This window comes from Fragaria vesca, linkage group LG3 (genome assembly GCF_000184155.1).
Source record: "Fragaria vesca subsp. vesca linkage group LG3, FraVesHawaii_1.0, whole genome shotgun sequence".
NCBI classification, from domain to species: Eukaryota; Viridiplantae; Streptophyta; class Magnoliopsida; order Rosales; family Rosaceae; genus Fragaria; species Fragaria vesca.
Genome location: NC_020493.1, coordinates 16,521,646 through 16,585,490, shown reverse-complemented (window position 1 = coordinate 16,585,490; position 63,845 = coordinate 16,521,646). Strand labels below are relative to the sequence as shown.

The 63,845-nt window shown below is 37.4% G+C and overlaps 5 protein-coding genes and 1 non-coding gene across 6 annotated transcripts in view; 2 read left to right on the top strand and 4 right to left on the bottom strand.

Moving 5' to 3' along the window:
• Positions 1-3,527: 3,527 nt before the first annotated feature.
• LOC101299075 lies at positions 3,528-10,553 on the bottom strand. Its single transcript, XM_004295832.1, has 16 exons — positions 10,181-10,553; positions 7,726-7,807; positions 7,403-7,541; positions 6,613-6,856; positions 6,307-6,406; positions 5,809-5,874; positions 5,596-5,673; positions 5,369-5,434; positions 5,161-5,226; positions 4,947-5,012; positions 4,737-4,802; positions 4,536-4,601; positions 4,311-4,376; positions 4,103-4,168; positions 3,891-3,953; positions 3,528-3,647 (listed from the first exon to the last, which is right to left on the bottom strand). Exons 1-16 carry the CDS (start codon positions 10,285-10,287, stop codon positions 3,528-3,530), a joined length of 1,461 nt encoding a protein of 486 aa, XP_004295880.1. The 5' UTR covers positions 10,288-10,553.
• Positions 10,554-18,828: 8,275 nt separating this feature from the next.
• Positions 18,829-20,235, bottom strand: LOC101291996. The gene is made up of 3 exons (XR_184251.1): positions 20,117-20,235; positions 19,945-19,999; positions 18,829-19,130 (listed from the first exon to the last, which is right to left on the bottom strand). It is a non-coding gene; the product is annotated as an uncharacterized LOC101291996 (transcript).
• An 8,888-nt stretch (positions 20,236-29,123) lies between these two features.
• LOC101291409 (myosin-J heavy chain-like) lies at positions 29,124-40,407 on the top strand. Its single transcript, XM_004294440.1, has 23 exons — positions 29,124-29,962; positions 30,306-30,407; positions 30,513-30,656; positions 30,742-30,892; positions 31,015-31,042; positions 31,208-31,376; positions 31,556-31,619; positions 31,752-31,765; positions 31,854-31,938; positions 32,827-32,930; positions 33,081-33,219; positions 33,801-33,916; positions 34,014-34,166; positions 34,255-34,344; positions 34,502-34,579; positions 34,881-35,039; positions 35,881-36,084; positions 36,467-36,672; positions 36,763-36,898; positions 37,067-37,196; positions 37,410-37,492; positions 38,396-38,584; positions 39,335-40,407. Exons 1-23 carry the CDS (start codon positions 29,558-29,560, stop codon positions 39,755-39,757), a joined length of 3,372 nt encoding a protein of 1,123 aa, XP_004294488.1. The 5' UTR covers positions 29,124-29,557; the 3' UTR covers positions 39,758-40,407.
• Positions 40,408-40,592: 185 nt separating this feature from the next.
• LOC101291702 (chlorophyll a-b binding protein 13, chloroplastic-like) lies at positions 40,593-42,027 on the bottom strand. Its single transcript, XM_004294441.1, has 3 exons — positions 41,597-42,027; positions 41,332-41,493; positions 40,593-41,214 (listed from the first exon to the last, which is right to left on the bottom strand). Exons 1-3 carry the CDS (start codon positions 41,702-41,704, stop codon positions 40,705-40,707), a joined length of 780 nt encoding a protein of 259 aa, XP_004294489.1. The 5' UTR covers positions 41,705-42,027; the 3' UTR covers positions 40,593-40,704.
• A 12,226-nt stretch (positions 42,028-54,253) lies between these two features.
• Positions 54,254-59,120, top strand: LOC101291124. The gene is made up of 6 exons (XM_004294439.1): positions 54,254-54,444; positions 54,594-54,658; positions 54,758-54,787; positions 54,895-55,750; positions 57,301-57,618; positions 58,992-59,120. Exons 1-6 carry the CDS (start codon positions 54,415-54,417, stop codon positions 59,058-59,060), a joined length of 1,368 nt encoding a protein of 455 aa, XP_004294487.1. The 5' UTR covers positions 54,254-54,414; the 3' UTR covers positions 59,061-59,120.
• A 792-nt stretch (positions 59,121-59,912) lies between these two features.
• The window catches only part of LOC101290842 (double-strand break repair protein MRE11-like), an 8,840-nt gene continuing 4,907 nt past the window's right edge, over positions 59,913-63,845 (bottom strand). The window contains exons 17-23 of the mRNA XM_004294438.1: positions 63,432-63,545; positions 63,217-63,294; positions 62,383-62,454; positions 62,022-62,269; positions 61,491-61,605; positions 60,436-60,627; positions 59,913-60,288 (exon numbers count right to left, since the gene is read on the bottom strand). Coding sequence (XP_004294486.1) covers positions 60,250-60,288; positions 60,436-60,627; positions 61,491-61,605; positions 62,022-62,269; positions 62,383-62,454; positions 63,217-63,294; positions 63,432-63,545 — 858 coding nt within the window. The 3' untranslated portion in view covers positions 59,913-60,249. The remainder of the gene's footprint in view (positions 60,289-60,435; positions 60,628-61,490; positions 61,606-62,021; positions 62,270-62,382; positions 62,455-63,216; positions 63,295-63,431; positions 63,546-63,845) is intronic.

Sequence of the window (63,845 nt, the reverse complement as noted above, 5' to 3'; positions counted from 1 at the left end):
ACGGCAGCCCTTGCTTTCGGCGGCACCGCTCTCTCACGGCGGCGCTAGGGCTCCTCTCACCGGTCTAGAAATGTTGCTGGGAGGGAGACCGACCGAACGGGACCGGTCCGGCGGCGAACGGAGGTCGGACGGCGGCGGGAGGACGGCCGGAATACCGGTGGGTGTAGAGAGAAGAAAATCGGGTGGGAGGAGAAGAAAAAATCGGGAGGGAGGGAGAGAGAAAAGAAAAAGGGTTTGGGCCTCACACCCCAAACCGGTCCACACCATTTATAACCCAAACTTCCAAAATAAAAATACCCCGAAAAATAATACCCGAATAAAAATTACCTTTTTCTAGCTAAAATTTACTATTTTTACCGTCGTCGTATTTTCTTCATACTAATAATCCTCCGCACATAATCGTCCCCGAAACCCCTCTAGGGACCAATTAAACTATTTACTCAATGATCGAGACGGTAAAATTCTTATTATAATCACGCTAGTAAATAAGGTAAAAATATAAGGGTCGGGATGTGACAAGAATACTAAACGTGTTTTCCTTGTTCCGCAAACTAGCCTTGCCCTTGTGTGTTTTGCCTGCATTCATCAAAGTATGAGCTTCTTCATATTTTGCAAATGCTTTCATCATACTTGCATGCTCCTTTCCCACTTTAGATGCTTTTCTGCATTCAAGAATCTTCAGGAGCTCATCCAAGCACCATTTTGAAGAAGCATAATTTGGTGAAACAATGACAACGCAAACCCTTGATCCCTCAATTGCTTTGTCGAGTTGTTTGCGAATGGACATTCCTTTATGAAGATCTTTGTCATCTCTAAAGGTGGAAATTCTGCACTGAATTATCATAATGATCATATAGATGGTCCAAAAAATTCAAGCGGGTATCCTTCCCTCTAAAGCTCAGAAATACATCATGCTTCTGTCGACAAGAAAAAGACCAAGAAGGTGTGGATGACATAATTTTTTCGGGAGGTTTTGAGAAAGAGGAACACAATATCCTCCGTGTCTCGTCAACAACATCTTGAATGAGTTTTCCTTCAGTCCTATACAGTGAACATAGTTCACGTTTTTCGATTAGATAATGGAATATATCGATAAATTTCTCAAAGTTAAAAGAAATTTATCAAACAAAATTATAACGAAAACTATATGCATGGTATATAAGTTAATTAAAGAATAACAATCCAGTAATTGGTAATACGTACGTATAGACATCATACCAGTGCTTTGAATCCCAGCCAGCGAGATTTCCCAGTTTCCTTAAAGCAGCTCTCCACCTTTCTACTTTTCCTGGTTCATCCTTGTACTTCTTGTCATAGTAGGCAAAGGCTTCTGCAAAACTTCCAGTTTGATTTGGTACATCGGAAGGATCGACACCGTAGAATATTATCGGCAGCACTGTTTTTCCTACATCATTCGATTTTTGGACAAGCTCGACGAGGTCATCCAATGCCCTCTCCGACCGTGCCAAACTTTTGGTCACAACATCTAGATGAACTTCGTCCAACTTTTTCCACCGTTCCTGCAGGTACAAATGCATATGTGGACCAGTTCTTATGAGCATTGAGGGATCCTTGGGAAAGCGAAACGATCCAGGTTGTTTGTCAATACTCGGAAGCTCGGAAAGTGGAAGTGCTTTTCGTCGTGCCCATGCCTCTCCCCATGCACTGTTTTGCTTCAGCGACTCGAACTCTTGTTTCCATTTGGACTCCCATTTGGCTTTGAAGCATGGGCGTTCACATAATATGTTGAAGCATGGGCGTTCCAATAAGTCGACGAAGATGGATTCCCATTTGGATTTCCACGCAGCTTTGAAGCCTGGTGAGGATTCCAATTGTTCTATGAAGCTTGAGCATTCCAATGGGTCTATAAAGCGATTAAAGCCTGGATATTCCAACAAGTCTACGAAGCTTGTCGACTCCCAGGGGTCTATGAAGCTTGGGTACTCCGATGAGACTATGAAGCTCGAGTATGTTGAGTCTAAATCCAAGTCTTTGGAAAAACCTTCATACCATATAGTGTTTGAACTCCCCCATACAAACACTTCGTCCCATGAGTCTGTGGATGGACCATCGGACGTCATTGAAAGTTGAAGTGACCGGAGTGGCTGAAACTCAGAAGAAAAATAATTTCAGGTGATCTGCTACAGAAGCTGCACGTTAATATATTTAGGCAATTTGCAACATGCTGTGCATGGTTCCAAACTTCCAATCCCATCTCTAAATTATTTTTCACATTTATCTACAGACTTAGGTAAGACGTACGTAGCTTCCCAGATGCTTATATAATTAACGTAGTTAACTTCAGTGCGCAAGATGGTTAAGCATAAAACAAAATAAACAAATATATGAATCTCCGGAAATTAACTTTTATTTTTGGCATCATATTCCAGTTTGTCCTGGTATGGCCAACCAAAATTTGTGAATTATCCAAGGTTGTTTTCTTCCCAAATTTCTGATTTTGGCACTTTTAGTTTGATGAATGGATAACCTCTGTTGATGATCGCTCGGTATCGTCAAAATTTGTTTTAAAGCCATGTAATATTTTGAAGTGCGCACTTAAACTTGGCTGAAATTTATAATGAAAACTATCTCCGCTGTCATTTCAGACAACAATCACAAGGTTCGATGGAAACAACAATTCAACCAAGGAAATTACTCACTTTTCCGCATTATTGGAGCAGAAAGTATGAAAAACCTAACCGAGAAGGACGACTTCTGTGACACTATAATGGTGGTTATTGATTGAAATTGCATAGAGGCCTTCATGCGTCCAAGGATAGCACAGGTTCACAGCCCTGGAGGATAAGGAAAAGATGGAGGAGTTTATGAATGATGAATTTTTAATTAACACTAATTATGGGAAAAAAAAACAGCATAAATGAGGAACATATGAATGAAGATTTGATACTCAAAAAGGGGCTGTTTTACCTAGTCTGTTTTCAGACTTGTTTCCATATCCTTTGTAGACTGTTCCTAGTGGAAGCAATGAAGTCACAATTCATAACTAAATTACAAAGCACCAGCCAAAACAATCAAAGCATAACTTTCTTTTTTGAACGGTAAATCAAAGTATAATCGGAAATTATAGAAACCAATGTTGTAATGAGGGGCAAATGCTCCAAGCAAAGCAATTGACCTGGTCTGTTTTGAGAGTTCTTTCATCAGGTGATGGACCTGTTTCCATTTCCCTTTGAGATTCTTCCTATTAGAAGCAATGGCACTCTCATCACAACCCAATTACAGAGTACATAGTAGCTCACTTGTTTGGTAGAAACTTGGAATCGAATTATAATTGCAAATCATAGAAACATATGATACTATTGATATAAAGGTTGAGTAATGAAAGAAGAACACAAAAACAAAAACAAAAAAAGAAACAAACAGAGAGACTGTTCACCTGATCTGTTTTCACACTTGTTCCTACAGGTGTTGGACCTGTTTCCATATCCCTTGGAGATTGTCCCTATTATTAGCAATGATATCCCTCGTCACAACGGTAACAACTAAGAATCAATATATAACTGAAACTATAGAAATATATGATTGTGACGACGGTCAAATCCTAAAACAGAAGCAATTACCTGTTCTGATTTCTGACTTGTTTGTACCGGTATTGGACTTGTCTTCAAATTCCTTGGAGATTGTTTCTATTAAATGAAACATATCACAAATCACAATTCAATCAGAGTAGCAGCTCGCTTGTTTAGTAAAAGCATAAAGTTGAAATATTAATCAAAATTACAGAAACATTTAGTTGGGAAGAAAGTCAAGTGGTCGAAAAATTCACATAGTAGCTCACTTGTTTAGTAAAAGCACAAAATTTAAATATGAATGAAATCATAGAAACATATGACTGTAATGAACATAAAGTAGTTGAAGAAGCTACTTACCTTGCCTGTTTTCAAACTTGAATTTACAGGCATTGAATCTGTCTGAATGTCCCTAGTCTGTTCCTATAAGAAGCAATATAGGTATCACATATCAAAACTCAGTCGGAGTAGTAGTTCGCTTAATTAAGAAAAAGCACAAAATTTAAATATAAATGAAAATCATAGAAACAGATTATTGTAATGAACATCAAGTAGTTGAAGAAGCTATTTACCTTGTCTGTTTTCATACTTGAATTTACAGGCATTGGACCTGTTTGAACGTCCCTTGGAATCTGTTTCTATAAGAAGCAATATATCACGTATCAAAATTCAGTCGCAGTAGTAGCTCGCTTAATTAAAACTGCAATATAAATGAAAACTATAGAAAAGTATAATTGCAATGAAGATCAACTAGTCATAAAATAGCTAGATATAATATACCTGGTCTGCTTTCAGACTTTTACCTACAGCCGTTGGACCTGTTTCAATGTCCCTAGGAGATTGTTCCTATTAGAAGCAATGATGTCACATATCAAAATCAAGTATAGTGGTAGCTCACTATCAATTGAGTTGTTTCATAATAACTTTGAATCAAGTAGAACTGGAAATCAGAGAAATGTATGATTGTAATAAAGGATGATTAGTAAAAAAAAAAAAACAACTTACCTGGTTTCTTTTCTGATTTGTTTCCATAGGCATCGAAATTGTTTCCATATCCATCGGAGATTGTTCCTATTCCAAGCAAGGATATAACATGTCACAACTGTATTACAGAGTAGTAGCTTGCTTGTTTAGTAAAAATTGAAACACAAATGAAATTACAGAGATATGTAACTGCACTGCAGGTCAAGTAGTCGAAAAGTTTACCTGGTCTGCTTTCAGACTTGTATCTTTTGGGGTTGGACCAGTTTGAATGTCCCTTGGAGTCTGTTTCTATAAGAAGCAATATATCACGAATTAAAACTCAGTCGGAGTAGTAGCTCGCTTAATTAGTAAAAGCACAAAATTTAAATATAAATGAAAATCATAGAAACATATTATTGTAATGAACATCAAGTAGTTGAAGAAGCTATTTACCTTGTCTCTTTTCATACTTGAATTTACAGGCATTGGACCTGTTTGAATGTTCCTTGGAGTCTGTTTCTATAACAAGCAATATAGGTATCACATATCAAAACTCAGTCGGAGTAGTAGCTCGCGTAATTAGTAAAAGCACAAAATTTAAATATAAATGAAAATCATAGAAACATACTATTGTAATGAACATCAAGTAGTTGAAGAAGCTATTTACCTTTTCTGTTTTCATACTTGAATTTACAGGCATTGGACCTGTTTGAACGTCCCTTGGAGTCTGTTTCTGTAAGAAGCAATATATCACAAATCAAAACTCAGTCGGAGTAGTAGCTCGCTTAATTAAAACTGAACTATAAATGAAAACTATAGAAAAGTATAATTGCATTCAAGGTCAATTAGTCATAAAATAGCTAGATATAATATACCTGGTCTGCTTTCAGACTTTTACCTACAGCCGTTGGACCTGTTTCAATGTCCCTAGGAGATTGTTCCTATTAGAAGCAATGATGTCACATATCAAAATCAAGTATAGTGGTAGCTCACTATCATTTGAGTTGTTTCATAATAACTTTGAATCAAGTATAACTGGAAATCAGAGAAATGTATGATTGTAATAAAGGATGATTAGTAAAAAATAAATAAAACAACTTACCTGGTTTCTTTTCTGATTTGTCTTCTGATTTGTTTCCATAGGCATCGAATTTGTTTCCATATCCATCGGAGATTGTTCCTATTCCAAGCAAGGATATAACATGTCACAACTGTATTACAGAGTAGTAGCTTGCTTGTTTAGTAAAATTGAAACACAAATGAAAATTACAGAGATATATAACTGCATTGAACGTCAAGTAGTCGAAAAGTTTACCTGGTCTGCTTTCAGACTTGTATCTTTTGGGGTTGGACCAGTTTGAATGTCCCTTGGAGTCTGTTTCTATTTAGAAGCCATGATATCACTATTCAAACTCGGGAACATAATGGCTTTTTAGGAATTTCTTGGTAAAACTTAATAATTAGAGAAACTAATGATTGTAATTAAGGTTGAGTAATAAAAAACTAAAAAAAGAAAATAAAACTTTTTTTTTCCTATTTACTGGTTTGTCTATTTGTGTTTTGTTTCTCTTTTTTCAATAAAATAACTGGAACCAGGCGTAGGGCTGAGCCTCCCAGCTTGGCTGGGAAAATAAAATAAAATTAAAAAATAAAAAATAAAAAAATTGAAGCAATGATATTACATGTCACGACTCTATGACAGAGTAGTAGCTCACTTGTTTAGTTAAAGCTTAAAACTGAAATAGAAATGAAAATTATAATGATTACGTTTGTCAAAATTTAGAAATTTATGGTCTGGAGTGCTGGAACTCACCTCAGCATATTTCTTCAGTATCACAAGACATCCTGTACTGCAATTAGCTACACTTGCAGTGGATGACTTCTCAAACAGAGATATATGACAAGAGATTAAGCTTAGAATCGTCAAGGAACGCAAACCTCAAAGTATATCGAAATTAGAACAACTTTTGCATCGCACTAAGCTGACCTTATTACTGAAACTGAAATGAACTTGGAAAAATGATAAAGTGCAAACATCTTCTAAAATATAACTAATGTTAGAACATGATGACTTACTTTTTTGAACATCTAAACCCTATGACACAAGATTAATGGATACTTTCCAGAGACTTTTGGGAGTTGCTCAGCACTTGTCGTCTTCAGCCAATTGTCAGTGTGTAAATGGTTCCCTGTGGAGGCATCCATTTGAGGTGTTTCACTGTCTACTTTGGTTTCAGAAGATGTATCTCCTTTAGATGCTCCAAACTGAGGAGAAGGCACTTGTACAGATCCAGGAGAAAGGGACTCGACAACTTTCCTAGTAGGATCAAACGTAACCGTTGGATCCGTCTTGTACTTGGCAACTGCAATAGCAGAAAACTCGCTTTGGTCAGTAGTCAGTCCCTCATCAATTATATTACAATATTATTTTACCAGTACAACAGCACAGAAGGTCAGACCAACCAATGCTTGGTTAGGGAAAAGAATATGGAAGATAACTATTATGAGAGTTTTTCCATTATTTATTTACTTGTTTTGATTCCAAGAAATAAGAGAAAAAAGAAAAATTTATACTTGAAGAAGCCAACAGACAAGTTGGGTAAATCTTCAGAACAAAACAAGCAGTTCGTAACCAATGTTTCTTCATTTCATTTATTGTCTAAATTTCCTTGTCTAATAGATATTTCAACTCATGAGTATGACCCAAGCACATAAACATTGACTGCTGCGTTTAACATAGAAACGAATTATCTTCAAATATATCTGATAATGTAGAAAGACATGTGTTTGTATTTTGAAATTTACCATGTTAGAGGTACATAATTGTATACAAGTACAGCAGACATCCACATATACTAACTTCTCAGAATGTACATACAACATATAACAATTCACCATACATCACTGACCCAATTCTTTCAGCATTTGGGTCATTTGACCGGAAGCAATAGCTTTATCAACATCTAGTAAGCAGTTTGAGCAACCTACACCTCCGACATCCAGTGCTGCATACTTGTGGCATGACATAATGCACCCACAATGGAGTGGCTGCAACGAAACCAACTATTAGTTTATTTCAGAAATATTGATGATTGAATGAAACACAGACTTTAATGTCCTTATCTGAATCAACCTCTAATAGAATTTGTATTGAATGACAAACAGATGTCGGAAACAAAATGGAATAAATAAATTTATACTAAAAAAAAAAGGGTATTAATTATTAACTCACCTTTCCACAAACAGCACAGTCTCTCCAGCCTTCCGCTCCCATGTGAAAAGTTTCACAAAATATACCATTCACATAAGCAAAACTAGATTTGCAAAGGATTAAGTCAGCTACCATTTACCAAAGACTATGAGGATTAAACAGATTCACATTTGCACTTTCAAACTTCACCATACCAATAAAATTAAAACCACGCTACAGTAATTTAATAAGTTTACACACAAAGACCTAACATTTCTGTCCCATGAAGATCACAAGGGAATGTTATGCATTAGATACTGTCTTCAGTATGATCTCACAGGATAAAGAATTGTGTGGATGGGCTAGAGGTACAATTCAGGAACTTCTGTACCAATGATCGACCTATTAATTACGATTGTGTAGAACTGTGGATGGGCTAGAGTATCTAAGGTAAGATGTTTCTTTGATGACAGCTTCATGCAAACTATTAATTACCAGCATTTTGATCTAAGGATTTCTGTTTGAATTAACTTCCTTGTGCCAATTCAAGACATTAAGTCCCAATTATTTCTTAAGATTGCAAGAGGTAAGTATAAGAAAATAAAAACCCGAAGTAAACCAAACTTAAAATTTAATCATTTGTTACTTTTTTCCAGCTCAGAGCTCTCCAACAGAATGACAGTTGGGCCAATATACTAGTCCCAATATGAAAGCTTGATACTTAAATAAAATCAACCATAAGACTGAAAACCCTATGTCACATCAGACAAGTGCTCAGGAGCTTAAGCATGCTGAGAATTGGAAAATAAAAAGAATGGTAAATCAAATTGTTCAAAGAAAGTTAAGCATGCTGAATATATCAATACCATTCTGCAGCAACATTTAATACAAATAATAAGTTTCCTACTTTAGATACTCCTCCCTTTTTCCTATGTACATATGACAAATTAAATTGCTTGAAATTCGCTGGACCTGCCAACTACCACATGTCATGAAGTTGGTTCCAAGCAAAGCAACTCATACGCTAGTGCAAGTTGGTAGAAGAAGTGATTTGAATTAACTTGCTCTTATATTGCAGAACCCTACAAAGAGAATCTATCACTCTCAAGGCACATAGATTTAGTCAATACACTTCGGGGCTCTTCTTCATCCAGGTGGGAAATATCCGGGCAAATACATCTTTTATCAACAACTACATTCCCAAGAATGTTTCATGAAGTACGAGGTCGCAAACAAAGTGCTATGAGCAAGTTCTAGGGACTTCTCCTGTAAGGAATTCACCCATACAGTGTCCCAGAGAGTGGTCTCAAAAAAACAAGTTATACCCTACACCTGCAAGGTAGATTGAGAATGTGTCTTCAAATTAATTCATTCGTGTGGGTCCAATAACCTAGTCCCAGTTTCTTTTACGCTGATATTCTAAAAGATGGCGAAAGGCTAAAGAGGAATCTCACAATGTTTCTGTTCTACGAAACATACATATTTCAACCCATTAAATCCTTATGAAGAGTGAGCTGGTGCTGCACTTAAATGTGCTTTACCACTAGGTGGGTCTGTGTTGTTAGTCATTACTAGTGAGTCATGCATCCCCTAGAATATGTTTTACACAAACTCAAGAAATGTTGGAGAACTAAGAAATACAGTAATTCATGAGATTTATCAAAACGAAAAATTAGGAAAAGCAAACATTATTTTAAATGCATTGCAGTAAGACATTCCATAATCTTCTACCAAATTCAAATATTCACATATACTGTTATTTAGGTTGCACAGAGCAAAACCAACTCTTTCGCTCACCGGATTTTACGGTAAAAGAACAATAAACTTCTGAGGCACCCTCTAAGCCATGGCCTTTTGGATAGATACAGAAGCCCTTTTGCATGTAGACCGTCTAGTATTTAGCCTGTGAGCCTTGGCGCTGCAACCTTTCAACTAACTTGCAAAAACCTGGACGCTAATAGCAGTTGTACACTTATCTAGAGTTCTAGACCATTACATAATAGTGGGAGCAACTATCCATATATTAACTCGATCTCTAAATTTTTTATACTAAACCGGTGAAGTCTTAAATACAAGTCTTCATATTTTGACTCGATCCCCCAACCGATTCGAAGATGTTGCTATCTTCATTTTTATACTAAACCAGTCATATTGTAACCACAGATCTTCATATCTTGACTCGATCTCTACATTTTTATACACCAATCCCGGCTACAATTCTTAAACGGATTGCATTCCGTTTTCAGTCCCTCCATTAAAACCAATAGCATAAAATTACAACAATAAGATGAACAACAGTACCAGATTAAAACCAAAACACAATGTAACAAATCAACCGTAGCACCAAATCATTATCAACCCAAAACCACACAGAAACACACCATCAATTCCATCATCCCTTTAAAGCAAACACGAAAAACCCAATTCAATTAAATCCAAACAAAACAATAATATCATCAAAAAATTAGAAAACACAAAAAGGGAAAACTGCGCTGACCCGCATTTCCTGCAGAGCTGGGCCGAAGACCCATCCTTGAGCTTCCAGCCATCAACGAACACATCACTCTCGGCCTTGCAGAAAAAGCACGAACCTTTGGAAGCCATGGACTCCAAGAACCAAACACAGCGACGGAGGCAGAGACTGAGCCAGTGAGTGAGTGTGTAGCGAGTATAGATGCGTGTGGGTCAAATCCATTTCCAAGTTTCCTAATTTGCGAAATGGCTCCCGAAATTGGGAATTAGGGTTTTGATGGGTTGGCGAATTGAATTGGGTTTGAACTGGGTTGACGTGGAATGAATCTGGTGGGTTTTGATAGCTCAGGAAGAACCAAAACAGCGTCAGGTTTGTGGTTTCTTGAGGTGCTTTAAACAACCTGCCTTTTATACTCTGCAAGTTTCCCTCCTCTTCTTTTTTCTCTCAGTCAAACATCAGATAGAGTCGCCACAGCGAATACAAATACAAATCCGAAATTCAGAAAAGCAAGAGAAAATGTATAATCGAAAAATGTAGACTTGAGATTTTTTTTTTTTTAATCAGATAATTTCCTTACTTATCCATGATAATAAGATGTACATCAATTGTCGTCTTATGTCAAATTTATGACTACAAACAACCAAACATTATGTCAAATTTATGACTACAAACAACCGAACAAATTGACTGATAACCCTCACTGCAATCAACTAAGCTCACTTATTGAGCCTACACAGAAGAAATCCAATGTCACCATCTACCTTCCTAAGCAACTAGATCGGTCTACTCGCCTAAGGAGCGTATTTGGTGTACAACTAGAAATACCAAGAACTAGATAGATGAAATTAAACTTCAAATGTTAGGCAATAGGACACTAGGACTGAAAGCTTAAAGCTTACTTTTGCATTTATTTGTAGCACTCATACCTGCATTGGTATGCACTGGCAAAGCAATACACAATGGAGGCGCATCCACCTTCTTGCCATGGTGAGGTTTCTTATTCTTGTTCATGCTTCCAATAGGACGCCCAAGTTTCCTCTTGTAGGTCATTTGCCCATCTACCGAAACCTCCACAAGATCTTCGGGATGGAAAAAGTCCTTCCCAATCTCCTCACACAACAACGAATTGCTGCCCAACCCCTTAAAAAACCCAGATGGCCCATTCAACCCTGGAGCCTCACGTAGCAGCAACCCATCAGAAGACACAACAGTCTCAAGCCCAAAACAGTCACCCAACCCATTGCCCTCATTGTCAACGGTCAACGCTATTTGAAAATTAGGGTTTCCTGTTAACTTTGCAAAAACAGCAAAGTGAGCTGTCTCCTCTAGCCCAGCTGCCACCATCCTAAGCTCAACTTCCAATACAACCTCGGTCTCCACATGTGTTGCCGGCACCACAGCTATCACCGCAACAGCTTCTCCCCCATTAAACCCAACAACCATCCCAAAGCTAGGGATTCCAGCCTCCCTCAAGTCCTACAACTCAGCGCCACCCGACATAGCTGCCGGAGCCCATCTAGTCGTCACCGCGAACTCCATGCCCTTATCATAGCTAACCTCCCCATGACCGGGAAAAAAAAATCACATCCCTTATAGAGTTACTTGCACTTTTCAAACTTTAATTTGACAATTTCAGTTCCACCAGCGACTCCGGGGTGAACACGAAGGAACAACGAGCCCAGGATCGTCGTTGCACATCATGCACAATCCGGATATGTTGGACGATGTCTTTCCCCTGCAGCGCCGATTGATCAACCTGAACAACAGATCCAAGCTCGTTACCAAGCCAAATCAAAATTCTCTCGTTGATGGCAACCTTCAATCCCTTCACAGAGACCCAAAGCTCTAGAACATCCAAAGGGACGTCCTGAATCCCAAACTTCGTCAATATTCTGCCAACAACAACATCTCATTGTTGAAAACCATGGGCTTCCATTGAGAATTCAGAGCTTCTCCTCTTTGTCCTTGAATTGGAAAACAAAAAACCATATTAATTCCTCCTCGTGGATCATCACCTTATCCTTCAGCCACCAGACACTAGATATCGCCACCGCCAAGGATTGCACAATCACCAGATGTACGTTTGCTGAGAACCGTCCACACAAAAACATCTCCGGGTCATTAAACAACTCGCTGCCCCTCTCAACTCTCACCAAATCCGTCTCTAATGATAGGAGAGAAGCCATCGCTCCGTCTGTCGTCACCCTACAAAGATCTCAATCAATTTTCGTTCAATGTACAATTAAGAATTAGAGCATTTTATTGATTATATAATATTATTATAAAATGTTCTATGAAAAAAGATAAGATCGGAATCTCGATAACAACACTAATGAGAAAAGCCGACTAAATATTCATTTATAATTCAAGAGGTGGAGAAATTAAAGTTAGATAAGAGACAAGTATGTAGGATTTGAAGATTCATTTGTCTAATTTTTCGGAGAAACTATAAATGATCAACTTCTTGCAAGATAAGACAAATTACAACAAGACATGAGATGCCCCAATGACATGTTGGTTAAAAAATATAATTTTTTTAAGACTAAAATATGAAGTTTAATAATAATTAAAAAAAAAAAAAAAACAATCCTGAAATGTGAGAGCTTTGCTTCAATCTATGGGAAAAGTCAAAGCTAAAAATTTTTTAGAATCCCAACAAAATAAAAATGATTAAACCCATTTAAATGGTGTGGCAAAGTTGGTCGAGCTGCTTAAAATGAACTCCCCATGTCTAGATTTCGAATCACAATGTCCACCAGCTTACGGCCAGCAAGTTTGAGGGGTCTCCAAGTTCATGCACTTACGGCGCGAGATTTGTCTGGCTTTGTTAGAATACTTTCATGAACCTCAGTCCAAATACTAACTAGGTGGATGTGTTCTTAACTTGTTAACGTAACCTAAATGGTTGGCTATCTCACTCTCAATTAAAAAAAATTAAAAAAACAAAAGACTGATTACGACAAAACTTGAGATTAGACTGGTGGGATGCCGACCAAAATTTGTTAGAGACTCAAATATAAACTCCTATTCGAGATGTATTTTAGAAATTAAATAGAATACGCGACAATTCTGCTTCAATTTATGGGAGAAATATAAGGGCAAAACATTTGCACGCTCCTCAATAGCTTCAACGAGGAAGGCTTGGGTTGCTTGACTTTGGTCTTTCGAGTTGGTTTTATTATATATATCAACCAAGATATAACTTTCTCTTTATTACATTTATGAATAAAGAGCGCCAAGTGGATATTAATATGTTAGAGTTGTATCATATAGGACGAGATAGTCGATAACCGATTAAAACAATCATGTTAAAACACTTTTGGATGTAAATCTAATAGTGGAATTGAGTTTTTTTATTTTTCAACAGTTTGATTTACATCTAGGGTATAATTCCAACAATGACTAAATATAGTTTTTTTTGTCAGTTAACGATCAAGTGAACACTAAAGTCCCATAGAAATCTAAAAGTGAGATGATGAGAAGTGATTGAAATTTACGTAGTTTTATTTCTTTGTATTTTATTTTGATATAGCGATACCATATATTTATGTGACAAGAACTTATTTGGAGTTGAGTTGTTTAAATTTTTTATAATTTATTATGAAATATTATTTAATCAACAATGTAAATTATTTATTTTACAGTGGTCATACCAACCAATAATTTTATTTACTTCATGTCAGTGCAAAGTGCAAACATTAGTCAATTCATTTCAGACTAGTGTCATATATGGAAGTTGGATTAGGGTTTTGTGTGTGTGCGCGCGCATGTGTTTATATATAACACAATCATTTCTTTTGAGAAGCAGGCGGCGGTGCGAAAAAAAAAAAATCAAAACACTCATAGAAAATCAAGATTCAACAACATTCAACCTGATATCAAAGCAAATCTCTGGAAATGGCCCCAGGTAAATTGCTAATCATGTTTCTCTTGATATTGACCAATTAGATAACTATTGGTTAAGATTCAAGGTTATTCATATTGATTAGTGTGTATGATATCCTCAATTATTAGATCTAGATCTATTTATATATGTATAAACCAGAACTTGATAAGTATCATGTAACGAGTGAACTTGAAACATGATTATACTAATCACTACAGGTAATCGAGTTGGTAAGAGCCTAAGTGTGGAACCACCATACTCATGTTCGAATCTTACCAACATTGATTGGAGTTAATTAAATCCCAATTTAATGAATTTATTATTTGTGGTAACAAGAGAAAGAGTTCTGTCATGATCTCCTGACACAGATTAGTCTCCGTGTCTAGAAAGTCTTTGAGGATACTGTCTAATCTCGAAAGAAAATATACAATTTTTAAGATCTATAGTTCATGATACATATACTTACTCATTCATACTACTAGAACGATTTCTCTTTGGATAATAAATATTATATAATTTGAAAATGGAAAGTTGAAGGTCTACCAGTTTGCTCTAACCGAATATTTAAAGAAAAGTCATTCTGGTAGTATCCAACTATCAATAACATTGCCATATGCTTGACTGACATAAGATTTAGCTCCAAAATTGTCATTCTCATACAACTAGCTATTTTAAGTACTTGAATATTTCCCAATTGATTCGGTCCATTTACCGTTATTGTACGTTCATCTACATCTTATTAGATAGTCGTGTTAGGGATATAAACAATCATATGTAGATTCCACATTACTTACATTATAAGAGCATATATTTTGTTGTTGTATTTTTATTTTTATGTTTTTCTTCATTTTCTCTCATCTATGCCAATAGTTTAATTGTGCTCAGTACCATTTGGTCTAGTGGCATAGTCTCCCCTTCATAAGTTAGAGGTCATGAGTTCGACTCACAAAAGACTCGTTGTTGCATTTGAGTTGTTTAAGTGATAAAAAAAAATAGTTTAATTGAATATTGAAGTTTAGAATTAATCTTTATTACCTGTTGGTACGAAATGACATCGATTACCCTGTTGTCTTGACTACTTTATAGTGTAGTACTCAATGTGTTATTGTATTACATGCATACAACTATCACAATATTGTAAAATGAGTCATCAAAGTAGTAATATATATTGTTCTTCAAAGTGATAGCATGATACCTTAAAGTGGTATATCTTAGTTACCACATGAGTCTTCAAGGGTAACATGTGTGTTCTTATAGTAGTAAAATAGTCCTCCAAGTTGTAATGAAGATAGATGGAAGAGAAACGTTAACACACCATGGCTTTATCCATAATCTTAGTCTGGGTTATGATCTCTAGGTGGATTTCTTTCTCTCTGTCTATTGGGCTTCAGATTAGGCTGGGGCCTTCATGTTGGGCCTTGCTTGTAATGAGATTTCAAGTTTAATATGTCTCTTCTCTCTTAGTTGTCTTGGCAGGTTGGTGTGCCATTTTAGTGGGTGTTAAATGTGGGAATTAATGATTTAAAGTTGGTTCTTTCTAGTTGTCAACACATGAGCGGATTATCTTTGCATGTGGTCCGGTGATTTTACTCGGAAATTGGATTTTAGTTGTTTTCCCAACATTAATCATTGTGTCAATCATCTTTTTCTAGGCTCTATATGTTTGTTTATATGCACTTGATCGATGAGTGTATTTCAGCATTTTATCTCACCCATAGCACATTTCACAAGTTTGCGAACAAATGCTTATGTAATTTCCAATGGAGTTTTTACTTAGAATTAAATTCAGTTTACCCCCTTGTGGTTTGGGGGTAACTTCATGTTAGTCCCTACACTTTTATTTTCATCAGTTTACCCCTTGAACTCTTCAATTTCTGTCTGCCGTGCCCAAATTCTCATATTCCGTTTAAATTTGCCTTTAATTATCAGCACTTAAGGTTTGATTTGGACATATAAGATCCGATTTGCCCAAATTCTAGATATTGGCCTCACAGTTAAGGTTAAAATTATCAGCAATTAACGTCCGATTTGGACAGAATATAGGACATTTGGTCACGCTTGAGGAAAATTCAAAAGTTTGAGGGGTAAACTGATGAAATTGAAAGTATAGGGATTAACATGAAGTTACTCCCAAACCTTATAGAGGTAAACTGAATTTAATTCTTTTACTTATTAGGCAATAGAAAATCTAAACTTGGAATCTCATTTAACATTGCTTTCGGTCAGTTTATTTATTTGAGAACTTTGGTTGATTAAGTTTGATGAAAAATTAAAATAATTAATATAATAGTTAAACTTCTAATTATTTTTTAGAGTTGATTGATGTGCGTATTTGAAATACAATATGCAGGTCCAAAGAAACCATCAGCTTCAAGGAGAGAAAATGCAGCTCAAAATAATGACATTAATCACATCCAAAGAAGATCAATACAAACCTTGTTTGCAGAAAGAGAGTTGAATCTGCTCCGGACTATAGACGGATTCAAGTCATTCAACCAAGGTGATGAAGATGTTTTTGTAGTCTTGTGTGGTTGCACTGATAAGAAATATGGTGATACTGTTGGGAAGCTTATGGTTTCCTCGATTGGGCAGTTCACAATCACTTGTGATTGCCCTTTGGAGCACACCAAAAAGGACAAAGAGAAAAGTATGTGTTTCTTCATCATTTCTTACCTTAATTTTGTACTTTATACTACTTCCTCTATACATATAAACTTAAAATGCTTCTACATTTTTGTTTTAGAACATGTCGAGTCTACAGACCAAATAAGAATGACACCAAAAGAATTTGAGAGTCATGCCAGGAGTGGAGTGAGACGATGGAAGAACAACATCTGGGTTATTAAGGAATACAAAAAGGTCTCTCTTAAAAAAATCTGGGTTGTTGAAATATTACAAGTATGCTGCAAATGAAAGCAACTGGGACTATCACAGATCCATTTTCGTCCATCGGGATGAATTTCTCTCCTGCTCTAAGTGTCAAAAAGAGCGAAGGTTTCGTCTATTCACAATAGATGAGTGCAGAGCTTTCCATGACGCCTCAAGAAACATAAATTGGAAATGTGCCGACCATTGTGACATGTGAGTTGCCTCTTTTATTGAAATTGCATCTTACATGTCAGACTGTCACGTGGTTCTTCTGTTCTTCTGTAGCATTTAAAAAATTTTAGTCTCACATATATATAGTACTAGTCCAAATGTTTGAGTTTTTTTTTTCTATGCTATCTTTCAGAACAAATTGCAATGAAGAAGAAGAGCGTGTTAGTCGAAAAAGCTACAAGGGTTGTACACGTGTCCCAGCATGCATGGGTTGCACCTCTTGTGTCTGTTTGGGTTGCAACATGTGTCGTTTCAAGGAATGTGATCGTCGAACCTGTGATGACTACATTCAGAATGTGGAACCCTAGAGGCTTAATTTTTTTTCCTAGCTTGAGGCTATGGATGTTATGACTTGTATAGTGTTAGCTTTCATTGGATTTCAGAACAATGTTTGATATGGTACTTCTTCATCAAGAACATATTCCTTTTTATGAAAGAAAATTCAAAATTTGGATCCCAAGAACACCCACTTAAGTGATGATCACAATGGAAGATGCCGCTCGGTTTTTTATTCTAGTTTCGGACCTCCCTTCAATCCAAATCGAATATTTTATGAAGACAAGTTTAATGATAATAAGATGTCAACTAGTAAACCTGCTAATGAAATCGATGGCTTAATTAAGCCATACCATGACTAGGAGATCGATAACTCCTAAGTCTTGTTTAGTTCGAAGAAAGTAACCATTAAGAAAAGAAAGTTGTTCATTTCTTGTATTTGTGAACGCTGAAGGAAATAAAATACTTGCCTGAAGATTGGGAAAATGTAAGGGAAAGTGGTTCCTTCTAAAATCCATAGGAACCACTTTCCCATCTCTTTTTCTTGTATTTATTACTCACAATATATTATTTTACTAGTTTAATTAACAACTTTCTGGATGATTTTTCTTTAATTACCAAACATCGAAATGGAAAGTTATCTGAAAATTTCATTTCCCATCTTTTTCTCTTCCCGTAAGAAAGCCAAAGGAATTATTTTTCCTTCCGCGAACCAAACAAAACCCTAATAGCGATACCATAGCCTTACTCGTCTGTTAATACTTTTCTTGCCCGCTCTCTTAGCCATGGTGTGGCTTAATTAATCCTCTTCCTATTCTTCAAGAAGCAGAAAAGTAATGCACGCTTCTTTCATGGTTTCAAATCCGTCGAGACCGGCAGACCGGCAGACCGGCGTCACCTTTCAAGGCTCGATATCTTTGACAGTTCGACCTTGGTTCACTAGCTCTCTCAAACAGACCGACTCAGAGGTCGTAGGCGCTTCGCTTAAACCAAAGAACCACGCATGCCTGACAACACAAACTGATTTCGTTCAACCCTAGAGTTGGGGTCGAGGTTTGCCTTACCAAACGACACCGCTCGTAAATCCAGAATTGCTGAAACATCATGTGGCTAACTGCCTATGCTTTATCGCGAAGGACTCGCATTGGCTATGAGATCTAGGACCTCCACTTATAGGATTTGTTCTACCTCAAATTGGCCAGCTACTTGGTCCCAAAACAAAACAAAAAAAAAAAAGAGTTCCTGGCCAGCAATCCTCCTAGAGAGATTGCAAAGGCTACTAACTTGGGGATTGATAGAAAGAGAACAGCCCCACCTCAATATGAACCTGTTGCCGAACATGCATACTTTGATTTAGTGGTCTTACTGCCCGTTTAGCAGGGAATATATAGATGCGTTTTATACTAGTAATAAAGAAGCATAACCAATGCCACAGCGCTTGGGTAATAACTAGTGCAGACAATGCCTGAAACCATGTCATATATTATACCAAAAGAGGAACCGATACAGGGATAACTAAGTGACTTAGTAGAACACAATATGCTCAATCAAAATATTTAGTCGTACAGCAATTTTGCAGATTGAGTTCTCAAGGTTTTGCTTTCATTCTTCAATACTTTCTCAACAGACTTCTCTCTTTTTGATATAGCTCTTACTACAGCTTTCTTCTTCCGAGCATTTTTGGTTCTCTTCATTTGTCTTCCCTTAATCTTTCTGTCACAGGAAAATTTCACAATTAGGTGGAAGACTACATAAAACAGACTGATTCAGAAAACAGGTGTAAACAAAACAAGAATGCAAATTAAGAATGGTCAATAAGATAGGTCAACTGAATTGACAACAGTCTAGGAACGACGTGATTATCTCTCTTAATCTTAAGGAATATAAGAAAGAGTTCATATGGGAAGGGAAGAAACTACCAAACAAGCCAAATTCCACAACCCTGTCCTCACACATTTCATGATAGGCAACCTCACCCACCCCAACCCCCTTTGTGGCTCAGAGTTCTATTCTCACATGCTCTCGCACCTATTCCTCAAAGAGCAGTATCCCCAAGTTCTCTTAATAACTCACAATCTCAAAGCACACTAATGTACTCAGATGCATTAAAACGTGTCATAACAGTCTTCTCACCCATAAAGGAAAAGAACCGGTCACGCTAGAAAAGAAAACGAATACCCCATTACAAGTGTAGTAGAGGTACCCTGCTGCAGAACTTAGGAGTAAAAGAAACTGTAGGTACCTACAGTCTCGCTTGCCACAAATTATTACCGCAATCATTCTAACAGACTAACACAAAATGTCAATTCATAAATCATAAACATCCAACCGACTAAATGTGGGTATCCCACAAGATAAGTATTCATTTTATGCATATACTTGGGTAAATCAACCAAATGAAAACTAAAATAGAACTGAAACTCCACACCTACAAACATCTTCACATAACATAAGGAGAACAGCATAAAAAATCTATACAGAATCCGAGACTCCGATGTAGAAACCAACATTAAAAGCTGATACTTACAAATTGGAAGCAGCACCACTTGGGTTTTGCGCTCCAGACTCCGATGTATCCATTGCTGCACAACAAAACCAAGAAATTCGTACCCAAAATTAAACATAAGGAATGGGATTTGAAGAGAACAAAACTAAAGAAAATAGTTTCAAAGTGTAGAAGAACAAAACGAGAGAATTACCTTGAGGCACATCTGGAACGGGCAATTCCGACACGTCCATTGAATCCGAGTCCTTTCGTTTCTTCTTGTTCCTGTTCTTCGCCATCGCTTTACAAAATTTGGGGGTTGAGAGAGCAGACTTGGACAACTAGAAGAGAATGAATTAGGGTTTAAGTCTCGCCAGACCCGCTAAAAGGCGGGTATGGGCTCAGAAGCAAAATACCCGATTTGCTTTTGGACCATTATTTGCTTTTGGGCCTTTTTTTGACTCGACCAAAACTGTGAACAACATTCTTTTTTTTTTTTTTCAATAATTTATTTTGATGCAGCATTCCTATTTATACTCATGCTTAGGCAAAGTAATAAGGTCCTTTTAAGACGCAACACTATTAGTCTACTACAGTAGAATTAACCCTCTATGTGACATTGCCATTCTCAATTAGCTAGGATTAATCTTTCACCCACCACATACACCTGGGTACGACTTTCATTATTCAGTGATCTGTTTGTTGAACAACCACATGTTTTGTTTTTTGTGTTTGCATAGCAATACTTCAGCAGCAACTATAAGGACCCGGCTGAAAACACATTAGTCTTTCATCTGTTTTGTTCAAATGGGCCAGGAGGTTGTTGGTTGAAAAACTCTATCTGCTTGTATTTTGTTCTAGGTATAGGGGATCGGAAGAAAAGATCCCTAAGCATTGAATATCAGAGTTCCAATATGATTAGTTTAGCTGTAGTGGTTATGGTAAAACACTGCATACAGTTGTAAGATTTGCACTTTGAAGTTGTAGCTTTCCAGAGTACGTTACTCATTTCCTGAATTTTTGCGAATTTTAGCTCATGTTACAGAAATTGTAAAACGAACTATGTGATTTAGAGTACAACCGATGTTATTGGCTTGAAATACATATAACTTGTAAACTTTAGCAAACATATAGTACAAATGATATTCTGAACATTGGAGCCATGTTGTCGCCATAATCTATCTCCTATGGTAGGGCTCAAGCCCAACCAAGTTTTTTGGAGTTAAAAAAAAATCCTAGGTATATTATGTTTTTTTTATATATGTATTTTTGTTCAGTCAAGCCCACCCAACTTCCCGACTAGCTGTGCATCTCCTCTTCAGTTTCTTAGTTTATCAATCGCTCTTTCGTCTAGTCTACTCCTTAAATCTCAAAAAATCCAAACTTTTGGAGAACATTTTGTTGAGTTTTCAAATTTTTCTTTGATTTTTAGAAATTTCTTCTACTTTCATTGACGCCTATTTTTTTTTTGAATACTTATTAACGTCTACTTGAGTTCCTACATTTTGCATGGTTGTATTTGGAAAAAAAAAATTTCCCTTCGGCCAAATATGAAACCCACCCCATGTTCAGATCCTAGATCCTCCACTGGCCCAGTATCACGGTATGATGCCGATGCCAGTTTACTTAAGCAAACATTTCCCCAAGTCACCTAAACCCTAAAACGTACACACACAAAACTCAAAACCATCTGTACGTATATCTAATCAAGATTGATTACATTCAAATGTCGGGTGATCCAAAAACAAAGTTTAACATAATTTTATCTGTGCAGCGAACACAGACTCACACACAAAGTCATGATCCTTGAAGGTGGTGTGTGTAGCAGTAGGGAGGACAATATGCATGGGACAATTCAACAGGCACAGCCTCGTGTTTGGGAGTATTGGTTTGGCAGTTTGATCGAGTTGGCCTTGATGGAGATTAACCAAGGCAGCAGTGCTTGCTTGGCTTTATTATATACCAGAATATAAAAGACCGGCCAAATTATTGAAACCCTGATCTGATATCATTGGACTTCATGAACTTCTGTGCAAGCTGAATGAAAATTATGGGTGCGTCGTATCATGCATGTTTCTGCAAATGATCTTTAGCTTGGAGACTACTCAACTCAGGATCTCAAGGATGAGGATAGATATATATAAAACTAGAAGCATGTTTTAGTTTTAGGTAGTATTGGAAAGTAAGTAAAGGAAAACCCTAAATTTTAAGACCAGATTGACAACATTCCATTCCATTGAACCAGACATATGAATCTCAGTTGGTGTCGGAGCTTTACTTTGGCCAATAATGATTAAAGGAGGGGGGTGGTAAGGGTGAGGGGTTATCTTATTAGCAAAGGAAGCACATGATCGGCAGCATAAAGGAGCTTGGGTCGGGCCAACCAATGATCTTGACACATGCTCTCTGATGTCCAAAAGGGATGCATAGCTAGCCACTCCATTCTTAGATTCTTCTTTCTTTTCATCCTCTTGAAATGTTTAGTCCTTGTTCGGATAGAATTAGAAAGTAAACAACGATTTGAACCTAATTATAGGTGCGGGGATGCTAGAGGAGAAAAAGTCTACAATATATCGACAAATAACATACATAAGGAGAAAGAAAGACCTAATAGCGAAAAATCTTCTGGTTTATATTGCGTTAAGATCTTTTAGGACATACAATACTTCATATATATCGAGTGATATAAGAGCAAGTTAGTTCCTTTTAGCAAATTATTTCTTAGACTCATTAAGATCTTTTAGGATTATACATCATATCAAGTGATATAATTGAAAGCGGGTTATGGTTATAATTAATATTCATTTCTTGGACTCATTCCATATATGGTCTTGCATGACTCACTAAGTAGCCTACGAATAATTACATAAGTTAGAGTAATTCGAATAAAACATAAAAAGTTTTTATTTTTATTTTTATTTTTTATTTAAGATCGCGGTATCCTAAAGGCTTCTTAGACCCAATGATTAATCTGTTGGGGCCGGACAACCAGCAAGGCATAGGGCATTGCATCCCCTCCCCTATCCACTTTTGACAATGTCGTGATTTAAACCTAGGTTGAGGAGCATACCCAACTAAACAAGAACCACTAGACTACCTTGTAGTGGTTAAAACATAAAAAGTTAATTTTTCTCCATCTTCATGTATCTTTAATTAACTCACTAATCAAACACATTTTAATTTAGAGAATGTGTTAACACTTATCATGACCATAATCTTTTGTCAAGTCGGATGAGTTTAGTGGCAAAAATCATTGTGGTTACCAACCTTCGCTTTTAGGTGCTCGACGTGCATAAAAAGGCATTTAGATTGCTACTAAAAGGAAGTCTGATTGAGAGAGTGGGGATTTTCAATTAGACATCGGTGCTTATTACCCCCGGGTTCTTAGCTAAACTAATCATATTCCAGACAAACTTTTCGGTCAGATTACTATTAGTTCCATTTAGGAAACGATATCTATCATCACCAAAGTCGTGGACTTTCCTTCTTCTTGATTTGGTCGATGATTTAATCTTCTTTTTATGTCATTATTTGTTCAGTCAAATAAGAAGTTACCAACAAATTGGGATTTCGAGAGTTTGGTACCACCACTGGTGAATTAGCTTAACGCTTTTCTTTTTTACCTCACTTTTTCAGCCTTGCAGTGAAAATATTCCATTTCTCATAAAAAGCCGATCTGCATATGGTATGCAATGTTCTTTGTGCAGAAAGCTACGTAGTAGGGGAATAGGTCTTTAACTTTCACTAGAAATCGGCACAACTCATCACCAAAAAAAAAAGTTTGGGGTAACTTTCAATTTTTCGCGATGTTCAATTAGTCTTAGGGTTTAGGGGCGTAAGAAAATTAGAATAGAGTTCGACTCGGCAAACGCCAATTATTGAAAAAGTGTGACACGTAATTTCACCTTCTTTACCACTTAGAGCTTGTTAACCATTTTGCATCATGATTGGATTTGAATCTCAATCATATCATGCTGAAGAACAAGATGCACAATTACGATAGTGTCTAATCGCAAATTTGTCTAGAAAAAGCTTCCTAGCAAATCAATCCATTTCGAATGAAAATTAACTATATATAACCACGATCCTCAATTATTAAGCCAAACTGTGACAAATGGGGACAGGATTGAATTGAAATGCATGAATGATTTGAGAATAAATAGAGAAAGCAACAGACATTAAGGTCCAAAACCCCCCGGGGGTTTAGGTACACAGTGGTGACGGGTGTTTCTCTAGGGCTAAGTTTATAACAAGTTGCTATTTTTCTTTTTCTTTTGGACCTTTCATCTGAATTGGCCTTTGGCGCTTCTAATTAGTAGGAGGCCACGTTTCCGTTAAATGATTAATGTTTCTCCAATTACTTGTGAGATCATGGATGCATGACTTTTTGGTAACTTCATGTGTCTATTCTCTTGAATCTCTTCTATGGATGCTAGTCAATTGATTTCATGACATTATTAAGCTCTTCTGGATTTTAATGGTAGCATTGCATGTTGTTCCCTTAGCTTTTTTTCATTCCACACTGAACTAGTGCTTAGGGCTAGTTTGGTATTGTTATGAATTTAAAAAAAGGTGTGTCTATTGTCACCCTCACAAATCATTTCGCTCACCTCATACGTTGTTCATTTATTGAAAGACCAAAATACCCTGATGTAAAATTATAGAAATAGGCAATAAGTTGTTACAAATTACAAAAAAAAATTTCTTTTTTTATCCTTTTGTTTTAGATGAACTCGTATTTCATAAACTTTAACCCATAATTTATCATATTCGGTCGTTATATAGAGTCTGAAGACGGTATTCAACCTGATCGAATATGAGATGAACTGTTTGTATTTTTTTTTTATTTTTTATTTTTTATGCTTCATCTATCTCATGTCGATTTTTTATATGTATATTTTTTATTCCTACAATGACGAAGCTGGTAGGGGCCAAGAGGGACCATGCACCCCTTATGATTTCTACTCTATGTTATAATTGTGGGCACCCCCCTCTGCTAACTCTAGTCTTCCAAAAGCTTTTCTAATTGTTACCCAAGATTAATATACTACAACGTACATTACCTAATTAGTTGGAATCCTACATTCCTACTAATACAATACAATTATTTTGGAGTTTTTCTCTTGTTAACTAATGAGTAATGACATAGGTTCTTCACCATACTTGCATATATGATAGATCTTAATTCGTCCGTTTTTCAAAATTTGTCCGGTAAATAATGGCTTTTTAGCCAATTTGCTACCCTAACTTTCACTAAGGTGTCAATTTGCTACCTTATCTTTTTTCTCTACCATTTTCCTACCCTTACTTTCATAATTAGCCGAATTGCTACCTAACAGTCAAATAAACCAATTTCAGTTATCTTTTCCGTCAAGAGCTCAACACCCACTATGCACATGAGGCTATTTTCGTAATTTGCTTCAATTTTTGGGATTGTGAGAGCAGTGGAGTTCGTTCCTTGCACAATACTGGTAATTCCTCTTCTTTCTTCATCACATCTCTCACCTCAACCAAACAAAAATATCAAAAAATCAAAATCAAAGAAACTGTAGAAATTGGGGATTAGGAAGTGGAGACTGCATTTGATAGATCACCATTGTGATCTGCATCTTCATCAAATATCTGCACCTTCATCATTAATTCAACAGATTGGGTACTTTCTCAGATCTGCATCTTCATCTTCTCAGACCAGATTTGCGTTTCATCTTCAGATTGCTTATTCGGTAATCCTCCGCTATACCGATCTCGTACCGGAATTTCGGCATACTAATTCTTCGGTAGTTGACGCCGGTGGTTCGGCAGCAAATTTCGAAAACTAATCAGATATACCTTGCTTTCGGTTGATGAGAATTGGGCTCGGTTGACAACCAAATTCATCCATGGAGGAATACCCCTTCTCTCTCCTTTCCCAATTCGAATAAGCAATCGGAAACCCACATAGCAGCTCGATCTTGTCCGCGTCCTCGTCCTCGTCCTCGTCCGTCCACAGCCGCTCGAAAAGCCTTCTCCATTCTTTGAGCGCCACCAATGGCTTCCGGTCTCATCCATAGATATATCAGTTTTCAGGTAAATCACAAAAATGCCCTCACATAATACACCACTTGACGGAAAACATAACAAAAGATGACTGATTTAACAGTTGGGTAGCAATTCGGTTAATTTGTGAAAATTAGGGTAGGAAAATGGCAGAGAAAAAATGTAGGGTAGCAAATTGACACCCTAATGAAAGTTAGGGTAGCAAATTGGCTAAAAAGCCGTAAATAATTTACTTTGATGATTTTTTTTAGTATGTTATGAATAAATAATTATATATATGTCTTTATATAGTTGACGATATCAATTTTTGTATTGTTACGACGCATTTAAGTGCTTCGAACTTCGGCCCCCTTAAGTAAAATCTTCTGGCTCTGCCATTGCATGTTTAGTCGCTCACTTATATTCGGTTTTCTTTTATTTTTTTATCGGCGTTAGAACTTTTTTCAAGTAATGGTCGTTTGATATTATGTGTGTTTGGCTGAGACTGGTTTTGGTTTTCGGATCGGGCTTGGTTCATTCGTTGAAATTGGAATTCAATCTAGTATGATTTGGATTGTGTGGTCTACGTACGTTCAAGGAGGTGGCAACGTCGGGTTAGTTCTGACCATCGAGTTTATTGGTGCCCAAATGAAAAGTTTCAAGATTGGCAAAAGGAATGAAATAAGACAAATGAAATCTAACTCATGAGATCAACATACCCTTTATTGAACTCAAGATAGCAATGGAAGCAAAGTTGGATTCGTCGATGGAGGAACAACGTTAAGCTAAAAGCAGAGAGAGTTGAGGAGGAAAACAAGTTGAGCTTTCACCGAGCATAACATGTTTGGATATATGGTTGGATCTTGTAATTTGTTGAAGTCAATGAGGGTACACCCACAAATCCGGTTCGATTGGAATTGGTAGCTTTCTGCATGCCACTCAGATTCGTTATATATAAAATTTTCTTTACTTCACGAAATGAGTACAACTAGGAAACCCTAATCACCCTTCCTGGAAAATGTTCATATACGTACAATACAAAAGTTTATGGTACATAGATTTTGTTGAGAACTAAAATCGAGTGAATAATTTTGAGTGATGAATATAAACTTTGAATTTAGTGGGCATAGACGCAGCTTCAAGTCACATTCATAATTTAATTTCAAAATCAAAATGGCTCCATCAGTTTCATCAAACTAGCCGAGGGACCAGAAAATATTTTCCATGTCATTTTCAGGTTGTAGCATCTAATCCAATTCTATTAACATAACCCCGATCCTCAAAGCTATTTTCGAACTTGCCATTCTAGGCTAATGTTGTAATGCGTGTTATTATCACTTGGTCGATAATCGATATTGGACTTCGATCTTGTTGCTGTAAAAGATATCTTTCTTTTACATTGCTTTTTACATTTCTTCTTGTGAAAGTTTGGTCTAGTCAGATGGATCATCCACTTCACCTAAATAGGAAAATGAATCTCTTATATTTACTTGCTATACTTGGTGTAAAAGCTAATTAACATGGAATCTGTAAATTAAAAGCTATTTATACCTCCTTTTTACATTAATATGATTTATACCTCCTTTTTACATTAATATGATTATGAAGCCTTTTTACATTAATATGATTATGAAGCTATATATTTAGGAGATTGAAATTTGCACTCCTGTTTTTACAATCTACATTCTTTTCCTCTTATAGTAAATTTAATATTGTATTTACTCACATGTGTTTTATCTTTTTGTAAAAATTTTAATTAAAAGAAGAAAAAAGGGAGCGTGAATTGTAAAACAAAGAGTGCAAATTTCACTCCCTTGTATTTATACCTCACTAGTCACTACATCATCTGCTGGAGTGACGGGTGTTTGTTTCCATGTTAGGTCTACCATAAATATGAAAATTGATACGAGGTAGATCTCAGTGAGTCACGAGCTTAATGAATTTACTTTTTTGGTTTTCAATAAATAATATATTTTTATTGAAAGAAATATAATTAGGATGTTACTTATAAAATACATATGCGTGTGAGAGTTTTCATGTATTTATGAACTATATAACAAGAGAAAATAATAAGGGCACGTTTTACTTACTTAGAATGAAAATTATCATGAATCGGTATCAATAAGAATTTGTATGAGAATATTTCATTCAATTATACTGTTTACTTACCATAATGAATTAAAACAAGAATGAAACTAATTACACTTGATGTTGTTTACTTACCGTATGAAATCAAAATTGAAACTAATTTGATTACTAAAATACATCTACAAGAGAGGAAGCTAGAATGCAATTTTTTAGGGTTGAGTAATTAAGAAATATTATAATCATGTGAGGATATTTTGAAGAGAAAAAGTTGATCCATAAACTTGATTATGATACCTATCTCCCCCATTGGATATCAGATTAGGGGGTTCATAAGAAAGTGAGACCACCTACACCCAATCCAATATTTTGACATGTTAGTAAACGTCGGAATTCATCCATCCCAGGATCAATTCAGCCACTCTCAATTCCATTCCAGGTTTATACAACATGCCATGAGTGCTATTAGTTGTGAGACTCAAGTGTACTGAGCTATACATTTCTTATTTATGTTACAAAACGTAATCATCGAAAGCGTGTATTCTATGTAAAAGAGTTCATGACGAACTAATAATGTCACTATTACATGTATTTACAACATTCTATTGCATGTACATAACGTCATATATACGTCCTCACCGCGGTAAAGTTTCATGTCCAATACACTTTTATTTTTTTAATAACTGTTCAATCGAGTATGGACAGACACCTAAACCTTGGGTTAAAAATAGAATGCTATTATTGTAAATTCCAGAACACACCCGTCCTAATCCAAAAAAGCTCCATAAATCGCCACATTATGTCCAAGACTTGCTACGTCACATTTTCCTTTATAGTTTGAAAAAATCTCGTTAAAATTATTCCATTATTTTATCCTTATCCGCACCCAAACGGCTCTCTCTGTTAGGTAGCTATTTTTGAACTCCAGCTAGACTTCAAATAATTACTGAAAAAATCAAAGATTCTCAAAAAACAAAACGATCCTTTAAAGCAACAACATAAAACTTATATGAAATAATTAATTTAGTATCCAATAATTATTAGTCAAAAAAGAAGAAAGAAATAAAATAAAGTATATACACGTTTGATCCTCCACCCCAAAACATAGGCTCCAAATTTTTGTTCTATGTTTTCTGAGAGAAACCGAATTACAGAGAAGAAGAAGAAGAAAGAAACTTCTCTTTCTTGCGAGGCTGTTTTTCTCTAACAAACTTAACCTCCTCCCTCCCTTGTTCTTCCTTCTTTCTTCTTCGTAACTTGCGCTTTTTCCAAAACGTAAACCCCTCGATTTCGCCAACCCAGCTTTTCCCACTTAGCTTCTTCTTGATTTCTGCCAAGAAAGAAATTAACGCATTTCTTTAGCGCAGAATCGGAGATTGAGCTTCGGTGGATTTGAAATTCAGGGGTTTTTGTTCTCTGCATGCCGGATTTTTGAAGGATTCGTGAGGCGGATTTGAGTGCTTTTTGATTCCTAGGGTTTTTGGTTCCGTAATGCGGGGTTAGAATCGGCTCGGATTTCGAGAAATTGAGAAATTGAGGCTTGGTATCGGCGAAGATGATGGTATCGGCGTCGCCGTCGATGGTGGCGAGGAGCTCCTTGGAGGAAATGCTGGATTCGCTGCGGCGGAGAGACGAGGCCGAGAAGCCTAAGGAGGTGCCGCCGGCATTGCCTTCCCGGCCGACTTCCAAGGCCCGGCTGCCGTCGGCGCGGCGCTCCTTGCCGAATGATTTCAGCGTGGAGAAGCTGGACAAGTCGCCGGAGTGGGCCCCCAGCCCTAGTGTGAACAAGAGGAAGGAGAGGGATTCGGTGGGGGGCAAGAGGTGTAATTTTGGGGTCAAGAGGACGGAGAAGGACGTGGACTCGCCGTACATTGCGTCGGAGGAGGAGGAGGAGCTTCCGAGCCGGCAGAAGGTGGCTAAGTCCGATTGTGATGATAACGTTGGTTATTTCATTAAGAAGGTAATTTTATAGAGCTTAGTTACTGATCTTTGTTAGTTTTCGGGTTTTCGCTAGTGTAAATTTTTACAGTGTTGTTTGGAGTATGATGATCTAAAGAACATTAGTTAAAAACAAAACTTTACATTAGAGTTTTGGGTGTTGGAGTAAATAAAGAGTGGAAGTTTTTCTGTTAATGGATGTTTGGTGATGGGCATACCGCACCATGTTTTCTGTTAATGGATGCTCATTTGGTGATTTAGATCTGAAATCTGCATTGAATTTGTCATTGTTTTAAATTGTGCATGTATTTTGTCAAAGTCTAGGGATTTTGTTTGTGAAAATCTGAATTGATGTTTTGTCTCAGAAACTTAAGGTTTGGTGTCGGCTTCCTACTGGACTATGGGAGTGTGGAACAATTCAATCAACGTCCGGGGATGTGGCATTTGTGTCGGTCTCTGATGGAAATGTAAGTTACCTCTACCTCGTTTAAATTGTTGTGCACTAATATAAGCTTGTTGTACAACTGTAGAAACTTAAGTCCGTGGGTTTGTATGCCCTTGTTGTGTTTCAGGTAATCAAAGTGCCCAGAGCTGAGCTCCTACCAGCAAACCCAGATGTTCTGGAAGGTGTGGATGATCTTGTACAGCTAAGCTTTTTAAATGACCCTTCGGTTCTTTGCAATCTTCAGTCTAGATATTCTCAGGACTTGATTTATGTAAGTTTTTCCTGTTGCTCATACTTCCCCATCATCTTCATGTATCCTTCTACTCTCCTTACGGTTTTTGCTTTTCTTTATGTAGAGCAAAGCAGGGCCAGTTTTGATTGCAATGAATCCTTTCAAAGATGTCCAAAATTGTGGAGATGATTTTGTCACAGCCTATAGGAAGAAACTAGTAGACAAACCTCATGTTTACGCAGTAGCAGATGCTGCTTATAATGAGATGATGAGAGGTGCATAACATCAATTTTATGTACCTGTTTTGTGTTTAGTAGTTACGTTATCTTGTGGCATCCTTTACCCTGTGTCTAACATTTTTTTTTGTCCTTTCCTTGCTATAAATTTTATTTTGCAGATGATGTAAATCAGTCCATAATCATAAGGTTAGGCTCTATTCGATTTAGTTTTCAGTGTACTTGGAGATTCTTATGGATATTAATTTCCATTCGCGTGTGTTGTGTTATCCTATACTAGAACATGTTGAAATCTGATTTTTAAATCAGATATTAGTTTGCAATATAGAGTCATATAAGTTTTTTCTCTTGCAGTGGGGAAACTGGAGCTGGGAAAACTGAGACAGCAAAAATTGCAATGCAATACTTGGCTGCTCTTGGTGGTGGGAGTTGTGGCATGGAACATTCAATCCTTCAGGCCAACTGTATACTGGAAGCATTTGGAAATGCAAAAACATCCAGAAATGATAACGCTAGCCGATTTGTAAGTTCATGTATATCTTTTGTTGTTGCGGAACTGAGTCATAAATTTATTGTGCTTTTAGAATTACAATCGGAACTTGGTTGTTAATTTATTGATAATAGCCATCCTCTTTCTCCCTATTTTATATATATGATCTGAAGGAATGCAGTTTGGGTTACATTATTTCCAATTCACTGCAGGGGAAGTTGCTTGAAATTCATTTTAGCTCAGTGGGAAAAATATGTGGTGCTGAAATCCAAACCTGTAAGCTTTTTAGTTTGAATACATTGCTGTTTGGTATGCTGTTACCTGATTATAATTTCATTAACACTACTGACTTTATTTCACCACCTCATGTACATGTGGACACCATTGGTCTATCTTCATTCTGGGCAGTGTTTCTAGAAAAGGTAGTTAATTTGCCCTGTATTAACTCAAGCTGGTAGTTTCATAGTTTTAATGTGCGTTCTCTTATATTATATTGTGTCATGTTTGCAGTCAAGAGTGGCTCGACTAGAAAATGGTGAGAGGTCGTACCACATCTTTTATCAACTTTGTGCTGGTGCTCCATCAATGCTTAAAGGTAGGGTTGCTTTTTTTAATTATTGTGTTCTACCATCTAAGTAGTTTTGGATGTTATATAATAATTCCCCTACTTAGTTTGCCTATCTCAGCATCTGTGGCAAAATACTGCGTCCGTAACTATTTTCTGACCAATCCCTTCAACTTTGTTCTATTTATGAAACCCAGAAACACCACAACCCTGATCGGTGTTGGATACTGGATAGTTAAGTGGAACAGGTTATTAAACAGTTGTGGGCTATTTTTATTTTTGCTTATTCTGTACATTTACATTGTTGACCATGACTAAGAAATATGGTCTCTTAGTGTTAATATATACATATATATATATATGTATATATATATATTATTTCTTAATGAAATATGTCAAATTATTAATATGTATTATTTCTGGGTAAAGAAAAACTATCTCAGCCTTAGCTTATGAGGTGGGGTTGGGAAGCATGAATCTTATATTTCGTCCTCTATTTAGTCCTCCTCATGTAAGCATGAAAAGAACACTTGCTCTATGGTAGTACTATGAGAAGTTAGAGTGCCATGTATGTTTGATGAATCAAAACAGCTGGACAAAAACCAACAAGCCTTGATTTTGGGATGTAAATTTGTTCCCAGGGTTAAGTAGTTGGGTATTAGTAGTAGCCTCAAGGTGACTTTTTCTAGTCTTTGTAATTGTTTCTTGCAACTTGCTGCATGTGGTGATTTAGCAATCATCTTCTATGACCTTTTTTCTGTTTCATATCCAAGTTTATTTGGGTTCATATAGTTTTATGACAAACAAACACCATATCTATATATCAGATCCTCCAACAGTGGTGTCTATTCTACTATCAACATCGTCCATGCATGTCAATTTGTAAAGATACTAATAACATGATGCTTTTGGTTGCAGAGAGGCTGAATCTGAAAATGGCTGGGGATTACAAGTATCTTAGTCAAAGTGGTTGCTTAGCAATTGATGGTGTAGATGATGCTCAGAAGTTTCATATGCTCATGGTAATTATAGGCAGTTGCTATCAGTGCCAAGAAAAAAGAGAATGTCACAATCACCGTTTATGCAGAGTCAATATCTCGTTTTCTTTTATTTGTTTTTACAACTGAAGTGTGACTTACCCCTTTGTTTTCTTGTTTTTCCCATCCCCATAGGATGCATTTGCTTCTCTTCGAATTAGTATAGAAGATCAAGAAGAGGTGTTTTCTCTGCTGGCTGCTGTGTTATGGCTCGGAAACATATCATTTCAAGTAATGGACGATGAAGATCATGTGGAAGTGTTGGCTGATGAAGGTAAGATATAATTAGCCTCGCAATCATTTTATGGGATATCTTTCATGATGCTGGTTCTGATGCGGTTGCCTTGCTTGCTTTGGATTTTCTGGTGATAGTATAACTAGAAATGCAAGGTTTTCTGTTGGGTTATAAGAAATGCTAGGATAGGCAGTTTTAGGCCCAAAATCTACATTTTGATTGAGCAGTGATAGAATGATGGGTACATAGTTATGGAGTCTATGGGTTTAATGCGCCTATAGCAATCTTAAGCTTTGGGCTTTTTGACTCCATAGAGCAAATAGCCCAATTCGAAAAAGTAATCCAGAAAGAGAAGCTTACAAATAATGGGGCCTTTCTTTTTTGTCACAAGTAATGGGATTTCTGAGGATTACATCTAAACTTCAGTATCAATAGAGAGGCTTAAATTATGTTTTCACACTGTTAGTAGTGCTTTCCCTAGTGTCTGATTTTCATTCTGGGATACAACCTCTGCTGTGACGTCCAATATATATTACCAAGGGAACTGATTAGGTAACTGATTAGGTAACTACTAGATGTTTTCATATACATAACTTCTCTTTGATTTTTCATCTCTGCAGCTATAATCACTGCTTCCAGGCTAATGGGATGTAGCACCCAGGAGTTGATGCTTGCTTTATCCACCCATGACAATGCTGTCGAGGATTGTGTTGATTACAGATTGACTTTGCAGCAGGTTAGTTGAGTACTGAACAATTTGTCTTCCATCCCTGACAGCTTCTAAAAGCACCATTTCTGTATAATAAGGAGCTTATTTATTCTTTACTTTTCAGGCCACTGGTGCAAGGGATGCGTTAGCAAGTTTTATCTATGTGAGCTTGTTTGACTGGCTTGTAGAATACATTAACAAGTCTCTTCAAGTGGGAAGATGCTGTACTGGGAGATCCATCAATATACTTGATATATACGGGTTTGAGTCACTACAGGTATAAAGTTATAAAAAAATTAATTTGATTTTTCTTGTTATTTTTGAATGTGTTCTGTATTTACGGATCTTAATTCCTCACTTTTCAGAAGAACAGCTTTGAACAGATGTGTACTAATTATGCAAATGAGAGGCTGCAACAACATTTCAATCGCCATTTATTAAAGCTTGAACAGGAGGTGAGCATCTCAGATGGGAATAGATTGGGGATTGCTTGCTGTATTGATTCTGTAATTTACAGCAAATGGGCATCTCTTAGTAGAATTATCTTATGAGGCTATTTGCTGGGACCAAAAGTATGGATTGCAATGTCATATTTGTTCCTTTTATTTTCAGGAATGTGAATTGGATGGGGTTGATTGGACTAAAGTAGATTTTGAAGACAACCAAGAGTGCTTGGATCTCTTCGAGAAGGTATTTAAATGATTTAAGCCTTGTACTTCGTTGTCCTACTAACTTTCATAGGGAGTTAGTTAGATGCTTCTATAATGTAGTTTCTTTTGCTTTTTAACTTTTCTCTTGTATAATTTGTAATAATCAGAGCTATCATTAATTATGGTTTCCTTTGTTATACTTGGCGAAAAAATATTTCAGAGTAGCAATAAAACAATTGTCCTGAGTTTTGTAGTATTACTCTCATTATTATATGTTTCTTGTTCAATGACCAAACTCTTTGGTTTGACTGTTAAAAACACTTGATTCTCTGTTTTCACAGAAACCTTTAGGGCTACTATCATTGTTGGAAGAGGAATCAAGCTTCCCAGAGGCAACTGATTTGACCCTTGCCGATAAGTTTAAGCAGCAGTTGAAAGGGAACTCTTGCTTTAAAGCAGAAAGACGTGGATTTTTCAGTATTCATCATCATGCTGGAGAGGTTAGCTTTGCTTGAACACATTGACAAACTTCCACATGTAGGAATGGACGCACATAGATAGTTTAAAGCCTTTCAAAAAAAAAAGAAAAAGTTTAAGTGACTCTGGAGAAGTAAACAAAAACAACCACTGAACTGAAAAGAAAAAATAAAAAAATTACCATGACTACAATATGTAGTAGATTCATATTTCAAATTGTCGAAATTATTTGTACTGAAGCATGCTAATTCAAATTTAAATCTTTGGTTTTCCAAAGTACATGCATGCAATCTTAATTAAAAAAAGAATGCAAAAGAGGGTTTCATGCTGATGAGTACCTGAGCAGGCAGTTGGGCTTACCTGATCAAGGTGCTGGTGGAGATAAATATAATTAGTTTTTTTGTTTGGAGTTCATAGAGCTAAAATGGCATGGGGAATTTTCTTAGGGTTGCCTCCCTGGCCTTTCTTTTTGCTTTTACATGTTTTTGGTGTAAGTGTGTCGTTTGGTATTGGGGAATGGGCCGCATGGCCTTGGTCCTTTCTTTCAAGAGGCATGGTGTCTTGGTTCAAAGTACCTTGTGCCCTTTTGGGAATATTACATACCTGAAAAACGACTGCTCTAGGTTATCTCCCGCTAGACTTCTCTCAATGGCACCTTGAGAACATCTTTGAGACCATTGGTTCTGATTTTTCTTCTCTTAGTTTCCTTCAGTCTTCATCCTACATTGGAATAGGATAGCATGAGGGCTAGAAGAAACACTCATTGTTACTGATTCATGCATGGTTGAGGACCTTTTTAGCCATAAAAGTGAGAATGATTGTCATAAAGCCTACATAGTTTCACTTACATGGATTTTATATCAGGTCCTATATGACACATGTGGCTTCTTGGAAAAGAGCAGAGATTCTTTGTCCTCTGTTACCGTCCAGTTCTTGTCATCATGCAGCAGTCAGCTTCTGCAATTGTTTACCTCCAAAGTGCTTGACCAAATCCAGAAATCAGCTGCTACGTCTTGCCAGATGAATGCATTGGACTCTCCAAAACCAAGTGTTGGTATGAAGTTCAAGGTACTTATGCTTTGCAAATTTTCTGGTGGAAGTGTGAAGCTTTTCCATGTTTATATCAGAAGTCAAAGTTATGAATTTCATGTCAGTAATATGCAACTTTAGGAGATGATTTTTGGATTAGTTTGTGTGCTAAGAAAGTTACAGTATATTGTAAAATATGTAGTAGTGTGCTGAGACAAAACTTTTACTGTTCTTCAATGCTTAAAATATATCATGCTCATGAATAAATGTAGGGCCAATTACTAATGCACCAGTCAAGTTTGGATTATTTTGTGTGCTAAGAAAGTTGCAGTATATTGTAAAATATGTAGTAGTGTGCTGAGTCAACTTTTACTGTTCTTCAACGCTTAAAATATATCATGCTGTTCATTAATGTTTGTAGGGCCAATTATTCAAACTAATGCACCAGTTGGAGGATAGTAGACCTCACTTTGTTCTCTGCATAAAGCCAAATAGTAAGCAGCTTCCCGGCGTGTATGAAGCAGAACTTGTTTTACAACAGCTCAGATGTTTCGGAGTTTCAGAGGTTGTTAGGATATCACGATCCGGATACCCCACTAGAATGACACATCAAGATTTTGCAGGAAGGTTGGTATAAATAAAATGCTGGGTTACCCTTTTCGTTTTTACTTATTTTCTAGACTGCTGAGCTATCTTTTCTTATGTGCCATATTTTAGGTATGGATTCCTGCTTTCAGAGGCCACTGTTGCTAAGGACCCATTAAGTCTATCCATCGCCGTTCTACAACAGTTCAGTTTCCTCCCTGAAATGTATCAAATAGGCTACACGAAAGTGTATCTTCGAACAGGGCAGGTAAGCATTTATCCTGGTTTCTTTTCCTTTTAGCTTAACGTAATGGATTCTCTGGCTGGCTATATGCTCATGAATTCCTATTTTATTGAGCATTTGAGTAACATGTATTTTTGTGGTTGATTCAAGTTTATTTCTGCTGCTTTCCATAATGCTGTTGAGTGTTCACAGATTGCTCCATTGGAGGATAAGAGAAATAAAGTTCTCCGAGGAATAATTGGTGTTCAAAAGTATTTCCGTGGTTACTGGGCTCGCCGTCATTTCAATCAAATTAAGCAAGGAACCACAAAATTACGATCAAGTAATGCATACTTATTCTTCTAGTTTAATTTGGTTGAGATTCTTTGAGCTATTATCACTATTATACTAGCATGTTTGATAGGATAATTCTTGCAATTCGGAACATGAATTTGTTGTTGGACTACACTCTTGAATTCGAGGCTGCAACTTGCATTAAGGAACAGACTCTTTGGCTACTGTTCAATTTTCATTTGAATTTACTTTTATGGTGCAGATGTTCCTGGTGAAAATGCTGAAAGGAAAGCTGATACTCCTAAAACTAGACGAAAGTCCAGTAGGAAGATATCTGAAGTGAAGGTACTTCTGAGAGATCCCTTACCTCCTTGCGAAAATATGTTACAATTTGTTCTGCAATTGAATGAAACACTCGATTTTTCCCCCTATTTTTATTGGTTTCTTTGGTTCAGGTTTGGGTTCCTCTCTTTTAAGTTATTGTTTCAACCACTTCATGTCATAATTTTTTGCCTTTAATCAGACAGAAATTTGACTAGTTATCATTTGATAGAAAAAACAATTAGTTTCAAGAATCCTATTGTATAGGACCTTTCCATGCGCTAGTCGTTCTCAATTTCTTTTTTACCCTGTCAATTTTTTTGTTTGTTTTTGTTTTCTTGTGCTTATGTATTTTGAAATGTAGAGCTTTCTTTGGAAAGATTAATGCTAAATGCAGGCAGAAATTACACAGTATTAAATAATATTATTATAATTTTTGGTTGTATTACCCAATCCTTGGTTGATCCCTTTTAACTTTAATCTAAACGGTAATAACCTATCCAGTAGGTATAGTTTTACTTTTCCAAATCCACATAGAACAATATAAATATATCCAGTAGAAGCAAAGCACGTCCACTGGCTTTGATGTTGAGTAGTCAATTTGAAGGGAACGAGACTTCAGTGGTTTTGAGAAGTCTTTGAGAAACATTGCCAATCCTTGATTATGAAATTCAAGATTCCAGCTTATAACTTTGACTAAGGCTCTAAACTACATACTGCCTATATATACATGCCTTCTGCTTTATTTAGTATATTTTCTTTTTATACGGAGATATGTTAAGACTTGGAATTGTGTAATTGCTTTGAATACTCATCGATCCTGGTTGACTTTGCCTTCAACTACATTTGTAAGTTGAAAGCCCACATTGCTATTTTCTTTAAGATCTGAAGCTCTAATTACTCAAGAGGATTATTTGTTTTGAGCAGGACCCGTATTCAGAGTTGGCAGAGTTACAAAGGCGAGTGCTTCAGGCTGAGGCAACTCTGGAGCGTAAGGAAGAGGAAAATGCTGATTTGCAGGAGCAACTACAACAGTTTGAAACAAGATGGTCAGAATACGAGGCAAGGATGAAATCAATGCAAGATGTCTGGCAAAAGCAGATGTCGTCTTTGCAAGTGAGTTTTCTTGTTCTAGGTTGTTGTCAACTTTGGAAACTATGCAAAAACAGCCTTTTACTTGCTTAAAAGGAACCTTCATATAAACCGAGATTGGGGAAAATGGTCCAACTTGTATGGTTGTTGCAATTCATCAAATCATTCTGTTAAACTATCAAGTCTTGCTTTGGCCTGATCAGAACGATGACTGCCATAGCTGCAGTCCTCGAAACAACAATGATGTTGATAAGCTGCCCATTGCATTCTTAATAGATCAAAACCTAAATGCTAAGTGAAGGTTTATGTTTGCTTAGAAGAGAAACAAACTGCCGGTAATGTTATTAAGTTCAGCTTGATGAATTGTTTTGCCCACACCTTAGGCCTGAAATTTTGGGCTCAACATTTAGACATTCTTAGAGGCAGACTTGCATATATTTCACATTCTGTATATTTTTGTCTTAGAGACATTCTTATGTGAAAGTCTTAGAGACATTCTTATGTGAAACTGGTGGTGGGTTTCTTTGGAAAGAATCTGGTGAACCTTGAACTTTGCCTTCTATGCTCCCCAGATATCAAGACCTAGTATTTCAGTTATCCTAGTGAACTTGAACTTTTTGTTAATGTTTATAGTCTCCCTGAAATTCCAGAACTACAAATCTGTATTAAGGCAGAATAGGATCAGAACACCATCAGAAACTGTCAAAATGTTATTTATTGACACCGAAAGGACTACCTTTTATGACTCAAATTTTTTCTCTTAATTATTTGCAGGTGAGTCTTGCTGCAGCCAGAAAGAGTCTTACTGCTAACAATACAGCTGGTCAACCTGGAAGAGTAGATGCGTCTTCACCTCGATATGATTCGGAAGATGCCCTGTCAATGGGATCTCGGACTCCTGGTGCAAGCACACCTATCAATGGGGTAGCGCGTGAGACAAATGGCTCTTTGAGTGCTGTTGGAAATTTGGTGAAGGAATTCGATCAACGGAGACAAACTTTTGATGATGAAGTGAAAGCTCTGATTGAGGTAAAAACTGGCAATACTGATGAAGAACTAAAGAAACTTAAACACCAGTTCGAGTCATGGAAGAAAGAGTACAAGGCAAGATTACGAGAGACAAAGACAAGGCTCAGGCTCCATAGACATGGGCATTCAGATGACGAAAAGAAACGAAGAAAATGGTGGGTTATCTAGATTTAGACTATCATCATTTTGCTATGGACCAAGAGGAGATACTAAGAGGATGACTGGAGAAAATAAATCACTCACTTCCCCCGTTACTCTCCCTGTTCATTATCATGGGCTCTCAGAAGAGGAAAAAGGCGAAGACAATGGTTGGGGAATGACAAGTGCAAGATCATCTAGAATCTTGAATTTGATGATCATAATGGACCAAGAGGGATATACTAAGTGGATGACTGGCGAAAGTAACTCTCATTACTCTCTACTTCTCCTTGTTCAAGAGCTGCTCTGTTTATACATATGGTAGTAGATATTGGTGAATCATGGTGTGGGGTAGTTTAGGGAGAGAAAAATTTGTATATGTACCAAATTTTGGGACTTGGTGGAAACATTGAGAAGCATGTGCATAGCCAATTAGGAAATTAGTGATTTCAGCCGCATATCTCTTCTTTCAATAGTTTAGGTCGCTTGTGTATATTCTGTTGTCATTGTTGTAGTTTGCTGTCATGTAGATCTTGTTACTGATGTGGAAGGAAAATGTTCATGTTTCCCCTTGATGGAGTATGTTTTTGCTCCATTCCACCGGATACATGTACGACTATTAGAGTTATTTGATATGTCTGAATCGTCTAATATATCTTGCAGCATAACTAGTTTCTGCCTGATTGGTTCTATGTTAAAAACTGTACCTAAATGAATGTAGGTTCGTTTATGTGTTGTTTATAGGACTTGGCCCCAGTGTGGTTCTCTGGCCAGTTTCTAATCATAAAATCTACTTTTGTGATTGAATTCATTGAAAATTTCCATGCAGGTTCTTGACCATTATGTTGATCGGAATGTATTGATGTAGGGTGGAAAAAAAATCCGTTAAGGCAACTTGTTAATAAGTACATTCACATAGAGCACTTCATTCGATTACATTCACAGGCACAAGACTAGACACCACCCTCAAGCTCTATTTACGATCCAGGCACAAACTTGGTGGCGTAGACCCAAGCGTTGTTGGCTACAGGGTTGTCAAGATGGTCCAAGAGGTTCTCTAGGGGACCTTTGCCAGTGACAATGGCTTGGACAAAGAAACCAAACATGGAGAACATGGCTAGTCTTCCATTCTTGATCTCCTTCACCTTGAGCTCAGCAAATGTGACAGGGTCATCAGCAAGGCCAAGTGGGTCAAAGTACTGGCCGCCGGGGTACAGATCATTGCCCTCCCCTACTCCGTCGAGGCCGTTGATTCTGAATCCCTCAACAAGTCCCATGAGAAGGACTTGGGAGCCAAGAACTGCTAGGATGCTCTGAGCATGAACAAGGTTGGGGTTGCCCAAATAGTCAAGACCACCCTCTGAAAAGATTTGAGCTCCGGCTTTGAACCAGACTGGTTCTTTGAAGTCCACTCTCACCCATTTCTCAAGTACTTCTGGGGTGATGCACCCGAATGCTCCAAGCATTGCCCATCGCCCGTGGATAACCTAGAGTTGATATGACAAAATTATGTAAAATCATCCTTTGATCATGAGACGAAGAGATAAGAGTGGATGATGAACGACTTAAGGAAAAAAAGAAAAAAAAAGTGGATGATGAAGTACCTCAAGAGCCCTGTTCTTAGCAAAGGCTTCTGGGTCAGCTGACAACCCTGCAGTGTCCCATCCGTAGTCGCCGGGGAATTCTCCGGTCAGGTATGAAGGAGTCTGAGCAGAAAAGGGTCCCAAGTACTTCACTCTGTCTGGTCCATACCACAATTCATTCCCCTATTCATGTCACCAAACAGAATCATTAGCCCAGTTGAATACACACAGACCTAGCATATCACACACATATATAATTCAGAGTTGGAAGCAGGAAGATGCATACCATGGTGTATTTCCCAGGTCCCATAGGAACAACATCCCTAAGAGAGTTGGTGTTTGGTCTAAGAAGAGTGCTGGAGCTAGCAGCGGCTGCCATAAGCATGGAGGACATGACTGTCAAGCTTTAGCTGATAAATTGACCAACTTGTTCTAGCTCTGAGGTGTTGGGAATTGAATGAAGCTTGGAAATGAGTAGAGATTAAAGGGAGGTGTGTGTTTATAATATTGAAGCTATGGGCGGTCGAGAAGGAAGGAAGTAATATTGGTGGGGTTGTGAGGGTTTGAATAAACCAATGAGAAAGCTTCAAAGGATCTCATGCATCTCCAACTCATATCTTTCTATCCACATTTTATCTTTGGCATCAGAAATGCGTACACTTGAAATATTGTGGCGCACAGAGCTGATGGTTGAACCAGTGGTGGCTGTGAATGGATGCCTCAGATATATGGGGCCTTGAATAATATGTGGCCGTGAGAAATATGAGAGCAAAGAGGAAGTTACACTCACTTTTTTATGTAAATATATTGAGAGCAGTGGTGGTTTTCACTTCCACCTTTTCTTCTTCAAACCAAAAAAGAAAAAAGAAAATGCCCGTTTAGTCAAAATAATAAAAATAAATCTATTCCAGTGAAAAAAAAATTAAATAGCCCATTCCAATTATTTTCATTAAAAAGACTGTTTCATCCTTAACTTAATTACCAAATCACGACCACTGCCACTCTCTCATCTCTCCTGTGGCCGATCTGATTTTTTTTCTTCCCTCTCTCTCTCTCTCTCTCTCTCTCTCTCTCTCTCTCTCTCTTACCTACAAACTCCGGCCAATTCCTTCATTGCCGACAAAGACGACGACTACGATCTCCGTGTACCTGGGGAGGACGGCGCCTTTTCGCTCGTGCTATCACCGGTCAAGGACTCCGATCTCGCAATTCGTGAAACCGGTGAGTCGCAATCTGATCTCTCTCCGATCAAGGAGCCTAGCGGGGTGATCACACCGCCTCTAATAAATTTGCAGGTCTGAGGCTACACGTACAGTTCAGTAGATTTTAATCCATCGCTATATGCATGCTTGTTCAATCAGTTTTCTCTTTTATAAAATTAGTACAACATTTTTCTCTTTATAGTCAGCTTATAATCTAATCGGTGACCGTTAGGGTACGTATTATTAGAAGAAAATGAAACGCTCGATCACCATTAGGTTTCTAATTAACGACAACGAGTTTCTAGGGTTTTCCTTAAATAGAAAAAAAAAAACAAAAACAAAAACAAAATCCCCTCCTCTCATAGCAAATTGATTTGAAAGTTATTACATGTTGATCAGCAGAAAAGCACAGAACCAACCGGGCGTGTTCCATACAGATTCACGTTAAAGACTTATTGAAGCAAGTAGAAGACGTACTTTTACGGAAATCAACCACAAGTTAAGTTGTCCATTTATCACAAAAAAAAGAAAAGATGAAGAAAGATGAAAAAATTGAACTTCAATAAAACGATCGATCGATACATCAGATATGTAATATTGAATATAAACACTATTAGTCTAGAACAATGTAGCTATTACATCTGATTCAAGGATTAATGAACGAATACATAACTGATCTTGAGTATATACAAAACTTATTAATTAGTCGATGAAAGAATCAGAGATGAATAAAACGTAGAGCTAGCATATGCACTGGAACTACACTTTCTTGAAGCTCTTCAGTAACTGATCAAACGAGTCTGCTCTTATACATGGAAGCGCAAGAGGCCCTTCATACGTTCTTGGATCATACAGATCCTGATCTGGTTGGTTCTTGATGAGTTCTTGTAGAGTTGGATACGACAGATACTTCAAAGGAACGTAGTACTTCTTTCTTTCTTGGCCGATGAGCAAAGGCACGTGTTGGAAGTTAAACCAAGCCCATTATCATTAACAAGTAGTTTAGTGTTAATCTCTAGAGTCTTCTAGCTATGAATTTTATATTCCAAGATTGCTAGTAAATGGTTGTTATTTACTATCATATTCTAGAGTTTTCATGTAATATCTTAGTAAGATGTAACTCCCTATAAATAGATGAGTTTGTTTTTGGATAAAGTAAGTTAACTGTAATTAGAGCCATTAAGTAAATTCTCTTCCTCAGTTTTTCTCTCTTGGTTTGTTACTGTTAGTGTGAGTTGTTTACTTGTGTTTCATCTACTGCTGTGAACTTATTCCCTGCAGCAATTCTACTGCTTTTATTCCTGGTTTTCTACATCTGGTATCAGAGCCCTGTGCTCAGAAGAGTGAGGAGCTGCTGGTGTTTCAAGGATGGCCAATAGGGTCGAGTTCTCGCAGTGCCCAGTCGGAAAATTTGACGGGAAGGGCAACTTTCAACATTGGAGAGCCCAGATGGAGCTTTTCTTCAAGGTGATGGAATACACGGAAGTTGTGATGAACGGCTTCACAGATCCGGGAGATCAAACTAATCTCACACAGAACCAGAGAGAGGAGTTAATCAAAAATAGAAAGAAGGATAGCAGAGCCCTGATGTACATCTATGGAGCCATTGATTCAGAGATATATGAGAAGATTGCACATGCTGCTACTGCGAAGGAGGCTTGGGATTGTCTCATCAATTGCTATGTGGGACAAGATAAGGTGAAAAAGGTTCGGCTCCAGACTTTACGGCGGCAATTTGAGCTTCTTCAGATGGAGAAAAGGGAGAGCATCTCTGATTACTTCTCACGCACCTTGGCAATTGTCAATCAGATGAAAGCCAATGGTGAGGTTTTATCAAATCTACAAGTTGTGGAGAAAATTCTTTGGACTTTGACAGATCGGTTCGAAGGCAAAGTCACAGCGATAGAGGAGTCAAGAGATCTGGCTGCAGTGACGGTTGATGAGCTTATGGGTTCTCTACAAGCCTATGAGCAGAGGCTAAATGAGAAGTCAGAGGTTGCAATTGAAGAAGCGTTGGAGACTCAGTTGAGTTTAAAGAAAGAGAGAAACTTGGCGCACCGAAGTGAAGGAAGTTCCCGCAGTGAGGGAGGCTATCGCCGTGATGCAAGAAACCAGAATTCAAGCTATAGAAGAGGATCAAATCATCGATTTGGAACAAAAAGAGGAAGAGGAAGAGGCTACAGTTGGAGTCAACCACGTGATAAGTCGAGGATACAGTGCTTTAATTGCAAGGAGTATGGCCATTACAAAACGGAGTGCAATCAGAGAAGGAGGTTAGAGGGTCAGGAGTTCCATGCCAAGATTGCAGAGAATGATGCTGACAAAGAAGAGAATCTGCTGCTGGCTTTTAATGCGATGAATGGTCGAGAGAAGACAAAGTGGTTCTTGGATACAGGGTGCAGCAACCATATGTGTGGCCATAAGGACATATTTGCTGAACTGAATGAGTCCATAGCATCAGAGATCACATTTGGCAATGCAGCAAAAATGCCGGTGAAAGGAAAAGGCAAAATCTCTATCAAGTTGAAGGAGGGGGAGAACAATAGCATCTCTGATGTGTATTATGTACCTGGTCTTCGCCACAATTTGCTAAGTGTGGGGCAGCTCTCTGAGAAAGGATATGATATGAGGATCTACAGAGGAGTCTTCACCATTAAAGACCCGCAAGAAAAGCTAATAGCCAAAGTAAACATGACTCCAAATCGTCTTTTTCCTTTATATACTGATTGTGAGAGTTTACCTTGCTTTAGCTCTTCTACTGTTGGAGATAATTGGCTGTGGCATATGCGATTTGGGCACTTAAATTTCAATAGCCTAAGTCTGCTTGCTAGGAGGAACTTAGTCTCTGGTTTACCACCAATTTCGGTTCCAAATCAAGTATGCGAGACTTGTGTGATCGGAAAAAAGCACAGAGATCCTTTTCCTAAAGGGAGAGTCTACAGAGCAAAAATGCCACTGGAGATTATTCATTCTGACCTGTGTAGTGTTGAAGTTCCTTCTCATGGTGGTGGAAAGTATTTTGTTACTTTCATTGACGATTTCAGTAGGAAGGCATGGGTGTACATTTTAAAGAATAAGTCGGAGGCCTATGATACATTCAAGAGCTTTAAGGCTTATGTTGAAAGGCAAAGCAGGGAGAAAATCAAGGTGTTGAGAACTGATAGAGGGCAGGAGTATATTGTGTGCGATGATTTCTTGCGGAGGAATGGAATTAAGCATCAGCTGACAGCCCGGTACACACCGCAGCAGAATGGGGTAGCGGAGAGGAAGAATAGAACCATCATGGATATGGTAAGGTGTATGCTGAAACTTAAGAATTTGCCAAAGGATTTTTGGGCAGAAGCTGTTGCTTGTGCTGTGTATATCTTGAACAGATCTCCCAGCAGCAGTGTTGAAGGAAAAACTCCTTATGAAGTATGGAGTGGAAAGAGGCCAAATATCCAACATATGAGGGTGTTTGGATGCATTGCATATGCACATGTGCCTGATCAAATTCGGAAGAAGCTTGATGACAAGGCTGAGAAGTGCATCTTCATTGGCTACAACAATGTTACAAAGGGGTACAAGTTGTATAATCCCAAGACAGAGAAAGTGATTGTCAGCCGCGATGTTATATTTGATGAGCAAAACAAGTGGGATTGGTCTTTAGAAGAAAGCACGACAGGAGCATTCATTCCATTTGATGAAGTTGAAGTCCAGGAAGAAGATGTCCCCGCAGCTCAATCATCAGTCCCTACAGCTCATGAATCAGAATCTGGACGCCCACGACGTAATCATCGTTTGCCAGCACGTCTCCAAGACTATCACATCAATAATGACAATGAAGCATCTGATGAAGAAATTGTGAATTTTGCACTTTATGCTGATTGTGATCCCCTCACATTTGAAGAAGCCTGCCATCATGAACATTGGTTGAAGGCGATGGATGAAGAAATACATTCCATTGAGAAGAATGATACATGGGAGCTAACTACTCTTCCTAAGGGAAAAACACCCATTGGAGTTAAGTGGGTGTACAAGACAAAGTACAAGCCAGATGGAGAAGTAGATCGGTTCAAGGCGAGGCTGGTGGCAAAAGGTTACAAACAAAAGCCAGGTATTGATTATCTTGAGGTTTTTGCTCCTGTTGCTAGACTTGATACTGTGAGGATGATTGTTGCTCTTGCTGCTCAAAATTCTTGGAAAATATTCCAAATGGATGTTAAGTCTGCCTTTTTGAATGGCAATCTTGAGGAGGAGGTGTATATTGAGCAGCCTGCAGGTTATGTGAAGGAAGGTCAAGCTGACATGGTGTATAAGTTGAAAAAGGCATTGTATGGCCTTAAGCAAGCACCGCGAGCGTGGTACACTCGCATTGATTCATATTTTATGAAGCATGAGTTTATAAGGTGTCCTTATGAGCACACTTTGTATGTCAAAACTAACCAGCAAGGAGAAGTTGTTATTGTATGCTTGTACGTGGATGATCTCATAATTACCGGCAGCAACATGGAGTTGATAGCTGAATGCAGGGAGGCCTTAACTTCTCAATTTGAGATGACTGACATGGGCTTGATGTCTTATTTCCTTGGTCTTGAAGTGATGCAAACTGAGCAGGGCATCTTTATTTCACAAAGGAAATATGCAAGAGATGTTCTTAGAAGGTTCAAGATGGAGTTTTGCAATGCAGCTCTTACTCCAGTTCAAGAAAGATTAAAGTTGGAGAAAGATGGCTCTGGAGAACTTGTTAATCCTACACTCTACAAGCAGTTGGTTGGCAGTTTGCGCTATTTATGTAGCACCAGGCCAGATATTATATTTGGTGTTGGACTTGTTAGCAGATTCATGGAGTCCCCGCGGCAATCTCATTTGATGGCAGCAAAAAGGATCCTGAAGTATGTCAAAGGTACTCAAGACAATGGCATCTTTTATTCTGCAAATTGTCCAGTAGAGCTTGTTGGTTATACAGATAGTGATTGGGGTGGAGATTATGAGGATGGAAAAAGCACTTCAGGATATGTTTTTCACATTGGTTCTGGAGTTTTCTCTTGGTCATCAAAGAAGCAGCAAGTTGTGACTCTTTCTACTGCCGAAGCAGAATACACAGCAGCAACTGGTTGTGCTACTCAAGCTATATGGCTGCGACGAATGCTGAGTTTTCTGCAGCAGGAACAAGAGTTTCCTACAAAGATATTTTGTGACAACAAGGCATCAATTGCACTGTCAAAGAATCCAGTGTTTCATGGAAGGACCAAGCACATTCATGTGAAGTTTCACTATATTCGGGACTTGGTGAGTGACAAGCAAGTTGAAATTCAGTTTTGTCGTTCCAAGGATCAAGCTGCAGATATCTTTACAAAGCCACTCAAGGCAGAAGCTTTCTTGAAGTTGAAGAAGATGCTGGGAATGAAGAAGTTCAGTGAGCTTGGTTTAAGGGAGGCTGTTGGAAGTTAAACCAAGCCTATTATCATTAACAAGTAGTTTAGTGTTAATCTCTAGAGTCTTCTAGCTATGAATTTTATATTCCAAGATTGCTAGTAAATGGTTGTTATTTACTATCATATTCTAGAGTTTTCATGTAATATCTTAGTAAGATGTAACTCCCTATAAATAGATGAGTTTGTTTTTGGATAAAGTAAGTTAACTGTAATTAGAGCCATTAAGTAAATTCTCTTCCTCAGTTTTTCTCTCTTGGTTTGTTACTGTTAGTGTGAGTTGTTTACTTGTGTTTCATCTACTGCTGTGAACTTATTCCCTGCAGCAATTCTACTGCTTTTATTCCTGGTTTTCTACAGCACGTAACCTTTTCGAACTCCGCATTGCTTCTTGATGAACAACCTGCAGACTTGTTTGAAAAGAGTCATGGTGCTTTTGCTATGGGAAATTAAGTTGCTGCTAGGTCTGGAGGGTTTTCTTGAAGGTTTTTCTTGGGTGATTACTGATTAGCGCACCCAGAAACTCAGAAAGGGAAACCAATTGATAATGGGAAAGAGAGTGCGACTGAGATAGAGTAGATCTTCGAGAGTGAACAGTTGACACTAATATATACCTAGTGATGGCGGTCCATATTTTTGCTATATACCTTGTCCAACCGACTCCTAATCCATACTGGAATTATAACTTGTTGGTTAAGTTTTAAGCCTGCTGAGATATATAGATGAGCTTCTACGAATTAATTACCAGACGTACGTATGAGCTCATCATCAGACTAAGGCCGTTGCTATAATTATGTATATGTTATTTTTTTGGGTAAACTACAAAAAAATACCTGAACTTTGAAGCTCATTTCAAATAAATACCCCATCTTTATAATCTTTCAAATAAATACTCGAGCTATGCAAAATCCTACAAAGTCTCAATTCCGTTATACATTCCGTTAAACGAACCGTTAACTTGTCTACGTGGCATGTGTGACGTGTCAATTCCTATTGACTGGACCTGTTAGTTATAAGGGTATTTTAGACCACCCAAAAATTTATTCCCGCTAAACTCTTAACCCTAAACTGTCAGCCCTCTCCATTGAGTTTGCACGTTTTCTTTGTCGTTCTTGTTACAGTTCACGCGCGTACGTGCAATGGGAAACATTCTTTTCAGTTTCTGAAATTGTGTTTGTAGAGTGAAGATCAAGATCGGGATTGAAGAATACTTCCCTGAATCCCTCTATATGCAAGTGAATGTACGATTGGTAAGAAACATGATTTTTATTTGATGAAGTAGGGTGTAATTTCGAGTATAGTATCCCTGAATCGATCAAATTTACGTGGTGTTATGTCTTTATGACTTTAGGGATCAAATCAGTCTTCCCGATTCTTACAGAATTAGAGAATTGAGTATATTTCTCTTTGCTGCGAAGGTATTGTGCTTGACTTTGTTGATTTGATGGCCTGGGCATTGAGGACTGGATATTTTGATGAACCAAGTCATGGTGAGTTTTCAATTCTCTCTCTGGGATTATTCATTTATTAAAAAACCATGAGGACTTGTTCATTTTGCTACTACGTTTGTGTTATGGCGTGATGGATATATATTTATAACAATATAATCTACACTTTCTATACTACTTAAAGAATTAGAGAATTGAGTTATGCTTTCAATGTTGCAGTTGATCCGGATAAATTCACAATTAAAATGTATCACAATGGCGATATGCTACTGCTGAGCTATGTAAATGGACATATTGCTCACTTTGACTATTGTAACAAGGATAATATGTCTATGTGTGAAATTATTACAATGGCAAAAGAATTAGGTCACCATGGCATAATAAATTATTGGTATAAGTTGCCCGGGATAGGAATTGGAGCTGCCATGACTTTGTTAAAAAGGGATGATGATGTTGTTGATATGGTGGCTTTTGTGCCAGATGTGAGGATAATTGAAGTGTACTTGGAGCATATACTAGACTCTGCTCCTTGTGATATTGCTAACTTAGGATGGGATCTCAATGACTTTGGAATAGACCTCAGTAAAAGTTCTAATGTGGGAGTTAGAAATAGAAAAAATATTGTGACTGAGGAGTTAGGATTAGATCACTTAGATGAAGATGACAATGCTTGTGATTTAATGCATGTTGAACTAGCTAATGAGAAGGATGACAATGCTAATGAAAATTTAGAGGGAGATTATCATCCTGAAACTGATTTTGTTGATAGTGATTACAGTGGGGATGATGATTATGAAGAGGTTCGTTATAGTGATGGCATAACAAGTGGTATTCATGTTCAAGCTAGTGGCAAAGATGGTGAAAGTGCTCGTGTCAATGCATGTGCTAATGATGGTGAAACTACTTGTGGGAGTGATGCAAATATTACAAATAATTTTAGTCATAGCATGGAACCTGAAAGTTGGGATATGGTAATGAATAATTTTCAATTGGAAGATGTAGAAGAGGAAGAAGACCATCTTTCAAATGAGGAACTGAGAAGCATCCATGACTCTGATGATGAAAATAATTCTGGGGGAAAAAGGGAGCTAGAGTTTAACCCTGAAACTGATATGAAGGACCTCCAATTTGAGTTAGGGATGTTATTTAGTGATTGTCATGTTTTCAGAGCAGCCATTCGAGAGTATGCAATGTTGCACGGTTATGAGATGAGATGGAAGAGAAATGAGGAATTTAAGCTGAAGGTTTTATGCAAAGGCGAATTCTGCCCTTGGCTAATTTATGCTGGAAAGAGAGCTTCTAATGATTATACATTGCAGGTCAAAAAATATGTTGGAGAGCATTCTTGCTTAAGGGTTTATAATAATCGCACTTGTATAGCAGATTGGTTAGCAAAAAAGTTCAAGAAGAGACTGCAATCAGATCCAAATATGCCTGTAAATGCAATAGTAGATGCTGTCTCTGATGAGTGGACTGTTGGGATTTCTAACATGAAAGCATATAGAGCGAAAAGACAAGCAATCGATGAAATAGAAGGAACCCTGAAAAAGCAATATGATAGGCTTTGGGATTATTGTGAAGAGTTGAAGAGGACTAATCCTGGCACTACAACTAAAATGCAATGTGACTTTATTGATGGCTATCCAAAGTTCAAAAGGTTGTACATATGTTTGGAAGCTTGTAAGAAAGGGTTCAAAGAAGGTTGTAGATGTTTGGTTGGGTTAGATGGTTGCCATTTGAAAGGAGTTTATGGAGGGCAATTACTAACTGCTTGTGGCATTGATGCTAATAATGAAACATGGGTCATTGCATATGCAGTAGTGGAGTTGGAATCAAGGGATTCCTGGACATGGTTTCTTGAGCTATTGGTGCATGATTTGAACATTGTAAACCAGTACGGTTGGACTTTCATTTCAGACAAACAGAAAGGACTTCCTGGTGCGTTTAATGATGTACTCCCCAATACTGAGCATCGCTTCTGTACAAGGCATCTTTACACAAACTTTAGATCGAAGTTTCGAGGGAAAGTGCTAAAAGACAAACTGTGGGCAGCTGCAAAGTCTACTACACAGCCTTGGTTTAAAAAACACATGGATGAACTCAAGGTCTTGAGCAAAGTTGCATTTGATTGGTTGGTTAAGTTCCTAGCAGAGTATCGGTCAAAATCACACTTTCGAACTTATGTTAAGTGTGACATGCTAATGAACAATATGTGTGAGTCCCTTAACAAGACTATCCTTCCAGCTAGAGATAAGCCAATTATCACTATGCTTGAGTTGATCAGGTGTCTTTTGATGAGAAGAATTCATACAAGGAGGGATAAGATGAAGAAATGGCCTCACAAAGTGTGTCCTAAAGTATTCAAAAAGATTGAGCATAGAAAAGTGCTAGCTGGTGCATTGACAGTTGAATGGTCAGGAGGACCTAAATATCAAGTGAAGGGTCTAGGTGAACAATTTGTTGTTAACTTGGAGCAATCAATGTGTGAGTGCAGAAAATGGCAATTAGGAGGTATTCCTTGCAAACATGCAATCGCTTCAATACACTACATGGTGGAATGTCAATAGACACCTTTGTTGATAAAATGTTGTTAACAGAGACTTATTTCAAGGCTTATAACAACCTTATCAACCCAATTAATGGTGAGATGATGTGGCCAAGAACAGATTATCCAGCTCCAGTTCCACCTTCTTATACTAGGCAACCAGGAAGGCCAAGGAAAGTACGGATAAAAGATCCTTTCGAGAAGGAAGACAATTCAACAAGAACTACACTTGGAAAGACTGGAGCAGTCATGACTTGTGGACATTGTGGTCAACCAGGTAACAACTCGTATTGTCATTGCAGATTAATTTTTCAGTTGTCGTTCAAGTTAAGCCTTATAAATATTGTTTGATGCTTTGTAAAACAGGACACAATCAAAGATCATGTCATCGACATCTTCCTCCAAAACAAAAGCCTGCCCCAAAACCAAGAGGAAGGCCAAGAAAAAATTCACAAATCAATGCAGCTGCTACAGTAAGTTATTAGTTGTGCTAAATTTGACCTTTAATTTAGCTGAAAATTCTGATTTTGTTGCCTGCTGGTGTCATATGTCCTATCAAGTATTGTGAACCTAGAAAATTTTTAAAATGAATCGATCAATGCATGCATATATGTAATTGGTTTTTTCTTATGATGTTTGTAATGCTTTGTATTTTTAGCTACAACCAATAACTACTTCAGTATCTACATCTACATCTGCAAGAGGAGCTGTACCATTTTCCTCAACTTCTACAAGAACAACTCCACCAACACCATCCACTACTCATGCACCTCCGCAACATAATGTTGGTAGAAAATCATCAACACCCTTTACTCAGGTATTCCTTTCTTATATTAAATTGCTAAAATTACTGACTAGTTTTATATTTGAACTTAACCGAATATCTATACAATTAATTAATGTCATTGAACATGCAAGCCAAGCATCAACAGCTTGTACATCTAATGCTAGGAAAAGAGGAAGACCACCAAAGAAGGCATAATTATGAACCTATATTACTTTGATATGAATGTAATCTATTCTTGGGTGATTACTGATTAGCGCACCCAGAAACTCTATTATATTGTTCCGATACAATATTTATTTAACGGTTTAGCCATTAATAGTGATATCGATTAGGAAGAAATGATAGTAAGATTAGCTCGCGCGAGTTGCTAGAAGAAACGATATAATAGAGTTTATTCGAACAATTCTAACACACGTACAGCGCTATAAATGGAATTTAGAGCATCCTCTTGTTTTCTGTTCATCCCCTCGGCAGCTCGATCGGCTGCGTCTAAGGTAGCTTGTAACAACATGCACGTACTACTTATAGGGACAATGTATTGTTGAATGTTGAGCCGCAACAAAGAACAATACTAATTAACTTACTTATTTTTAGCTCATTTTTCATATCGAACATGCAATAACCATGCAGGATTAACCAATATTAAGATCGATCTGTTCCAATTAGATTGAATCTGTATAGTGATGGGTTTACTCGGTTCAGTTGGATCTTACTCATCTTACACAGCTCCCAATCATTACTTCTGATCTCGAGTGTTTTAGATCTCTCTCCATATATATGCCGTTCTCTCTACTTCAATTTTATATAGATTATCCTTCCTTTTCTTGATGAATCAAGTTGAATTTGAAAGAAAAGAAGGAAAAGAAAATAAGCTAATACTCATAGCTTCTGCATATTCATTCATTAAGAAAGAAGGGGAAAAAAATAAGACTCATTGCTTCTGCATGTTCATTCATAACTGAATCATGGAGGTTAACAACTTTGTAAGAGGCGTACTGTTTCTGCTACAAACTTGGAGGTTAACAACTTTATAAGAAGCTTAATTCGTGCTTTGCCGCGCATATCAACCACCATAGGTGTTCAAGTAACACAAGTTGGTAGGGTCTAGGTGCAGAATCTCCGTACCTTGGTTCAAATCTTCCCGATGTTGATTAAAATATCTAAATATTTGTATATTCTTAGTGGGTATGTAAGATGAAGCGTTCTGTCATGATCTCCCAACACTGAGTAATCTCTAAACGAATAAAGACATAAAAAAATTTAGACTAAACTATGGGCGAATAAAGACATAAAAAAACATCAATTTAATAACTCACCCTACACATGCTAAGCTAATAAGATTCGAGCCAACCTGATCACGGCTCACGGACCGCCACATATCCATACTCTTCTTTGGTCTAATGACATCCGTATCACATAAATGTAAATAGTAAATAGGAATTTTTCATTTTTTTCCTTTTCTGTTACGTGGCCGTATGTAATAATTTGAAACCCCCAACGGTCTAAAGAATATATTAATACCACACTCGCGATCCCACCATTTACATGATCTGAACCGTCGAAGCCTTACGGCGTCGTTCAATTTCGCAGTGGAAGCTGAAACCCCACACTCTTGGTCTTCCTCTCAATACAAAAATGGAAGACGAATCAGTGTTTAGGAGCCCATCCACCTAAGGCTTTCGGACCACTCCTTTCAATTTCGCCCAAGATGCTGAACAAGAATCACTGGGATTTTCTGGTAAAGTTTAGTTTGGAATTCTTGATTATATAAGCATGCGTTTCAATTTCTTTAGGGTTCCTATGCTTCTGATTTTGAGACCGCGTTTGATCTTATCTCTGGGCTTCATTACCGAAATTGAAACATGTCTGGATTAATGATTGGTGCAGGAAGAAATTGAAGCTCCTATGTGGGTGGATCTCGAATCAGAAGTCAATTCAAACAAGCAAGATGGGTGAGTTCAGTTTAATAATGTTTTCGAAGATGAGGTTGAATAGTTTCCGGGATATGTGTTGTATCGAAATGTAAACTTTCTGTTTCGGAATCATTGCAGTGATGATGACTGGTTTTACACAAGCCACTTGTAAGCATTCCTTGTTTGGTTTCGTTTTGTTGTAGCCGATTTTGGATTTAGAGTGATTGAATTTGAAATAAGAATGCTGAGTATAGTAATTTGATGGTGCATTTTAGGTTCCACCAGTGTTCTTCTCGTGAGCTGAAGATTGCATTTTCTCATGGGGAGGAGGGTACGGGGTTAAACTTTGACTTGCTTGGACCATCTTCACCGAAGCTTCCATCGTCTGTGTCTAGGTCTCGAGGCAAGCACTATGTGAGCAAGAAATGGAGAGGGGACAACCAGGTTATTCCAATAGATAAGCGACACCCTGTCAATGCTCTGAGCAGGACATCTTCCTGCGTGACTTCAGAATCCGGTAATGACATGAAAACCAAACCAAGTTATGCACACCTCAAAGGAACTTCTCGTTCAAAGTCCAGTTGGGTTAGTAAAAGCAATTCAATTAGAAATAGCATACCAAGTTGTGCGGATTCAACATCTACTTTGACTTCTACGGATAAGAAAGCAGATGAAAGCAATACAGCAAGCACAATCACACATGACATTGATCAGCAGCAACGGCAGAATATGGGAAATTCAAGTAACCCTCTAAGCCAAGCAAGTGGGCTTTTGTCACTCATAAAGACTGGTATGAGGAAAAGCTGTGTTACAAGACAAGCATCTAGAGTGGAGATTACTGGTGACACAAGACAATCAAGGGGACGTAACTCTTCATCGGGCAAGTCTAGTGTTGGGTCATCTTCAAATCCTTGTTATGATGTCAGGAGCTCAACATCTACATCAACGCAATACAAAGAAAGAACACCAGATAACAGAAATATGACAAGAATAAGTATTGCAAGCAAGAACAAAGTAAAGTTTTCCAAGGCATCCAAAACATCAACGAATAAGATTGAGCAAGGGACTTCTAACTACAGAACGGGACCTAATACCGGGAAGTCTACCTATCAGCAAGCTGCAAAACTAAAGGTTAGATTAGATACCCATATTCAAGATTTTCTTATTCTTATTTGCAGTATTTGAAATATTGTTGACTCATTGTGATGCTGCAAGTATATCTAGTTATTAAAAAGATAGTCACCTTATTGTCAACAACCGCCAAACTATGAGAAACTTATCTACATAAGCTCAAAATTAGTATACATGTTTGGGGCATAAATAATTAAGATTATAAGTGACGAAATAATTTCATGTTTTCTATTATATGAAGGAGGCTATCTTGTTTCTATATCTATTAGCTTAGTTGTTGAGTTTCTTATTCTGGTTAAGGTTGTACACTTGTACTGCAGTGAGAGTCTTCTGTCTTCTTACTTCTCCTCAAGGTATCAAAACTTTCGTCCCTGAATTAGTGTACTCCATGAAAAAAAAACAGAACATTTATACCAAATACAGTCATGCTTTTCTAGAGATTGTTGCTAATTATTTTCTTGTTCATCTTATCACTGTCATTTATTGTCGTCATTTAGTGTCAAAAGTTTGGTGTGGGCCTTGACATCTCTACTAATTGGTGGGGATGTCATCTCAGGTTTCGTGTTTCCATCATGACCTCACCATTTCTTCTTGGTGATTTCTCCACGTTTCAGTATGATTCTTGGTGTTTAAAATATTCCTCATCAAATCTGCTTTGGATATGTTTGGTTGCAAGGGTTCTTAACGGTGATACTCTTTTTGGTTATCAAGTCTCTTGTCCAAATTGTGAGGACATTCATACTCAGTCGGTCCACAAAATTGTGAAATACACATGTTTTATTTTGCAACAAAAGTTTGATGCGCACCTTGCTTGTTTTATTAAGGCCATTTTTCCGGCCATGTGATGCGCAAGTTTTTATAGTGGTTGCTGATATTTCTTTTTGATTATCATTATATTTGGTTTTTCATCAATCTTTAAATAGCACCACATTGAAAACTTAGAATTTTTGCCTAAATTTCATGGAAAATTGATAAGGGTTCAGTTTGAGGAATAGTATGAGTATTGAAAACATTGACGGTCATAGTAAAAGATCAAGACCTAGGTGGCATGCACAGTCATTGAAAGCGGCACAAGCACACAAAATTATAAATATGTTTCTACTTTCTAGTTTCTGTTACATATTATATATACTTATGTTTCAGAGTTTACCAGCCAAGCTTGATGCTTCAGCTTGCTGACAATAATATAGTTGTGCAATTAGATATTTGGTTTCCTAGGTTTACTTGGGGGTGTTATCTAATCTTGCTTACTCAAGTGAGTTTGGGCTGTACTCTATACAAACCCTTGTATGGTTGTTAGTAACGCAGCTCATTCCCTACCTCTTTTCTTAACATATTCTTAAAATATCGCCCCAGAGCAAAACCAAAAAATGATAATAAAAATGAATAAAGAAAATGAAGTCGTTTGAGTCTCCATATAGGGTCATGATTTACTTGGATATTTATTGTTATTCTTTTACCACTGTTTCTCTTATTATGACGTTCACCATGAATGGTACATATTAAGCTTGATTAGAAGATTGAAATCATGAATCATACTGATTGTGAAGGTTCAAGTTCAGAATCTCAGAAGGAAACCTTTGGGACCAGTTAGAGTTAACGAAAACAAGTTAATTACTTCAACTGTAAAGTCCAAGGAGAAACCAGTAGTTGTTGGGTCTTGCAGATTGGCTGCCTCGGGGATAGAGAATGCGAAAGGGCTGGCTACATTTGATAAAAAAGTGAATATTGTGAAAGGGAAAGCTGCTGGTAGCCGGACGCAGAAATGCAATAGCAAAGGTGTTGCTGCTGGAACCATTGTTACTGGTCAGAAAGAGACAAGAAATAACATACTGCAAGGACATGACAGAACCGGACTGGCTGGAAAGGTACATAAGTCAATACTATATAACATCTATTGACATATATTCCTCGTAGAAAACAAAAAAATATTTTCAATTTTCACTGTTTGACTGAAAATAAATTAAGTTAGTGTCTCAACCTTGAATTTTACTGTAACTACCTAAGAGAAAAGATCTGAAATTAATGATTTGGACGTGAGAAGTTTACCGGCACTTATCAATCATAAAATCGCCCAAATTGTTTTGCAAGTTGTATTCATTTTTGTTTTTTGTTTTTTTTGTTAAACGTACTTACATGCAATGAAAATGCACCAGCAGATGTGGCTCTCTCTGATTTAAAGGGGTGCCACGGAAGAGTTCCAATGATGTTTCTTCACTGCTCTAGAATAGGTTGGCCAATGGAGGTAGAGTTGTGTGCCAGATAAGACATATGAGGGGAACAGGCTATCTTTTTCTGAGTGTGGTGTTGCAGTGGAGGAAATTTGGAGATTTATCATTTTCTTGTAATTAGGACGAACCCCATCTTTACTTATCTGTAGGTATCAGTCTTACAGGTGAACTGCGATCAACATGAATCTCTTGTGAAGGGAGTAAGTAGTGTAGACAGTTGGCGTTTGGGTAGCATGGCGGGTTACAGTAGATGGGGAATTGATAACATTATAGGTGGAACAGAGGTTTGGGAAGGGATGGGATTTATTGCGGCAGACTGGCAACTTAGATTTCAGCTGGTCTTTATTGATGTTCAATTTATCGAGTTTATAGCATTTAGGGGTTTCAAAAAGAATATAAAAGAAAAATAAAAGTTTTCTGTGTTTAGGGTACTTCCATGTATTTGGCACTCATTCTCATCTCCACCTAAGGGGGAAGTTCATAATTTATGGTCTGTTATTTTGGTTATTTTCATGTGATCTGGATATTGTAGCTTTCGAGAAGATGGAGAACTATTTTTATCAACTCTACCGTAGAGAAGCCAAAATCTTGCCCCTTTGGGTGCTGCCCTTCCCAAATGAAGTACTATACCAAATCACATTTAGAATATTTTAACCGGTCAGTAAAACCTCATAGGACCTTTTTATGTGCGGCAAAAGGGGCTGAGGTATCAGTTCTTTGGCAGTGGTCACTATGTCTTGGCTACTTGTCTAAATATATGCCTTTTCCAGTTTTCCCCATGATGTGCAATTTCTCGGACTACTTTTGGTGTTTAATATAGCACATAGATGTTTGTTATTATTTAACAGAAAGTGAAGGTAAAGATTACAGTAAGGAATTAAGATATACTGTCCCCAATATGCGATTGCAGTGTTAATAACTTAATATGTTGCAGATTTGCAAGTTTACAATGTGCTTCACTAACTCTCCGAAATCTTCACTTCACAATTTGATTGAACATCTTTTGACAGGAGAATACTGGTGTCAAAAGCCGTTCGATAGGTGTGAAGGATATTTCCCAGAGACCCCATTTCAGATGAGAGACAGGTGCAGCCTAATGGAGCTGTTTGTATAGTGTAACCCTAACTTTAGTTGTAAGCTTCACCCTCACCCTCCCAAGATTTTGGTGACGCGTTTTGCTTTCTTTGTGTGATTCTACTTTGCAGAAATTCTGTATGGATCCTGTTCATGGATTAATGAAAATTTGCAAAAACTCTATTTGCCTCTGCCATCTATGAGTCTCCCTTTTTGCATATGGGATTGCCTCAGCATCCACTAATTCGAAATTTAACTTGAAAACCATATTTTGACCTGAACGTTTTGGGATGCCCCTGGTAACCAACGAATGGCAGGTGCTTTTCCATTAGTGAATCATATTTCAATAAGAACTTGGTGAATCATATTTCAACAAGAACTTTGAGTCGATCTGCCTACACGTTTTTACTGCGTAATCCAGAGTTACTCCACGTATTGCTTGACGTAAAACAGATAGTGGAGTTGTTTATCTTTATCTTTTTCATGGATCGATAGATAATTTGACTAGCCAATGGTGTTTTTCTATGTTTCAGAATACGTTTTTACCAACATGTTAACTATTGTTTACGATAAATTAGATCGGATTTTGCAGTTTTTTATTTGCAGTACCTCAACGTGACATGAACGTGAAAGGGTTTAAGAATCAGTTCTTTTTGTGAGGGCTAAAATAATTTATTTGGGTTTTTGATCCCATATTATAGGGCTTCAATAGTGCAAATGCGAATAAGAACAAATGACCATGATCATTGTTTCTTCTGCAGATGAAAGCCAAATGACATTAGAGATAAGAGATGGATCTGCTCCAAATTTCATAACTTTTGATCTAATGACTTTCACATAAAGGGATTGTCAAAACTAAATTCTCTGGGATATAGTACTCCGTTTCCGCACCAGAAGTTCAAGATTGGCCATGTATAAGTTTCTGAAATCCCATTCAAAATTGGCAAAACCACTTCAACCTACTCATGTACACTGTTTTGGTCGGAGACATTCTCTTGTAAACAACAGGATCAACTTGTCCACACAGTTTGAACATCGACTTCTGGTGTAGGCTTCTATGTAAGGATCATCTTGTTCCAGCTGTGGACAAGATAGAACTCCTACCCCTTATGCTCCAAATTGGTTCACAAGGCAAGAACGATAAATCAGGGTGGCCTTACCTTGCATAGGTGAGGTACACAGGTTTAATGATTGCTAATTACCCCTTCTTAAAGCCCCGTAATTTCTTGTGACCTACAAGTGAGAAGAACTACATTACTAGTTACCAGTAACAAAAGTCACCAATTCCAAGTTTTTCATAAAGAAAAACGAGTAGCACTAGTAGTTCAAACTGGTTTTCATAAAACATACAAATGAAAATGAAGAAAGAAAAATACTAACCCGGGGTGGAGGCTTATTAAATCTTTTTGTCACATCGTCGTCGTCGTCATCATCATCATTTTGGTTCATCAGCATTCTGTAAATAGGCACACTGTCCGTTTTCTTTCCACGCTTTGATTGTGTAGAACCTCTACCTCTTCCCCTTGGAGCAGCCCTCTTACGTCCTCTACCTTGAACACTTTCCTCATTTTCCTTCAAAATTGTCAACCACATTTCTTATTTTCTTATATATATATATATATATATATATATTTATCTGAAAGAAAAGACATTTCTGCTAAATGTCTTCGAAAAAAAAACAGAAGACATTTCTGCCAAATATGGGACAGATACAACACCGTGGCCAAGATGTCCACACAAAAGTGCACAGCAGAAGCCAAAAGGAAAATCCATGAAAACCAAGAAACCCAGAAGAAAACACCCATAAGAGGAAATCAAACTCCTAAACTGCTACTGGTCTCCAGTCCATCTTAATACAATAAAAACTATAATATGTAAAAGCCTCACTAACTGAATCCCATAGAAAAGTTCTCTGACCAATCCTCACTAAGAAGATAGTGAAAAGACTTGCATGAGTTCATGTCCTCATCATCAACTCAACGAATTCACTCTTTCTACAAAGCCAAACAAATCTAACTTCCCTTGTCTCTTCATCATTTAAACTTATAAACTCAAAGTTCTAGCTCACCAGGAATGTGTTTGGAATGGCTGCACTTTCTATTAAAGTGTTAGCGAATTTTCTCTACCAACAACTGCACTCAGAAAAACACTTCCATGATAACTATACTTCTTATCACCGTGCCAATAAGAATCTCTTTCAATAGGAAATTTCCAGAGTTATTTCCCCCGCAACAGGACATTCTTTGCACCAAAATTCCCAGTTTCCGTCCCACAGTTCTTATTACTTATGGGAACCAAGTTCTCCACTTATTAAGGTGATCCTTCTCTCCTTCTCCACTTCCTTCCCAATAAAAGTCCTCCATTTAAATGAATAATATTAACAATAATAAAGAAAGTTTAGAAGTGATGCATATGCTCAAGAAGGTAAGCCATACCGAACTGTTATCGACCTCATTGATGGCTTCTTCACTCGAATGAGAATTCACATCATCGACATCGTCGTCATCGGCAATACTGCGGACTGCAGCACTTGCAGAAGCTGATGCAGATCTGCAGTGGAACTATATCAGCTAAGATAGGAAATGAAATATAAGGGAAAAAATAAAATAAAAAATGACTTCTGTGGGCAAATGTTTATAATCTTATTGCCTTTACCACTGGTGCTATGTTAATAAAATGACTTCTTTGGGTAAATGTTGTTAATCTTATTGCCTTTGCCTTTTGTGTTATGCTAACAATGCATACCAGTGAGTACCATACACATCTCATGCAATTCCACAGATAGAGGCAGAGAAATAGAGAGGTGGCTCGATCATATTTGACCCTAAATCTGTTCCTACACATGTTTCTCGTCTTGCAGACAGTAATAATATTTCTGAATTGAAATTATCCAATAGTGCACATTTTCGAGTAAATGGGGTCCATTGAGATTCAACATCCCCTCATACTTGGGTCAAAGAACGAACCTCTGAGAATGGCGAATCCCAAGAGCTGCATCAAGAGTAGTCTGCTTCAAGTTAGTGGATCCTCTGCCTCTGCCCCTACCCCTTCCTCTCATAGAAGTTTTACCCTTACCAACTTCTGATGAAGATGGCTTGGCAGAAGCCCTGCGTCCTCTGCCAGTAGACTTTGAGCCAGTCATCTGGGTTGTGTCTTCGTCATCACTGAAGGAAACTGCACTTCCAAGTCCTGCCGCACTTTTACCTCTGAAACCCTACAAGAAGAGCAAAAGTCCAATGCGGATAGTAGGGGTAAAGAGATGCTGAAACAAACCAATGCCATTTAGGCAACACAACTTTTTCAAAAGTAGACTGAAATACGAATTACCTCCAGGGATGAAGCTGTGGAGGTGAATCTAGAACTATCCTTGGGCAGTGTAGACCTTTCCTTCTGGCGCTCCTGCAGTTATAAACAATAGATATCATAGTGGGCCATGCTACAAAATGCGAAAGCATAATGTGAGCATCTTGGGTCTCGAGGTGTAAGTCTTTTGGGACTGGAATTAAGCATATGAAAGACCGCCTCAATTTTACACTACAACAAGTGTTGCACTAACAAAACAGGGAAAAAGACAAACGTAGCATCTCCACCAGTACAATGCAAATCATTGAGAAACATTGACAACGTGTATATGATTACTATATTGGACTCCAGGGAATAAAACCTTCAATCTCACTCCAAAATGATGCCAGATGTTGAAAGTTGGACATGATGCTGAACTGGAGAAACCCCACTCTATCGTAAATTGGAAGTTGGAACTAAGCCTTCCTTAAAGGTCCTCATTAGGCCACAAGAGGGTGAGAGAAGCATGAACTCTTTTTATTCTTATTTCCATCAAGAAAAGTAGCACATTCTTGATTTTCTTACCTAAACTGAAAATACTTATAGGCTTGTTTTAGCCAAAACCTAGACTTTTATGTTGAAAGGGCTTCCTTTTATTAATAAAATCTAACCTGATTGTGCAGTTTTCTATGTCTAAGAACTAAACCCTTAGGAAAGAATAAAAATACACTCAGCAAACAAGACCTCAAGAAACTAAGAGGAGACTTCTATGCATTTTAAGAGGCCCCAGAAGCGAAAGATGTCCGTACTCTGACTACAATAGGTATTCATTCACTACTAACTTAATGCTAAAGCAATCTTAAAATCCATTTTTCTTACCTCCAAGCACTCTCCAACTTTAAGGATCAAATCTTCTTCTTCAAATTTCAGAGGATCTGAATCCATGGCAATTTTGTTCTGTGCAAATAGAAAAAAAAAAAAAAAGTTTTTAAGCAAAGAAAACAGAATTAATATTGTAATCAAAAGCAACAAATAATTATAATCAAAAAGAAAAATTACTGTATCTACAAAAACCAGGTCTAAAGGATACTTACTCGAGTTTCTTGAAGATTGTACAACACGCAGGAATGGAAAGCATTTTTATCATCTTTATTAACAAATTCGTGTAGGGCAACATCCAAATCATTGACAGGAAGGATCTCCATTTTCTGTATGATCAGACCATGAAGGTTTTAGCCTCGAAATAAAAATCTATAATGCTATAGTAAGTCCATAATTAACTTCAACTTTTTACATCTTATTCTATGGGTGAACCAAAACAGAATCATATTTTATAGGTAAAACAAAATTCTGTTGGTTTCAAACTAGCAGCCATGTGTGAAGAAATTTGCTGGTTGCAAACCAGATCCAGTTTCCCTTAATCTTCACCTTATGTTAGTTCAGTGCATGTTTCTCATGTACTGGATAAACTTTTTAATAGCAAGGACCTAAAAACCTCTATTCTATAT

Bases quoted from the DNA above. Each gene is read 5' to 3' on its own strand.
- LOC101291124 (XM_004294439.1), top strand. From the start codon at position 54,415: ATGCTGAACAAGAATCACTGGGATTTTCTG. The intron at 54,659-54,757 runs GTGAGTTCAGTT...GAATCATTGCAG, and splicing joins AATTCAAACAAGCAAGATGG to TGATGATGACTGGTTTTACA. The intron at 54,788-54,894 runs GTAAGCATTCCT...GGTGCATTTTAG, and splicing joins TGGTTTTACACAAGCCACTT to GTTCCACCAGTGTTCTTCTC.
- LOC101299075 (XM_004295832.1), bottom strand. From the start codon at position 10,287: ATGGCTTCCAAAGGTTCGTGCTTTTTCTGCAAGGCCGAGAGTGATGTG. The intron at 6,857-7,402 runs GTCAGTGATGTA...CTGCTATTGCAG, and splicing joins CCAAATGCTGAAAGAATTGG to TTGCCAAGTACAAGACGGAT. The intron at 4,602-4,736 runs GTAAACTTTTCG...TGCTTGGAATAG, and splicing joins CAAGTCTGAAAGCAGACCAG to GAACAATCTCCGATGGATAT.
- LOC101291702 (XM_004294441.1), bottom strand. From the start codon at position 41,704: ATGTCCTCCATGCTTATGGCAGCCGCTGCTAGCTCCAGCACTCTTCTT. The intron at 41,494-41,596 runs GTATGCATCTTC...TGACATGAATAG, and splicing joins GACCTGGGAAATACACCATG to GGGAATGAATTGTGGTATGG. The intron at 41,215-41,331 runs GTACTTCATCAT...TATCAACTCTAG, and splicing joins CTAAGAACAGGGCTCTTGAG to GTTATCCACGGGCGATGGGC.
- LOC101291409 (XM_004294440.1), top strand. From the start codon at position 29,558: ATGATGGTATCGGCGTCGCCGTCGATGGTGGCGAGGAGCTCCTTGGAG. The intron at 34,580-34,880 runs GTATTTAAATGA...CTGTTTTCACAG, and splicing joins GCTTGGATCTCTTCGAGAAG to AAACCTTTAGGGCTACTATC. The intron at 36,899-37,066 runs GTAAGCATTTAT...GAGTGTTCACAG, and splicing joins TGTATCTTCGAACAGGGCAG to ATTGCTCCATTGGAGGATAA.